The sequence below is a fragment of the Esox lucius genome, chromosome 8 (assembly GCF_011004845.1).
Source record: "Esox lucius isolate fEsoLuc1 chromosome 8, fEsoLuc1.pri, whole genome shotgun sequence".
Lineage (NCBI taxonomy): Eukaryota > Metazoa > Chordata > Actinopteri > Esociformes > Esocidae > Esox > Esox lucius.
Window position 1 is genome coordinate 12,717,549 of NC_047576.1, and position 58,311 is coordinate 12,775,859.

Sequence of the window (58,311 nt, forward strand, 5' to 3'; positions counted from 1 at the left end):
GATATGTCCGTTTCTTATTGCTTCATTATACACTGCACACACAATATGACTATTGAATCTTTTAATATTATTGCTCAAGCTAAGTGTAATGATGATAAGTCCAGATCACATGAACCTATCATCCTCCTCCTCCTCCTCATCTTCATCACCACCACTACCACCACCAGTATCAAATCAGCACCAATAACTGTTGATCTATAAATTATTTTTTATAGTATATGATTAACACAGCCCAGGTCCATCTATAGTGTAGACCAATGTGGGCTACAGGCCTAGTGTCTGTGTGTGCAGTAGAAGAGGCCTGTAGATGAAGTGTTTATGTGAAATATGAATATGATGGATGTTCTTGTGTGGTGGTTAAATGGCTGTAGTAAACATATTTGACTGCAATGGCTGATCAATGGGTTCGGGCACACTGTAATTAGACACACAGCGACAGCGCCACACTTTGGCTCCAGCCACTTCAGCACAAACACACGCGCACACACACACCCACACACATGAAAACAGACAGACAGATACACACGTACACACACAGACACACACACACACACACATCAAAAAGACAGAAGAATAAAGGAATAAAGGGAGATTGGTGTGAAGAGAGAAAACATAGAAAAGAAGATGACAATTATGGCGACAGCAGGAGAATTAACAGACCGCCTGAAATCCTCAGGGGTGAAAGGCATGTCCCCCAAAAACCATTCAGTTAAAAATGCACCGTTAAAATCACCTTTATACATAGTTAATACGTAGTTCACTGCACATCTGATAAGCCGTATATTGTTTCTGTTTGTCTTTTTCTAAGTATTTCTAGATGTTCTCTTTTGAAATTGATGCCCATAGAAGTCGGTGAACACTCAACACTCCAGTTTGTGTTGGAGGCAGTTATAAATACCATCTCAGAGCTCAATGGATAGAGCTCCAGTGGGCTCTGTTTGAAGTAGCAGACTGCAGACCCGCTGGAGGGGATTCTGACCTCAGTCCCTGTAGAGAACCCCCCAATTCCTACAGCAATGTGGGTCAATATCTCCCTCCACACAGCTCCCACTCTCATGCACACACATAAACACATAAGCACACACACTGAGCTCTTTCTTCCTCTCCTCTCTCCTTCACTCTCTTTCTCTCTCTCTCTCTCTCTCACACACACACACACACACACACAGACACACAAACGCTCACGTTTGTGCAACAGTCACTCAGTCTCCCATTGCGACCCAAACTGCATTAATATTGAATCAAACAGCAGTGTCTCCACCAGACAGCCAGAGCGGCTCACCGCAGGCTAGCTCCCTGTCTGCACTGCGCAGGATGGAAGGAATATTCCCACTGGGCACCAGGGATGGATTAGCTTTAAATCAAGTTTAATACATGGCAATATAAGGGAGCTCAAGATATTTTGCTGCTATATAAACTCGTTTTTATGTCTTTAAGTACTGACTAATGAGTCATTTACCACACCTTCCCTTAATTCTCCCACTGCATCTCCCACGTTTGTACTCTAACTGGACGTAATCATACAGTATTACAGCATTAGAACTGAAAAACAGCATTTACACTAGGACCTTTTTCTTCCTCTTTGTCCCTGTCGTCCCTCACAGCTTGCAAGCGCAAGGAGCAAGAGCAGCACAAAGACCGCAACATGGCGCCCAAAAAGCAGAGGCTGGTCTTCACGGACCTGCAGCGCCGCACGCTCATCGCCATCTTCAAGGAGAACAAGCGTCCATCCAAGGAGATGCAGATCACCATCTCCCAGCAGCTGGGCCTGGAGCTCAACACCGTCAGCAACTTCTTCATGAACGCCCGCCGCCGCTGCGTGGACCGCTGGCACGACGAGCACGGGACCAGCCCCAGCCAGCCGGGAACCTCCGCCAGCACCTTTTCCAAGGCCTGAGAGACCAGGGAGGAGCAACATGTTGGCATGGTGCTGGGGAGGGGTTACCCCCTGTGGCCCACTTCGTTCCCAATAACCATGTTGATGCCTCCTCGTTGGTGTCGCGCAGCCATCTCTTGGTCAGTCGTAACTGTAATCACCACAGTCTGGAAGTCACACCACTGGGCTGTAATGAAGCAAGTGAAACATAAAGGTAACATTAAGTCAGGTCCAAACGAGGACAATCATTTTTTTTGTGGTTTTTTTTGTGTGTTTTTTTTGCTTTCTGTTGATGGTGTCGCTCTGTCAGGCACGTGATACGTCGCTGTGTTTAAACAATCTCAACCTCTAGCCTCAGCCAGCGATCCTGTCAGGGAGTTGCTGCTGAATCCCTCCCAGCACTACCCCTTCATGTCTGCTTACTCCGTCCTCACGTTTCTCATCTCTCCGCATGGAAGAAACATAGGAGGAAAGAATGGCAATAAATCTGACAGCACACAGCCCTGTTATCCCAGCTAGTTCTGTGCACAAGGCCATCTTAGATAAAATAGCTCCCTGAAAAAAACAAAAGCTCAACCTCCCCTCTTTTCCCTCTCTCCACTCCTTCACCAAAGGTTTTCCCTGATGGCCAGACATTTCAGCAAGCCACTCCTATCATACGCCGGCAAACTAATGAATTGAAAAATGAATCGATGCAGACAGGGAGTGGGAGCAGGGCCTTGACCCTTCTTGAAGGTGAAACAGAAGACGCTTGGCAGTAAAGATACTCAGGTCTGCCCGGCTGCCCAGGTCTATATTTTTTGCACAGATGTTGGAGGCCTGCAGGGAGACTGTCGTTGCTTGAGAGAAGCAGAAGCGTCTATGTTTGTGACTGCCGGGGTGGCCAGGCGGCGATACGCCAGGACAAGCTCTTTGTTCAGAAGGGAGCTGCTTTTCCCTAATCAATACAGAAACCAAGCGACGACACGGCCAGGCAGGCGTCAAGCCAACTGCATTACAGCTGCTGCAGAGGAGAATGTAAGAAGAGCACATGGAACCCAATGGAGGTGGCGACACAATGACCTCACCGCGGCGTCAGCCCAGTCTGTTGGGACTGATGGTGCCCCAGTGCCCCCTGCTGGTTATAAGAGAAAACTGGCTTCTCTGTTCTAAGGCTGGGAAGAGAGTGGCACAGCATGGTCAGGCCCTCATAGCTCTGTGAAGGTAGATCAATAGTGAGCCATTATCCTACTGTGGTTCCTCATTCAACAAGGCCAGGTGAACTAGGAGGAGGGGGATGTTTAGCCACTGCCCAATAGGCAGATTTTAGCAAACACTCCAAATATGTTACCTTGATAACACTCACCAAGCAAATAGATGACCTTGTGTCAGAACACACACGTTAAGGCATTCAGAAGACAACACAGAAATGCATTTGTACAGCTGACGCAGAAGTATGTGTCCATTTTATTCAGTGGACAGAGGAGGTTAAAAATGGATCCAGACACATTTGAGGTGCTACAGAGATTTAGTTTTTCATAATCGTTTCCACATACATTTTGGGGAGGCTTCCTGTTTTGAGACACGTACAGTATAATGAACCACCTGTTACCAAATATATTGATCTTCAGATTTAAAAAAAAAAAAGCAAATCTCCCGCTAGATATTCCCAGACAAGGGTTAATATCTGTGGCTAGCCTCCACACACTAAAAATGCTACAAGAACTAGTGCCAATGCTAACTGCCTTAATGATAATCAGAGAACATGGTACTGCATTACACACAGCAACAGTTGTCCCACTGCTACTGATGGGCGGTATGTGCCATAGCAATCAGCAATCAACTTTTAAGTGAATTAGAATTTACTTTTTCAGAAAAAAAGAACCAGATTATAAGGCGTACAATACCAAACCTCAAAACCAGAAAATCTACCACAATATGTGTTACAAAGAAAAGCCCACCACACATACTGGACACATTTTGAAACCAAGAAATATCTCCCTGTCCTCTCCTCTTTCCCCACTCCTGTTTCTCTTTTTCACTCTATAATATTGATGCGGGTAATTAGTACCATAGACACAAAGTTTCTATTTCTTGTTACTTTTGTGCTCTGTTGTGCATTAGTAAGGCACCTTCTTGATAAATGGAAAAAAAAAAAAATTCAAGGACTTTTTAAAAGAAAAAAAAAGAGGGATGCTGGGATGGAGAATAATGAAGGACATCTTGTTTTGCATTATATGTGAATATTGATGAGGAGACATTTCCCAAGAGAAGGAGAAACCAGGGAGTTGGACTGTGTATTCTGTTTTGGTGATTCACGTCGGGCCGGCGGCCCGTACTTCAGCACTCCTTAAATCAGAGCCCCAGAAATGGGCTGTGAAAAGGGGACACAACATAACCTCCATACGACCTTGCTGATTATGTCTGTGTATCGAGGGGTGGGAGGGTGGGTATGAAGGTTAAAGGGGAGTTGGGACATGGATGCTATCTGTGTGGTCTTAAAATGCAACTGTAGCATTTCCAACAATGTAGTTAAATTAACTGTGTAGATTAGATAAGACATCGTCATTGTAGAGGGTCTGATAGATTGGCTGTAAAGTCACTTTGCTATAAGCAGTGAGTTTAAAGTCTTGAGCAATGAGAAAAATAGATTTGTGGTACACAGTTCAGCGAGGATACGGTTCAGCTCTATGTACCTGGCTGAAAAAAAGACCTTTGTTTGTAGTGAGAACCAATGTGGCTACCTCACTAAGCTGAGTGGTTTGTGAAACCGCCACTAATACCAAAGATTACTCCAGCCTGCCAGTCCCATGCTGCCCGGGGGCCACACACCAAAACAAGCCCCCGTCTGCCCCATCGCTGTGACAGACACGCACATACACACTCATTGACCAGCTCCACACACAAACACGCCCAAACACACACAGTGCAGTCAGGTTGCATTGGGCCGCACATGAGGAGGTGGCTACCATGCAAATAGTGTTGAGTGCCTTTTTTCTTCAACCACGGGTGGGACTGCTCTGGACACACACACACCCACGCGCGCACACACACATACACACGCGCACACACACACACACACTCGTACTTAGACATGAAATTAATTATTAGATGGACAAAAAGGGGGGCCAAAGACAGGGAGGCAGAGCGGGTGGGGGGGGGGGGGGGGTCTGTGTCAGCATTTTCCCTCATATTGACTTTCCATCTTGATACACTAGAATACAAGCACTTTATCATGTAGAAAGTCTATAAAACGTTTTCTATACACTATTTATTTGAGACAAAAATATGTTACTTTGAATTCCGTCAATCACTTTGTTGCTAACGGAGGAGCTCAGAGGCCAAGTTTCCAGAGCCTGGGCTCCTTTGCTGTCCATCCCTTTACCACTCCCAACAGAGATATTTTTATGTAACAGAGAAGGAGGAGGTACAAGGGCTTGGCAGAAGTCAGCAGTGACCAGGATGTACTTGTAATATCTCACCACTGTAGGTCTCTCCCTCTCCTCACCTGGTGCTCGCACTAATGCTGCGCTCGGCACTGGAACAGTCACTGACAAATTTAAGATAGACACAACTTCTCCCCCTCCACTCTATTCACACATCAACCTCTCCCCCTGGCCGGAGCTAAGACTTGGTAGGCATGTGTTGACAATTAATTCTGAAATACCTCAAACCTTGTATGTAAAGTTTATGTAATTTAACTGAAAATACTAATGCTAATGACAACAATGATTATGATACTACGATACTATGATAGTTAGTTTTGGAACTTGTGACTTGAAGCTTTATACTGTTCAATTTTTTATTTGTTTGCTCATTTTCTGGTATGTTTCCTGTTTGTTTTGCTACGGCATGTACTTAATGTTTTCATAAAAGAAAGACATTGTGAATGTTTCTGTGGAAGTTCAAATTTGAAAAGAGCAAGAGACAGATGGGAAGGCTTGAAGAAGACGATAAAAGAGGTGCTGAGGCCGTAAGCTACTTTAAACAGACAGTGAGATATTTAAGAAGCGTGTATTTTCAAAGACAAAAAATGTGAACTGATTAGGATTGAATTCTTGAAACATAATTTGAATATCAACAAAAAGAAAGAAATGTTTTTGTTCATCCTAAGCTTTCTTTTGCCTTTTTGTTCTCTTTTCTCCAAAACAATTTCACAGTTGCTTTTGAAGGTTCCTGAGTGTGTTTAAGTGCTCCTGATGTTATTAAAATATGAAAACAGCACCTCCCATTGAAAGGGGGATGCCACCTTTTTTTTCTGCATGGATATTGTATAACTGTATAGAAACCTACAGGAATGGTGTGATTTTGTGGGAGAGGAGGAAGGAAAGACTAGGGGCGGGTTGAGGGGGGAGTTTCAGTTATAGGCCTGGGTGGGGTCACGGCGTGGCCTTGGAGGGGTCTTTGGTTTTAGACTTTTTGGTCACTGTTGGATTCACTGGTTGTGTGCATGTATTGTTGCAGCCCCGCCCCCCACGTTTCTTTGATGTATATAAATCCTGACAGTAGGTGGCAGTGTGCTGGGGGAGTTTCCACTCCTCCTCTCCAATCAATCTCTTTCAATCTCATTCCTCAGCCTGGCTACTAACACCTGTTGGTGGTTGTCCTGCTTTTCCAAGGCCGGGTTGTTTCCTTGGAGTTAATCAGAGGGACTAAGCCACAGGTCTGTTCAGTGCCTACATGTACTGTGTGTCTCTTTATTTCCAGTCTGTGTGTGTATGTAAGCGTGCATTTGTATTTATGTGAAAAAAGTGTTTTTCTTTGGGTTGAAATCTTTGTCATGCAAAACTTCAACATTTACCAACCCTTCGCTACATTGGCAACTGACGCCTCAAACCGGGAATGTTCTCATCTCCTGTCAAACAGCATTTGTGGACCATTTCTCTGAGGAATGTAAAGTTGCCAGTCGGCCTGGAATCAGTCCTGGTTAGCCCCCTAGTCACACTGTGCTCTCCCCTTTTCTGTTACCTGTTAATCAATCAGAACCAAGTGTCTTTGTGATGGTAGAAGACAATCAGTTTCAAAACCAGAAAAAGGTAGAGAGAGGACAGGCAGGAAGGGGGGATTGGAAGGTGAAATAGGAAAAGAGGCTCTCCAGGTCATTTACTGCTGTAGTGCCCCAACTGCCAAAACATTCCCATCACCCACCACACCACACTCCAGTACACTCACTATTGTACATCTCATTACAAGCATGATGACAAACAACTCAAACTACGTAGTTAGCCTGTACCTCAAGACACCTACTCTGATGTCCCTTGTCTATTATATAACAGGGAAAGTTTGGGATTTTGGCAACAGTGCCCTTTATCTACTTCCTATGAGTCAAATGCACTTGTAAATTCAATGTTTGTGTCTAGTATGAAGGAAGTTAAAGGTAGTTTTGTGAGTCAGTGCTAATTGTCATTACAACAGGGCAACCTTTTTAATGCTGCACACAGAGACAACATAAATTGTATTGAGGTGTACATCTGACTCTGGGGCAACAGTGTTTGATAAAGGGCCACAATGCCAAATTCCCCAAATATCCCTTTAACCCATTGCCAATCCTGAACCAGAATACACACAGAATGATACACAAACAGCACACATTCCCTCACTTGTCGGTCTTCTCTCACTGATGCTGCGGAGTGTGCGTGGGAAAGCTGACACGACCCAAAATGCAGTGCTGTGCAATGCATTACACCTATCAACACATTACCCATCTAACCCCTCTCCAACATGGTCTCCCGCTGATATTATGTTGACCAAACCAGCCATAAGAGACAAGATGCTCTGGCTGGTGGCTTTTGCACAGAAAACTATGCAAACACCTGACCCCCCAATCCTAATCGTTGCTGCTGGGTCAGAGTGTACAACCTTCCACCCCCCCCCCCCCCCCCCCCCCACCTACCCTTTACATTTCACACCCTGGTCCCCTTCCCAGGTCCGCCACAGTGGGTCTAGCAGCTCCAGTCACTCAGGGTCCTGTTGAGTGCCTGGAGAGGAAAGGCACTAGAGCACAGACTCTAGTAGGGACCAGACTGGGCTTTTACAGGCAGAGAAGAAAGGCCCCAAACTGCCATCGACACGAAATGGAGTCTGGGACCATTTGGATAGCCGAGTTAACTACTTTGCTACATGGTTCCACATGTTACGTTGTTGGAATATTTCTGTACGGGGGCGAGGAAGGCCCCCGATCAGTCAGTGCAGAAACATCCCTGTGAAACATAGTTTACAAGGCGAGGGTGACTAACAGCATGTATACACTATTTCAGATACACGCCTATCACTCACATGCATGGAATTAAAGATGAGTCTGCCCTTTGAAAGTGAATGCTTAAAACCAAAGATGAGATCAGAGGAATGACAATCTCACTACTGAACCGAGATGATGTTGAGCTTTTGATGCTGCTCTGTGGGTCTGAGAGTGGTTCCAACACTGGCAATGTGAACATTCCTCCCTTGCTGTTAAACTATCCACACACACACACACACACAAATGCATACACACACACACATGAACACACACACACAACTGCACAGTTTCTGATTTGAGAGCCTCCTTTCCTTTGCTCCACTGCTGAAGAGCCCGTGGATAACTTTTTGTTTAGCTCTAGTGGACATTTTTGAAAGGATAGAAATCAGAGTAATAACTGTTACAGAAAATAAAAACAAAAGGGTACATTGCGTGTTTTGAAATAAATTAACAAATAAAAACATGTATAAAACATCTGTGAAGCTTGGTTTATTGCTCACAAAACATTTTCATCTGTTAAGGGCAAGCAGGAAAATATAATCCCGAAACATCCAAAAGTATGTTTAAGTTAATGTCTTATCAATGACAATGCATCCCAAGGTGTATAGTATTGATCTGATTCAACAGCATAGGTGATTGCTGAAACAGAAATGAAGCTTTTTAAAAATGCAGTCTGGGACTTAACCTCCCATTTTGGACTAGATGTGTAGTATTCTGTTCATATATACATAATATATAAGTAGAAACATCATCATACCTCAGATAGCCTTGAAATTATAAGAATGAAAGCAATTGGTTTAGATCACATCAATCACAAACTGGTTCGTACATGACATACAGTAAACACACTTCAGGGACACTTTTGGGCTCGGCCGTCCCAATTTACAACCAGTGGGCAAAAATCACTGAATACATCTTTAAACAAATATTCAATGAAATATAATGTATACAATAAAATACAAATACATGCAAGGAGCTGAACCAACAAGCACTAATCATGGGCTGAACAATGACCCTGTGGACAGGCCCTATTTGCAGTGTTTATGCAGCATACGATGAGGTCATGCTTCCACTTCTACTTTGTCTGGCAAAACTATTTAAAGTAAAAATGATCTGGAGCGTCACCCCCCCCTCCAGTCGCGTTGTTCAGACCTGTCATGCCCCGTGCTTCATTATCAAGTACACCTCCTGTCCACCGGGGGAGCTGTGCTACGAAAGCTAGCTCCAGAGGTGATGAGGTGGCCGATACCTCTGCTCTGGGACATGGCGTAGGAGGAGCGGCGGTGGGAGTCTCCTCTCCTGAAGCCAGACTGCTGCAGCTCCACAGCTCCACGCTTGATGCTGTGAACCTAGAGGATATCAGAGAATTGGTCAACATCACCTCTCCACACTCTGGGTGATGTAACGTGGCCATTACACACAGAGAGACACACACGTCTGACTTATAGTCAAACTACCTAAAAGGGGTCATCGAGGTTGAATGCCAATAAGATGATCTTAGTTTCTAACTGCTAAACTACCGTTAACTTAAACCTAATCCTAAACCTGACCCTAAAGGCCTAACCCTAACCTTGACCCTAAACTACTAACCCCTAGAGTAACGGGCTGCCTAAACTCAAAATGTTTTGTCCCCATTTACATAGAAAAACATGTTCACACACACGCACACACACACACACACACACACACACACACACGCACACACGCACACACACACACACACACACACACACACACACACACACACACACACACACACACACGATGGCGGTCTCACCCTGTGCCGGCCTGGCTTAGTGAGGATGATGTTGAGGGCGTGGACGGTGAAGGAAGGTAAGACGGCAGTCCAGGCTGTCAGCAGAGCCGTCAACCACACCACGGGACTGGCGAAGGCATTTTGAGCCACACCTGAACGTGGAGCAGACCAACGCAACCAGATCGATCATCACATACCTGTGGTCCTAAAGTGTGTGACTCATCAGTGGTTCAACACAGCTACATTAAGACAGTGGTAGAACTGGGATGTGTACCAGGGAAGTAGTAGTCAACAGGGGACATCTCAAAGAGCTTGCGACTTTGAGTGATCAGCGTGCACACAATATACATGCTCATGCTGACACACACGGCAAGCACATTCCACTTAGTCCAGTGTCCAGTCAGAAGAACAATCTAAGAAACACAAAAAAACCACACAACATCGATTGTCAGTTGTCATAGACAACAATACACCTTTCAATCTGTGGCCTCGCAAAATGACAAGCAGTGATTGGGGAAGGTCTATGTTGGTAGAGGCCGTACTGACAATGATACGCTAACTCATCTAACCTCGGTGGTGGCTGAGAGCACGGACGCTATGTTGACCGTGACGGACATAGTCTGGTAGTCCAGGGCAGAGTTGTGGAAGACCCCCAGAGGCACGAAGAAAAGGACCAGGGAGGTGTAGACGGCATATAGCAAGGTGAAAGCCAGTAGGAAGGGGTTGAACAGCTCCTGTCTCTGGCCAGCCTTGTAGAGGTCCGGCCATCTCAGACTGCCCTCCACACCCACATCCTGTCAACAGGTAGAACGGTACAGAAAGTGTGTCGGACCAGAACCATCTGGGACAGAATATGACTCCCAGTTGCACCAGATTATGATGTTTACGACATGTGTCATTATTTATACCATTGCTATTGCTCATAGACCCGGACATGGCAAAGGGTTTTTAGATTCTGAAATTATACTGAGTATTATAAGTTATGTTTGGTACAGCCACTAGGGGAAATAATGAGTGCTATTACATTTGAGTTGACAGGCAGTTTGATAGGGAGAGACATCAGGTTTTCCTTGTTTCAGGAGCCTTAACACTATCATCCTTACATCGGAATTTGTATTAAAAGAAACTTCAAACAATTAGGAAATTCTTAACAACATGGATGATGGAAATAAACCAATGAACACATAGAAAACACAACTTACTGTATAACACTGAACTGAGGGAAATATATTCAAGTTTACCTTGTCTAGCCCAGCTATTAGCATCTAGTAAGCAGGTTAGTGGATTACAGAGAGGGCTTGGTAAGCTGATGGGGTGAAGAAAGGGCTTCAACTGCCAGCTTCCACTTTAAGGATCACAGGTTCAATCCCAGTGCTAGGCACTCTGTTTTAATTATGTTTTTTGTGTGAACCTATAGGTGTTGCACATGGGATTCTCCCCCCCCCGTGGAAGATAAGTGAATTAGAAGAGCAGTATGCTTCATTCAAATAGGATATCCCCCTCTTCTACTCAACAGGGGGGAACAGTTGGTGTATATCTCAGCCAATCACAGCAGTGCTAATGTGAGACACTCTCTTTCCCCTATTACTGTAGATTTGTTAAGGACATTTTCTTAACATACAATGCAAAAATAAAAAAAGATTTGTAGCACCTTTAATTACTGACTTACTGTTTAACGTTTTTAGTTTGTCCTACACCTGCTGAAATATTCCATAACACCCTATAAGAATGACTTTGACATTTGTGAGTGAACTGCCCATTTACAACACATTTGATGGGTAAATGCATTGTTAACATTTTATAACGTATATCTTTATCTGGTTTCCTCTTCTCTTACCTGCTCGAAAATGGCGAGGCACTGTACTGGCGTGGCAGTGTAGACGACAGTATACAGGATGATGAACCAATTCTCATACAGAGTCTGAAACAAAACAACACAGAAAATGGCCAAAATAACGGGCTCAGGCATTGTAGTTGTGTTTAAATGAATGATTCTGATACCAAACCAATGTTGCCAGTCCAACCTGGGCACTGAAGCCATTGAAGAAGCCAAACCAGATGTGCACTAGAGCAAAACTGCTGGTTTTATACAGGAAGTAGCGCAGGAAGACGGCGATGCGACGGTACGACCAGCGTCCATGGACCAATAGGAGTCTCTGTAGGAAGCTGAACTGGGCCAGGGAATAGTCAGCATTCAGAACCGCCTGACCCCCCTCCACACCTGCCAAACCTACCCCTATATGAGCCGCTACAGGAGGGAGGCGGGAAAAGGCAAAGAAGGAATGACAGAGAGAGAGAGAGAGCAAGAGAGAGAGAGAGAGAGAGAGAGAGAAGGGAGGGAATTACAGATTACATTTATTTTGGTTTCTTGCCTAAAGCCCAGATAACATTTTGAATGTTGACACGACATTCCTTCCACCACCCGTTCCATGTCAAGGGTTTAACAAATTGCCTTTAAATAGACACCCTAAAATGATTTAACCACCCGACTTCTCTGACCATCACACTCACTCTTGATCATGTTCACATCGTTAGCGCCGTCTCCTACTGCCATGGTGATGGAGCTGGTGTGTTTCCTAATGAGGGCCACCACGTCTGCCTTCTGGCCTGGAGTGACACGGCAACACAACACTGACTGGCACAGCCCAGCTAGGGACATGAACCGAGACCCCCACTCTGGCCTGGAGTTAAACTCGGCCTGAGGAGACAAATCAACAACAAACCAGAGCCCTGTTAACATGAGACGGCTTTCAGTGGGATGTTTTAAAGAAGAAACAAAAAGGTACAGCAGTCTTTTAATGCAGACTGTTTACAAGGCTGAAAGGTTTTCAGTCTTTTAAGGGCACCCATTGGAAACATTTTGGAGGACATTTCCTGGACCCTCGCCATTTCATAATTCCACTGTGTTAGAATCAGAATCGTTTGGGATTCAATTCTTATTTGGATAGACACTAAGACATGATCAAATAGTCTATTCTTCTTCCGTTCGGTTATAGCTTCAGGATGCTAATTAGCTATATTAATGTATTATCAAAAGTGCAACTGTAAATCCACCATGGAGGTATGGTGTTCAAGCTCTGGTGGCATTCTGCAGCAATACACAATATGGATAATAAATGTTCTTGTACAGCATATTAGTGGTCAAAACCATTCACCTTTGGACAATCTAGGTTTTATAACACATTTTTTAAATGGACATATCTATTTTTCATGTAGTGCAGTGGTGTAGTACTTCTTTTATAAACAGCACATCACCTTAAAGACATACCAGTTCAGGGCCAGTGAGGACTAGTGCCGACCTGTCCCGAGCCAACTCCATCTCCACACACCACAACCCCGTCACACTGCTCTGAGAGAAAGTGACTTCTTCATCAGGAGCCCGAAGAAGCTGTCTAGGAGGACACACACAACTGAATCAGGACCCAATTGAGCTGCCTCGGCTGGCAATGAGCCAATAAGAGGTTAGACCAATACATTTGGTGTTTTTACTAAACTAACTGGACTGGCTTACACTCCCCACAGCTGACTGCTTCTAATACTAGCATGTGTTTGTTTATGTGCCCACCACCACCCCAGCCTCCACCTGTTGGCTTCCATTTCCTGCTGGGGCATTAGTGGACAGTGGCTTACCACACTCACTGCAGTACTTCATTCTATATTGACCCTTGGGTTCAACAGTGAGCTACCTTCCACTGCCAAAGTCTATCGCCAAGACGCGTCTTCATTTCTTATTCATGCAAGGAAAAATTGAAGAAACTGCCCAAATCTAAGTGCGGAAAGCTGGTTGAGGCATACCCAAGAAGACTCGAAGCTGTGATTCCTGCCAAAGGAGCTTCTATAAAGTCCTGAATACAGGGTCGGATCACTTATGTACATAATATATTTCAGTTTGGTTTAAATAAATTGGCACAAATTTCTAAAAACATGTTTTTGCTTTGTCTCTAGGGTTTTGTGTGTAGATTGATGGCAAAAAATACATTTGATCAATAATAAATGAAGTCCATAACAAACCAAAATGTGGAGAAAGTGAATTGGTCTGATACCATACGAAGGCACTGTGCATAAAATATATTGGAAAACTAATGTCAATGTGTGTGTTCTTATTCAATGCATTATGTGGGATTATTACTGACCTCAGTTCCTCTCCTTCGAGTAATCTGGTATCAGGATCCAATAGTTTGCAGGAATACCCTATGTTCACTGCAGTTTCTACAGCGAGAAAGAGAGAAAGACAGACAGTAACAGAGACAGACAGTGACAGAGAGACAGACAGTGACAGAGAGTCAGACAGTGACAGAGAGTCAGACAGTGACAGAGAGTCAGACAGTGACAGAGAGTCAGACAGTGACAGAGAGTCAGACAGTGACAGAGGAATTTATTACTGAGAATTATTTACTAACTATGGTATAGTGCCTACCTTTCTTGTCCCCAGTCAGCATCCAGACTTTCAGACCAGCCTGTCTGAGCATGGTGATCGTCTGGGGAACCCCGTCCTGCAGTCGGTCTTCAATAGCCGTCACCCCCAGCAGCTACACAACGAGAACTGTGTTATACAGTGTTAATCACCAAGATAGTGGAAAGCATCCAGGAGTTTTCCTGATGGACGTCATCCACTGAAGCGCTGGGATTCTCATCAGATCTCCTTGTATGCCAGATGCACTGTTATGTGTTAGCATGACTCTGAGGACACCTTTAGGTCTCTCTCCATGTCATCATAAAGCTGCTCCAGAATGTCCTCCCGGTCATGGGTTGTCAAGACGACAGTCTGGTGCAGGGTTTTGCACCACTCTTTCCATTTGGCCTCAGGTACAGAGCGTTCAGCTATACACAGCGTTCTGAGACTGGATTGGGCAAACAGCTGAAAATGGAATGGGATATTCAGGATCAGATGCTGTATTAGATGCTAATTATATGTAGTGTGTGTGTGTGTGTGTGTACGTGCATGTGTGCATTTTTGTGTGTGTGTGTGTGTGTGTTTGTGTGCATTTCTGCTGTTGTTGTGTGTGGGTGGGTATGTGTTTTTGTGGGTGTGTGTCTCTTACATCTAAGGCTCTCTCAGTGCTCTCCAGATGTGGACAGTCTTTTTGTAGTCTCTCCAAGATCACAATGTCAGCACCTTTACAGTATAACTTCAACCCTCCCTCTGGCTCCCGCACTGCAAACACAGCAACACACCACAGAGGAGAAAACAAATCAACATGTCAGGAGAATACATCAAGACCAAAGACTGAGGGAAAGAGAGATGAAGGGAGTGAAAGAAGGAAGAAGGGAAGCTGTGGGGCAGATGCATCCAGTCTCAGGTAGTCACTAGATAGCCATGCCAGAAAGGACTAAAGAGACAAGTCTGTCAGATCTTTTGAGAAAGTGCATCATTAGAGTGTGTTTGTTACGGGTAAGCTCAGGGTTATACATTTATCCTTTCTAGAAAGGCCAGATATGAATGCAAGTCTCACCCAATACAGACATGCGTCTCCTCTGGCTGGTGAAATCAAGTATTGTAAGGAGATGATAATGGCGTTGGAGGCCCAGCTCGTTGATAGTCAGAGAGTCTCGGGTCCTGGACAGGAAGACCCAGCCCAGTTCCCTGGCGGCTCCCACCAGGGCTTCCTCATCTGGGGATGCAGCCTGATACACCAGGGCTCCTGGGATAAACACCGGGCAACAAGACTACGTATTACAGAAACCTGGGTTGTTTGTTTAATCATTTCCTATTTCTGCTGAGTTATTACTTAAATGTTATTTTGCTCTACCGGAAACTGCACACTACATGACATCGTTCTCACTACTCAGGTGGCACTATGTCACCACTGTAGATGTAAATAAGGCTTTTTAAAAGACACTTGATCGGTCGGTTTCACCTTCCCTCCATTCTGTCATGACTGTGTGGCAGAGCGTCAGGGCGGTGAGGAACTGCTTGCTGTCCGGACACCGCTGTCCTCTCAGCCTGTCCACCAGCCGTTGGTCGGACAAATGCAGACCGCCACAGGAGAACGGGTTCCAGCTCAGGTCTAACGTCTGGAAGGGAGGAGGAACCTGTTGCTCCCAGTGTGACGCCAAGACATTTCCATTAAAACGCGTGGTTCACCTGGATGGTTACCTCTGACTCCTCTGCACTGACTGACGTGTCTCCTGGAAAAAGAAGAAGACATTTGCAGTGGCAGGAGCACACTGGGCTGACAGTCTAACCACCAGAGAGTCCTAGCAGACAGATGGGAAGTGTGATTCCAGCCAGGGTTAGGGTCACGCCTTGACTCCGGAGGGCTGGACCAATATTAAATATTCAACACTTACGAACGCGCCCATTAATATTTCAACAAATACAAGGGCACACTGATTTGTTACAGTGTCCAGCTCTTCCGGACAGCCATGTAAAGCCAACCCTGAGTCTGACAAACATACGCATGTAGGTCTGGGTCAGTGTTCAGATGCAAACGGCAGGCGCTGTATCCCCGAACCTGCGGTGCAAACTGATAACCCCCGGTACAGAACAAGCACTCCAGGCCTTTGTAGATTCAAGCGCACCTAAATGCAACACAGCAGAGGAGATTTGTTAATGGGTAATAGACCATCCGTACCGTAGATTTCACCGGCAATGCAGCACTGTCTAAAAAGCAGGTGGTTTTGGGTCAAGGTGCCGGTCTTGTCACTCAGCAGGTGTCCCACCTGACCCAGCTCCTCATTTAGAGAAGTATTCCGGGCCTGAGCTGGGATGGAATTGTCTTCCCCACCTCGCATCTCCACGTCCCAGCCTATAAACAGGCTGTGGACCACGTGGATCATCTCAAACCTACGCACAGACACAGACAGACTGAATATAGGGTATGGTAATTAAAAGAAACTGATTTGTGTAATGAATCCCAGTAGAACTGACCACAGCGCTGGTGCCATTACTCACGTGATGTAAAGAGACATGGGCATGGCCGGGCTTAGCAAGATCACATAGCTCCAGAAAGTGAGGAAGGCTGTGTATTCTGGTGAGTTGACACTCGTTATTACAGACAGAAACTCCATCTGGGGCACCACACTCCTCCTAAACACCCCCGACCCTACAGCCAGTAGTAGAGCCACTAAAAGTAGGAACAGCACTATCTGAGACACACACACATACACACACGCACACACACACGTTAAAACAAAAGCCCTCATAATTCACATATAAAAATGCAAGGTCATGGATGGAAGGGGGACGCTCTATATTGTGATTTTGGTTAGATCATCTTCCGTTTGGGATGGCTGAAGTTGGACAATACTGGTACTGTATGTGAAATGTACATTCACCTAAAGGATTATTAGGAACACCATACTAATACTGTGTTTGACCCCCTTTCCCCATCAGAACTGCCTTAATTCTACGTGGCATTGATTCAACAAGGTGCTGAAAGCATTCTTTAGAAATGTTGGCCCATATTGATAGGATAGAATCTTGCAGTTGATGGAGATTTGTGGGACGCACATCCAGGGCACGAAGCATCTGTTCCACCATATCCCAAATATGCTCTATTGGGTTGAGATCTTGTGACAGTGGGGGCCATTTCAGTACAGTGAACTCATTGTCATGTTCAAGAAACCAAATAGAAATTATTCAAGCTTTGTGACATGATGCATTATCCTGCTGGAAGTAGCCATCAGAGGATGGGTACATGGTGGTCTTAAAGGGATGGACATGGTCAGAAACAATGCTCAGGTAGGCCGTGGCATTTAAACAATGCCCAATTGGCACTAAGGGGCCTAAAGTGTGCCAAGAAAACATCCCCCACACCATTACACCACCACCACCTGCCTGCACAGTGGTAACAAGGCATGATGGATCCATGTTCTCATTCTGTTTATGCAAAATTCTGACTCTATCATCTGAATGTCTCAACAAAAATCGAGACTCATCAGACCAGGCAACATTCTTCCAGTCTTCAACTGTCCAATTTTGGTGAGCTTGTGCAAATTGTAGCCTCTTTTTCCTATTTGTAGTGGAGATGAGTGGTACCCGGTGGGGTCTTCTGCTGTTGTAGCCCATCCGCCTCAAGGTTGTGCGTGTTGTGGCTTTACAAATTCTTTGCTGCATACCTCGGTTGTAACAAGTGGTTATTTCAGTCAAAGTTGCTCTTCTATCAGCTTGAATCAGTCGGCCCATTCTTCTCTGACCTCTAGCATCAACAAGGCATTTTTGCCCACAGGACTGGATGTTTTTCCCTTTTCACACCATTCTTTGTAAACCCTAGAAATGGTTGTGCATATAAATCCCAGTAACTGAGCAGATAGTGAAAGACTCAGACCAGCCCGTCTGGCACCAACAACCATGCCATGCTCAAAATTGCTTAAATCACCTTTCTTTCCCATTCTGACATTCAGTTTTGGAGTTCAGGAGATTGTCTTGACCAGGACCACACCCCTAAATGCATTGAATTAACTGCCATGTGATTGGTTGATTAGATAATTGCATTAATGAGAAATTGGACAGGTGTTCCTAATAATCCTTTAGGTGAGTGTAAATGCTGGATGTATTCTCTGTTGAGAATACTAATTTGACTGTGATGCTAAAAACGCAAACCATGATGTTAGCCACTGTTCGCCATTTTATATTGGTTTTGGGCTGCACAGAAAATGTGTAATATATAGACTAAACACAAATATAAAAACAACATGCAAGTGTTGGTCCCATGTTTTATGAGGAAAAGATCCATGATATTTTGCATATACAAATTATATATTTCTCTTGAGTTTACGTCCCTGTTCGTGTGTATTATTTTATTTAATAGATTATCCATATGTTGCATATTAAGAAGCGTATTAAACAGCATGATCATTACACAGATGCACCTTGTGTTGGGGACAATAAAAGGCCACTCTAAAAAATTAGTTTTTTGTCACAAAACACAATGCCACAGATTTTTCAATGCCACAGATGTCTCAAGTTTAAAGGGAGCAGGGAGTTGACATGATAACAGCAGGAATGTCCAACACAGCTGTTTCCAGAGAATATAATATATTATTTTCTAAACCATTAGCCATCTCCAACTCTGTTTTAGAAATGTTGCCAGTACATCCAATTGGCCTCAGAAATGCAGGCCAGGTGCAATCAGACCTCTGTCCAGGACCACCACATCCGGCTTCTTCCATCACCATCGCCTCATGTTTCAACAGGAAAATGCACGTCGTGAGGATTCTAAATAATTATAAATACAGCACTGTGCAAAAGTCTTAGGCACCTGAAACCTTTATGTATATTTGTTTATATTTTTCTATATACAACTTACAGACATACAGCTCCGGACAAAAAGAGACCACTGCACTTTTTCTTACCATCTCCAAAAAAGTTCAAAAGGAAAATTTTGAGTGAGGAACAGAAGGGTTAAAATCAAGAGGCCACTGCAAATTGAACACTTCTGTTCCTCACTCAAAACTTTCCTTTTGAACTTTTTTGGAGATGGTAAGAAAAAGTGCAGTGGTCTCTTCATTTTGTCCGGAGCTGTATGTCTGTAAGTTGTACATAGAAAAATATAAACAAATATACATACAAGTTTTTTTATACTCACTCCAATGACCACATTGTTCAGCAACTTCTCAATGTGAGTCATCTTAACTCTGTGCCGACCAACATTACGAAGGATCTTCGTGTCTGAACCTAAAGGAGAAGATATTGTATAATTGCATCGTAACGGTTTGTCTTAACTCTCGTAATTATAATGTATCTGTTTGGGAAGGTGTACCAGTATATACCGCCACCCCATAGACGGCGTCTGTGTTGCGAAGCACTGTTCCTCTAAGCAGGATGTGTTCACTGTCCAGATGGTGGCACTCTCCTCTCCAGTGGAGCTCACCTCGGAAGGTATACAGTCGATTGTTAGGCTCCTCACAAAACACGGTGCCTAAGAGTACAAGGAGAGAGAAGGAAATGTAAGGGGGAGGGAGGGGTAGATGTTAATAGGTGGATGGTGAGTGAGACAGAGGGAGAGAGAGAGAGAGAGAGAGACAGCTCAGGGATGAGAACTGGTTTGATAGTGAATGTAAATTCGAATCACCAACCACAAGTAACCGCAGTTACTGCACCTATTAATCTTGCACAGTGAGATTAGCTGGTTAAGATAGGCTTCCTGTTGTTATAACACGCCTGTTGAACAAAACACTTGGGTCTAGTGACGTGTGGGTGTGAGGGTGCCGTTTATGTCCATTCCTGTTCAACATCTACATCAACAAACTAGCACTGCTAGTGAAAGACTCACTGCTCCTAGACTCACTGTCAAAGAGGTCCTGCTCAATGGAAAAGTCCTTGTCTTATCTACAGGAACCACTTGACATGTTCGGGGAATAGAGCGGTATATTCAAGTCTTGCCCTATTGTTTTCCTAAATTTGTGATACATACTAAGCAAACACACAACAAAGTGAAATCCAAGAGCTAAACTGTGAAAATAGTCTGATTTGTAAAATGTATATATTATTTGACGAATTGGGAAGTTGAAGTGTTTTGGTGTTTTAGCTAAGAGAATAAAAATGGACAGATCTTGAAGAAATACAGTCTAAGAAACCAAGCAACCCCAAAAAAGAAAATAACCCAATCAGTTTCTAACTTCTCCACTTACTGATGCCATACTAGTGGGAATTATTCTGAGTGAAGCTGAAACAGAAAATATTAGATACATGGATATTTCTATGTTTGACATAGCCTGAGGAAAAATCCATTATAATAAATTCCCTGAAGAATTTATACTGTATTTGCATTGAACATATAATAGTGTAAGAACTGATTCCATTTACATTTTATTGTTTTAATTATTGGCAATTTTAAATATGCTTTATTTATTTCAATTTATTGACTGAATAGTACACAATACAATAGGGTTATATTTATACAGGCCTACATTATGTACTTCAATACATTTACATGAACTAACTGGCTTTTCCCTGTTGGATTGTATTTACTGACTTATTATCCCACTGTGCTGATTTGACAACATCTGCAAACTGAATTTCATGCCGATGAAGTAATCTGAATTTATGAAAGAGAAACAAAGACCTATTTACATTTGTAATACAACATTCTTATAAAGGTCTATTTTAGCAACACTCAATTTCAGTGGGTCAGGCCAACGCCCAACATTGACACTAGTCTGCTTCCGGGATAAATCAGCTCAACCTATTTTGTATATACTTTTTTGCATTGTCAAAATTCCTAGGGTTGCGTTGTGCCTACCATCAAAGGCAGCCAGTGTCTGCTCTGTGGGGTTAGAGGTCATCTCTGTGTGGGTGGCAGCCAGGGCCTGCCGGTACTTTAGGTTGGTCTCTCTGCAAAGACAACATAATATTAGTATAAAATGTTTAACCAGAGAAGACACACAACTGGGGTGTATTCATAAGAACTGTCCCAGAATAAAAGCCAAGTTAATAGTTAGAACATATGTTCCTATCCCTTACCCATCAATGTCCATTGTCTCTACGTAGCACAGGCTGTGAGGCTCTGAACTGCAAAGGAGAAGCAAATCCGCCTGTAGGGGAGATGCCAAAAGAGAAGGGGACTAGAGAGGATTCAAGGTAATGGCAGAGGGGGCAACAGTCTAGAAAGAAAGAGAGATATGTTTTGGTCAAGGCCAGTATGTGTTTGGTTAGGTCCTCCACCCTTGGCCACAAAAAAAGATTGGAACTCAGGTCTCAGCATACATGTAATCAAATGATATTTGTTACATGCTTGGGAATAACTGGTGTAAATTGACAGTGTAATTGTAATTGTCCAGAACCATCTGGGTTTCCCTCCTGCACGTATGGATTATAGCCTAGACTTCTTGTTTGAGCGAGCAGTGTTATAAGTACAAGAGCGGCAATGGATCTGCTTCAGGGCCACACATCTCGACATCATCAGTCCTGATTTACAGTGATGCAGCAAGGGCCTTAATCACAAACTGGATGTCATAAAATTTTAGCGGAAAAAGTGGTAGTATAGAGAATATTCTATGGCTTGGTTGGCTGATTCATGAATATCTTCTTGCAGAGGTCTTGGCTGACAGGGAACTTGGCACCAGTGATGAACTGGCCATTGGCACCCAGCACCTAGCTATCAAAGGGGTGCAGTTGCCATACCAAGCATTGATGCAGTCTGTCAAGATGCTCTAAGTGGTGCAGTTTTAGAACCTTTTGAGGATCTGCAAACCGATGTCAAATCAGCCTCCTAAGGGAGAACAGGTGCAGAAGTGCATTCCTTCCAACTGTCTGGGTTTGCAGGGACCATGTTAGTTTGTGCCTGATTGTGTACACCCAGGAACCTGAAGCTCTCTACCTGCTCCACCTTTATCCTCGTGTGGATAGGGGCCTTCTCGCCATCTCGCACCCCTCGTCTTTCCGACAGTTAGGGAGAGACCGTTGTTGTCGCATTACCATCGGTGATCAGCTCTCCAACCGGTCTTCATCAAACATGTCGAGGGTGGGGCGCACGTGGGGACGGTGAGCCTGGAAGATGCGTTGTCACTCCCACCTGGGGACCGCCAGGCAGAAAGGTCAGAACCCATTTGAAGGTGTTACCGTTCCAGGGTCCGGAGCTTAGGTTCTACGGTGGTGAACTCTGAGCTGTAGAGAATGAACGGCATTATCACGTAAGCATTCCCCTTGTTCAGAAGATAGAGGGCGATAGAGGGTAAATTCAAGATTGAGTCTTCAGTGGTTCTATTGTTGCAGTGGTATGAGCACTGGAAGAGTAGAATATACAAGGCTCCATTCTGCCACGCGTTTGTGCATCATGCACTTTTCTCTTCTCATGTCAGTCAGGCAGCCCAAAACAAACCTCCTTTATGGTGGTCCAGAGGTTGGAGCAGGTCCTTACTAATATTACACAACCCATGACTGTTGAAGTGGCTTAAGCGGCATAGCCTAGATTTAGAAACTCACCGGGATGATCTGGTCTTTGTGAATCCGCAACACATCTCCCACACATACGTCCTTCCACTGCGATGGGCTGAAACTGAGATAGGAGGGAAGACAAGCCACAGAATGTTTGTTGTAAAACAAATACCTGCAATCTTTTCCAAAAAAGGAATGGATTGGAGTGTTTTGCAGTGCACAGGGGTGTCTGAAGTTAGGTGCCCTGAGGGGGAGAGGACTGGCGTCTTTGTGCTGACCTCTGGGAGATGAGCACATCACAGCTTCTCCTATTAATCTGAGAGTCACTGCGTCTCCTGGCCTGAGAGCGAGAGAAGAGACAGAGATGGGGGAGGGGGGGCATGAAAGAGAGGAAAGAGAGAAAGTGAGAATACCCCATTAAGGGACCCTATGGTGACACAAGCAGAGAGATTTACATGCCATACTAAATGATAGGTCCATAAAGAGGGTCACACAAGCCCTTCACCCAGGCTGTTAAAGACCATAATTCAGTGATGCACTTACCCACTGAATTGTCCATGCAAAACATTGCTGCCTTTTGAGAGAACTAGCTAATTAAGCTAGAAGCAAGAAAATTAATGCAACTCAGAAGACCAGTTTGTCAGTGAGCAGAGGACAAGGAGTCGATGAGGACAATGAAGGAGAGATGTGCGGGATTGGTGGGTGAGTGAGTGATCTCACCAGGTCATTGGCCAGGTCTTTGACCCCCCGTACTGACAGCACTATGAACAGAGGGATGATGGTGGTGTACCAGGGTATGGACGAGATGACAGGGACACACTGAGGGGAAAAAAACACATTCGTAGGTACACACACAGACACGCACACACGCACACACGCAGATATATACATTCACACATACACTTTCTCACAAACGCACAAGCGCATTACGCACAACATTCACTGAATGTTCAATGAAGAGCATGAAATGTGCATAAAAAAGCATTGAGGTCCCGCAGAAAAACCAAATCTTTCAAACATCATCGTTGTTTATCGACACATTTAATGAACCATTATCAATTAACCGCTACAAACAAAGGGTTTTTCCATCCTCATAGAAATCCACAGATAAATAAAGCCCAGGCTAACCTGCATCACCACGACGAGGAGGAAGTAGAGGTTGGCTGCCCTCTGGAACTGTTCGTAGAGCGTCAGGGGCAGGAAGGTCAATGGGGAGTACTTAAAACTGCGCACCACATTATCCTAGCAACCCAACCCACCAAAAAGACACAAATAATCATTGACAGAGAGAGAGAGAGAGAGATTGAGAGAGAGAGAGAGAGAGAGAAAGAGAGACACAAGGGAGATGTAAGTATTCCAATTAGCGGGTTAGCGTGTTTGTGCCGACAGTGTTGGGTTACCACAAAGTGTACAGTGACTCACGCCGTATCTGCCCCAGTGGAAACACAAAAAGGATTGTCTCCGTTGATGTTTGTGGAAGTGGCGGTTGTTTGCTTTCACCTCCCATGTGACATCTGCCATAAACAGAGTTAAAGAAAAGCACGTTAAAATGGCAAGTGCGCTTGGTTTAGGAGCTGTGGTCCTCACGAAATGGGTCAGGTCAGCATACATTATGTGGCCCGGGATGACATCATGTTGTGTGTGTGTTTATGTGACAAGCTGGCCTGTGTTATAATGCTGTCTCTCAAGGGGACTCCTTCTTGCATCTGGAAAAGGCTAAAATGACTCTAATAGCTTCTTCTGAGGTAACCAGATCCCTCAAAATCTGTAATTTGTAAACTAGGTCAAGGGTCACATATTGGACGCTTTATTTATCTGCTAGACACACTTCTTTTTTTTTTCATGCAAACACATTTGAACACAAATACTGGTCTGACCTGTATCAGGGTTGGCGGTGGCATCCCCTTTCATGGTGCTATAATGACCACAGACAATGTTCTAGAAAATTAGAAAATTAGAAAGCAACAGACAATCGGTTATATAGAACATATACTTTTATGCCAGCTAACTCCTTAAATGAATATGTCCTACAAGAATCCTGCTTGCTTGATTGATCATCTACCAGAAAGCAGATCTTGACTTTCCAATTCTCAAAATAGACACATAATGAAATGTTACCTCGTGTTAGATGACTGAAGGACAAATACAAGTGGTTAAAATAACGAACAATGAGTGAGTTAGATAAGCATGATTTAAAAACATACCAAACATGAGTTTCAGCGTAGCTGAATGTCCTTTGGTAGGCAGTTGGCAAGGAAGTCAGGAATCAACAGGTGACAAGACGCAATGTGGTAAATGGGCTGATTCATCGTTAGATGGAGGATATCACCCCGTTACAATCTATTATCATAACCTAAGTAGGAGTCAGAATTAGTGGATTAATTGTCAATCCAGTTCACCAGCTAAAATGGCACTGTGAGAGGGGCTCGATCTCATACAGATCCTGTTAAAATTGTCTAACCCAATGCTCTGCCTCCATAGCAACAATGCCTTTCTCTTACAAAGTTACAAAATAACATGTCACTATTATCTGATGACAACAAACATTAACAAAAAGTACAGTGTGTTACAAAACCTACACTTCAGTAACCTCCTATAACAGATTAACTTCTTTCCTTACGAATCCATAGCTGGATTTTAACTTATTCTTACATATTACACACAAAAACCAGTGTATGCAATCGATGCCTTGTAACACTCACCTGGAAACAGCGGTCTTGTGTTATGTCTCCATAGCGTGTGTGTGTGTGTGGGGGGGTTCCTAACACCTGGGACCCAGTGACTGATGAGCCATGCACCACTGATCTCGGCTGATTATTAACTACGTGGAGGCTCTTCATCCATCCTCATCCACGACATTTTATAACATCCAAGTGTTGGCACGGTGTTCCCTGTACCTTTACCTTCCCAAGACCTTCTCTCTGTCCCCGCCTCTCTCTTACCCAGGTGGATTCAGTGTCAACATGTTTGATTTGCACTGGCTAGTGAGAGCGGGAGAGTGAGAGAGAGACGGGACAGACAGGAGAAAACCAAAAAAATAAGAGGGGGAAAGGTTAGTTTCAGAACAGAAACACCAGCGGTCCCTCATCCCCCAGCTCCTTTTCACTGGCCATTCAACACCGGGCCACTGGGGAAAAAACACCAGAATAGTGTGGCTTGATGAGCTTCGGCTTAATCTCAATAGTCAAAAGAGGTTTGGAGTTTAAGGCTGGGTATCTGTTTAAGCACTTAGTGACAACAGCTGATGTAGGAAAGGGCTTTATATAATTAATGTGAATAGAAAACATGGCCATTACTCTGAGGTATCCTTTGTCAAAATGGTAATAACATTGACCTTGGACTATATGTCTCTTTAGTTTCTCCAGTAGACCTGTCAGGAGAAGCTGTCTCACTGTAGCTTTGTGCTGGCTACGTGGCCCAGCTCCCTGTTCCAATAGTTTTACACCATGGGGTATACAGTGGATATAAAAAGTCTACACCCCCCTATTAAAATGCCAGGTTCTTGTGATGTAAAAGAATGAGACAAAGATAAATCATGTCAGAACTTTTTCCACCTTTAATGTGACCTATAACGTGAACAATTCAATTGAAAAACAAACTGAAACCTTTGAGGGGGGAAAAAAATAAATACAAATCTCACAATAACTTGGTGCATAAATGTGCGCACCTTTAAACTAATACTTTGCACCTTTTGATTTTATTATAGCACTCAACGTTTTTGGGTCAGATTGCTCCAATCTCCTGATTGTGAGGACATCTCATGTGCACAGCCCTCTTCAGAACACCCCACAGATGTTCAATTGAATTCAAGTCTGGGCTCTGGTTGGGCCATTCCAAAACGTTAATCTTCTTCTGGTGAAGCCATACTTTCGTGGATTTGCATGTGTGCTTTGGGTCATTGTCGTGCTGAAAGGTGAACTTCATCTTCAGCTTTCTAACAGACACCTGTCTGCCAAAATTGCCTGGTATTTGGAACTGTTTGTAATTCCCTCCACCCTGACTAAGGCCCCGGGTCCAGCTGAAGAAAAACAGCCCCAAAGTATGATGCTGCCACCACCATGCTTCACTGTGGGTATGGTGTTCTTTGGGTGATGTGCAGTGTTGTTTTTGAGACAAACATACCTTTTGGAATGATGGCCAAAAAGTTGAGATGACTGTCTTCATTATGTTCCATGGTATATCTAATGCTTTGGAAATTATTTTGTACCCTTCTCCTGACTGATATTTTTCAACAAAAAATCCCTCTGATGCTTTGGAAGCTCTCTGCGGACCATGGCTTTTGCTCTGAGATGCAACTAAGAAAATGTCAGGAAAATCCTACTAGAACAGTTGAACTTTATTTGTGATTAATCAGAGTCACTTTAAATGATGGCAGGTGTGTAATGACTTCTATAGAACATGAGTTTGAATGTGATTGGTTAATTCTGAACACAACCACATCCCCAGTTATGCAACCAGGTTATTGTAAGGTTTTAATTTTAAATTATTCCCTCTCGAAAATTTCAGTTTGCTTTTCAATTGAATTGTTCACATTATAGGTCACATTAAAAGTGGAAAAAAGTTCTGACATGATTTATCTTTGTCTCGTTCTTTTACATCCAAAAAACCTGGCATTTTAACAGGGGTGTGTAGAATTTTTATATCCACTGTACATTCTGTCCTTTCAGAACACAGAGGCCTTCCTCTGTCACACCCCCCCTCCCTATTCCCTCCTGTTCCTACCTCCCTCCTACTCCTGCCCTCCCTCCTTCTTTCTCTATCTAGGGGAAGACAGACAGTGGCGGCTGGGGATGTATCTCTCAAAGCTCCAGATAATGAGTCTGTCATTAGGAGGGCCTATTAGTGCCCTTCAGAGCTGCAGGAGAACTGAGATGAGGACAGAGGGGCACAGACAGCTCCCTCCCATGGGTGGCTACTATGTCTTCATCCCCAAATGGAAGGTCATCTCTATAGAAAGATCTCTATTTATTAGTCTGCCATCATGATGAAACATTTCCAGACAACTCAACTAGGAAAAGTGCTTGTGGTGTAACATGTTAGGTCCTAAACAATGAAATTGTTTATGGAATAACACAGAGTGCTATATAGAACCTTTTTTTATGCTATTTTTAGTGCTACTTTCGTTCATGTGATAATTGTGTTTCGTAAAAGACAATGTCTTTTGATAAGGACCACATTGCATTCCGCATGTATGATCACTTTGATAACAGTTCTGGTTTAGATGTCCTTCGCATTTGTCTTGTGTTTATCTCATGTCATCAACCACAGAACCAGGCTGCAGTTCAGCATGTAAACAAGTTGGGTCACACTCACAGGAATGATGCCGGCCAGAAAACCAAGGTATCCACAACAGTGGAAACTACTCGGTGGCCTGAAATCGTAAAGGAAACCACGGCAACTGTCATAGCACCAGGACAATGTATTTGGTAAGAAGTCCATTGTGTCATTGTTTAGGAGATCAGAAGTGAACGTGCAACGCATATCACTGTCCCCTGTGTAGAATAAGAACATCAACAAAATATGTCAAGCATGTTAAGCATGGCATGACTGAAACATTCATTATGTAATCAAACTCAGAGCCTTAGTACGCACTATACATCACACAAATCCATTCTTCAGGGAGCACGTCTTGTCCTGTTCTTTGTTGCACTGCCACCTGGTGGTTGTTTATAATCCCTGCAGATAGACGTTCCCATCCGTTTCTTAGTCAATAAACAATTTCTATAAAATAAACAAGCCATTATGTCTTACACAAAGTTCAAATGGTTTACATTCATTTCATTCATATTTAGCATCATGTATTTTACTCATGCCTTCTACATGATTATTCTCAGAAAGGCCCCATCCTGACACTTGAAGCAGCTGTCTCTTTGAGAGCATGTGTGTCTTTTATCAGGGACAATCAGTCCCATCTATTTTTAAATGTGGGCCTGCAGCTGAGTGGTTTTCTGAGATGCGTTGTGGCATGAGGGTCTCAAACCTCCACTGACAATGAGACCAGCCGACCGGGGTTTTTCCACTGCAGTTAAACTGCTGTCCGTTATACCTGCTAAACCTCATGTGTCTCAGCAAACACACAAACACACTCTCACACTTCAACGATAATCCACCACACCACTGGAAATAGCACAACAGGTGGAGGCCTACATTATCATAGTAACCAAATTGAGACAGTTGTTAATTGATGTCCAGACACACAGAGATGGATGGATAGATTGTGTTGTTGGAGGCAAGTTAATCAGTGCCACCCTGTCAAACTGTAGTCCTCAATTGCAAAACATACTGTTGACACAGAAAGGCCTTCAGAGAAAGGGGACTGGAGTCCGTATTATGCATGCATTATCTGGAATGCAAAGATCACACACACACACACACTCTCTATTGCATATCTACACACCATACGCTTTCTGGTGTGCCTCAAAGGCAAAATCATTACCCTCTGAGCCACCCAATCCAGACATCAACGGTAAACTATGATCTCTGTGACTCTAAATATACTACTGGATCTGACATTTCACAGTTTCTATAGATAGGACTTGTCATGACTGAGTTGATCAGTGAGGGTGAACCGTGCTTTTCACTTTGAAGGGTCTACCTGCCAGGCTCCAACCAACCTCCGCACTCAGTCACCCAGTCAACCAGTCACATGTCTTAGATAGCATATGAGGAGCTGAATGAGGCCGTGATACTTCCTGTGAAAAGTGGTTAGCAGCTTAGCTGACAGAGGAGGAGCAGGAATCATGCAAAGACAATTTCAAATGGGTATTGTGACAAATATGGGCATAATGGTGAATACATAATAAGCTGATTTAAAAAAGAACCGTCTCTTATTCACACCATGCTTTGTTCTGTTGTCAGCATGCACATACTGTACACACACTTCTGACAATTGCTAATGGAATCCACAATAAATAAGGCCCACATGCCTATGTCAAACACTCAGCACTGATGCAAGATAAGCAGATGTAGTACACATCACAATGAGTCACTTTGTGGAAGTAATATATTTTCGAGGTACGTGGGTGGGTATGTGGGTGGGCGGGTGGGCGTCCAAGTGGGTGGATGGGCGGGCGGATGCAGCATCCTGTGTACGTTGGCTTGGACAGGATGGGGGTTGGTAAGGTGAATGGCTGAGATGGACATGGGTCAGCTAGTTGCCTATAGATATGCTAGTCTGCTTTGTTGACATACTGTAGGCCTGTATATGCAGAGGTGGAAAATCTCACGCCAGCATACAGTAAAGGCAGGAAGTGGTTTTGCCACATAAAGAACTGAAACCTGGGCTGTATCTCAATAGCTTACAGATGCTTCCACTCCTCATATCCTCCCCTCCATCTGCAGTAATGTGAGAATTTGATAGGTGAGAGCTAATACACCATCTGTTTTCAGTTCAGAACCAGTAAATGGGATTAAACCACGTTAGACTACTATGGAGATTTACATTCAAACATTTTATGAATTTAGCAGTCACTTGAGTTAGTGCATTCAGCTTAAGATAGCTAAGTGTGATAACCAGACAAACCAGTTATTTTAAGTACACACTGTGAATTAGCTATCAGCATTGATGGTGGTAGAGGAAAAAATGAAAGAGCAAACATTGGTTCATGAAAGGCAACAGCGGGCTGAGGAGAACCTGCCCTCTCATTTGCATGGGACTGCCAAGAGACCAAAGGTGGCAGAAGAGATTGGGTTGGGATGTGGGGTTTGATCCTAGCCTGATAGTAGGTAGAGACAGTTCCACTTGCTAAAGCCCTAAGGCCGTGAGGTGGCTGCAACAGGAAGCCAGTGGACCATATCAAGGAGTGGTGATATGATAGAGCTTGGGAAGCTTGAACACTAGCAGGGCTACTCCCTTCTGGATAAGTTGCTTTGGTTTGATGGTACAGGTAGGGACCACTACTAACACAGTATATTCAGTAGTCCAGAAGAAAAATGCCAAATCCAAGGGTTTAGGATATATGCTCAATAATGTGTGTGGTTAGGGTTTAGTCTGTGTTGGAGAGCTTAAACCTGCAGAAGGAAGTCCCCCACTTTGATGTTTGTGGAGAAGGACAAGTTTCCATGTCAACTGTGATGGAAAGGTCTTGAACAGGTGTAAACAGGTCTTATCCCCGTCAAGGTTGCGCTAGAACTGGTGAAATTGATACTCCCCAAATAAAGTGGAACAGAATCATTGCCAAACATAAGAGCGCCACAGAAAGAGTCTCCCCAGGTCAAAAATCCCTCTTAACCCCTCTGAAAAGGGTCAAGATAATCTGCAGCAACTGAAATCATCTCGCACAGTCACTGAGACAATTGTACTATCACCAACAACAGCACTTGCTCCACAGAGAGTGCTATGCTAGGTACCAGGGAAACAACATTATCAGTGACATTTTTACAAATTTGAGGTCAGTGGTCTGGCCAAAGCACTGCGAAGTGTTTCCCATTTAGGGCACAGCGGAAATAACTCATTGCTAGTGTGAATAGAACATTTCATTTAGATTGTATGTTAATATTGTTAAATGAAGATGCATTTTCTAAAAGTATTATAGTGTAAAAAACCTCTAATTGCAAGACCAGAGTTCAAATCAAGCTTTCAGATAATCTGAAAGGTACCATGCAGGAGAGTGCAATTTGCCACCACGCAACGAGTGTGTTTGTATGTGTGTGTTTGTGTGGGGAGGGGGGTGGTCAGCGATTAAGGTTGGGCGCCTGTTAGCTCTGACGTGCACTTCCTGTTTGAGTTAGAAGTGTGGATGACATGTCTTAACTCATTTCGAATTAAGCCTACCGGGAATTGGAGTGATGAAGCACAGCCTTAACTGCATATTGGACGTAAAAAAATTAAGGGGGAAAAATGTGTAAAGTATTAAAGAATACTAAGGGATCACTTACCGTCCTGTATGAGCAAGTGAGAGAAAGAATTTTTTCCCTACATGAACAACTACAGGTTTGGGTCAAATCCAAAGTAATTCAACACCCCCGTTTATTGGTGGAATAGGATGTTTATCAGCATGGAAATAATCTGATTTCAATATGCCTGACAATCGGAATTCCTAGTTTGTATACTGCTCTCAATCAATGCCTTCTAACCAAAATGACTGAGCTTGAAATTATATTGATGTTGCCTTAAGAGTTTTGCAAAGTCGTTAGAATCACTGCTAATGATTTATGGTTGCCATGTTGCTCCTGCCAACTGTAAACGTTATTTTAATAGGGCACAAGATACCCAATCAAGATATCTTCATTGTCTGTTTTCTATTAATTTGATATCATCTTATTTAATTGGGAAAACGTGGAGGTGTTGCTTGTAGGAAACCCATAATAATGTAATCCCTTTTCAGATTCTAAGGAAGCCAAATATATAAAATTGATCTGGTTTTACTGTCCACTCGAATAACCACTTGTAACAAAATGGCAACTACTCCAGCTTTGGGATTTGCATGTCCTAAAACCTCTATAAGCCCTATTAAAGCTACAAAACAGTCAAATTATCAATATTAACACATGAAAAACTGAAACAATAATTTATAAAATGTACATTATTTTAGATTTATAAAATAATTACATTTACTGGAACGATAGGCCAGAAGAGCTCTGAAAACTATTTCCCTACTAAGCCACGCCTCTAGTCAAGGGCTCTTTCAGGAACTGTTTTCTATGTTTTAACATTTGATGTTCCCCAAAGTGCACCTCAACTATGAACCATTGTTTGTCAATGGTTCCTTGAGGAACTGGGGCTTCCGTGAAGATCGCCACTAAAGACTGTACAGACTGTTATCAATTAATTAATTATTAATGACAATTAAAACTATGATACAGTTTATTTACTCTACGTATTCCATGCAATTTTAGCCAATCACTGCCCTTTATGAGGCTTTCAGAAAGCCCCCTTCTTTTTTTGTTGTTGTTATAGATGTATGTATCAGAGGAATGGGAAGTCATTATAAATACTGTCAACCCTAACAGGGTTGAATTGAGTCCATGTATCTTTTGTGATTGGCCAAATTCTACTACTGATGTAATTTAGACTTTGAGTTTATTTATTTGTAAGTTGGTCAACTTTAATTTTCACTTGGACATTAAAAAGTATTTTGAGCATTTTGTTCTTTTTCAATATTATATTCACCAAATTGTGTAATACAGTGAAATGAAATACTTATATATTCTGTACTTACCGATGTTCACTGTAAATAGATGTTCTCATCTGTAAATCTATCCTGACTCCTACAAAAGACAGTTGCTTTTTCATTTCTGAAGTATAAGAGCATTTCTTGTGGTAAGTTGGACTAGATATGAAATCAGGTGAATGTTTGTGGTTTAACCCTTCCAGTTCTTAGGAAGTATAGAAGAGCCCTTGTGAGTCATCATTAGAGAGACTGACAGATTGTTGAGATTTTGCAGTACACAACTATAGAAGACCTGTGGGTGACTCACTGCAATTTTCATGCAACCTGTTTACCACAGCACTACCTTTCCTGACATGACCGTCCCCTAGTTGCTGCCAGGACAACCCCCTCTTACCACATGGCCATCACCTTGGCCATCAAAACATGCACGATGTACTGTAGACAAACACTAGCCCATATGAAGAAAACTCTGATTGGAAAGGCTACACTACAGACATAGGACAGGCAATTCATTTCTTGACACATTTTAAACAACCTGGCCCTTTATTTCTACTTTCTTAACTCCTGCAAAAACTAGGCATGCCACCAATAATAACCGCTGTTCGTTTCTCTTAAGCATACAGATGCGCGTGCACAGAAATAAAAACCACTACACACGTGCACACAAGACACAAGACCAAAGCATGAAAGCTTTCACTGAGTGCCAAATGTGCTTCATCTCATTATCACTATAACACTTCACATCGGAAACACCAACAAAAAGGTAGGCTTTCTACAGCTAGTGTCTACTTCTGTACATTATAAAAAAATTACTAAACATAATTTATTTTTAATGACAAAATGTGTCAGAAGAATTAATAAAATGCTAAATGTACTTTTATTTTTTTAGGTATGTTTAGGTATGTTTCACATGGTCACTATAAAGCTTACCACAACGTTATTTTTAAACACTGGCAAATTAGACCACTTTTAACATCCTCTGATGTTAAAGGTTAGCCTCTGATAACTGGTCTTGGTTAATTTTATTATAAGCCAATTATTGTCTATGTAATTATCCTAACATTTTATTTAAGCTGCACATCCACGATGCATTGCCATCCATTGTAATAAACAATGTTGGAATCCTTTCTTAAAAAACTATTTGACTACAGACCTATATCTGTGTCCTGTCAGAGCCTCATGACTGACATGTCGGCCCCGCAGAGTAGCCATGGCACCCCAGACGATATGTGCCGGTCCTCCGCCTCCTCCTTGCTGGAGAGCAATGGTGGAGAAGAGGAGGCGTTAGATCGTGGCCTCATCTTCCCTGTGGCTCGGTCATGCCTTCTAGCCAATAGAATATTGAAGCTCCGGACCTGCCCGAACTACATGTCGCTGAAAACCCGGCGCAAAAGGGAGATGACACCCGTTGAAAAGAAAGACGCCAACTACTGGGATAAGCGTCGCAAGAACAACGAGGCGGCCAAACGCTCACGAGAGAAAAGGAGGGTAAATGATCTGATGCTGGAGAGCCAGCTGCTGGCCATCAGTGAAGAGAATACCATGCTGAGGGCTGAGGTGCTCAGCCTACAGTATCACATCGGCCTAGGGAAAGAGGCAGGCCAAGCCACCCGGCCTTTCCATGGCCCGGCTCCACTGCACTATCCAATAAAACCCACCCTATTTCACCCAGGGGTTGGAGGCCACCCCATCTCCCTCCTGGGGGACCAGCATCATTTGGAGGGTCTGTACCTTAGAACCAGGGTGCAGCCTACATCCAAAACCAGCGTTGGTATTCTGGGTGTCGATCAATGTAGTCCTCAGAATTTTTGGAATTCAGGTCTTTCTCACTATGTTCCTCCCTCCTGCAACTCCCAGAGAACAGCCTGTGCTTCAGAAAGCTCTGGGTCAGTTGAACAGGAGGAATTTGCTCACCAGGTCTCATCCAGTCATGATCTTCCTAGCGGCCTGGAAGCAGCTCCTGCCTCAAACAGAGCCTTTCTGACAGCTTTTCACACTCTCCCCTCTTCTCCCATTCTTCCCACATCCTCATGCCCACCCCAAAGTTGGCTGCTCCCCAGTCTGAATCCCATGCAGGCTCATACCAACCGCCTGCTGCCCTGCAGTTCACCCCACCTCCCCCAGGCAGCCCTGTACCCCAGCCGGCCTCTCTACCTGCCACTGGAGGATAGTGCGAGGGAGCACCAGCCCCTAGATATACACAGGGACTACAGGGACAGATTCAACAGGCTGGGACAGCTCAGGAGGTACCTCAGTCGAGACAGCAGCTAAAAAGCATCATTGTGAAGAAGAAATACTGTAAAGGCATTTGTCAAATGTTACAGTAGATCATGGTAGATAACATTTGGACACGGTATTTAAATTAACAATTGTGAATCATGGTTTTAAGATATTGTTTATAAATATTTCATGTATATGAATTACATTTTATGAAATAACTAGGAATTGAATGAAGGAATGTCAGAATGGTAGATGTTGAATAAGATGACTTGTATTTGTTTTGCTATGCCTGAATTAATTGAAAATTACAACAGTAATGAAAAATCACAATTTTTCCAATTGTTTTTTTTATTGTTATTAACAACTCAAATGCATCCATATAACAAAGTCATATAACAAATAACATAATATATTGAACTCCAATTTAGTTAAATTAGTGATTTGAATAAATAAGACCTCTTGTGTACCCTAAAGCAAGAAAATATAATTTTTCCTTTTCATTAAACAATTATAGTATAAATATTTATTTCATATTATTGGCCTACACAACAAAATTTTAATGTACACAAGTAAAAAATTTGCTATTAGAACAAAAGTTTACAAAAACAGGATTCTTATTTGGCCGTATAACGTATCTAAATGTTCCTCAAGGTATGACACACAAATTATTTTGCTTTGCCAATTTGCACAGTGAAGATAACATTCTTTTAGGTAGAATAGCCAGATAAAATGTCCTTTTAATTACATTTATTACTGAACAAACACATAAGAGCACAAATTATATTTTAAATTAAGAAAGAGTCTTCAAAGCCAATCCAGAAATGTTAAAATAATTTACATACAACTCAATTTAAGCACTTTTCTCTATTAGCCTAATGTCAAGAATATTTAAAACAAGAAAATAAACCTTCTAAAACACACTCTGCAATTATAGATAAAAAATGCTATTGCTATTTGTTTGAACAAGCAGGCATAAATCATATATGTACCATTCAAATGAATCTTGTGGTTTCTTTGCGGTATGAGAAGCAAAAAAGCTGACTGCTCTTTCTGGTCGGTGGGTGGTAATCCCCTTTATTCCCGCACTGTGAATTCCCTTTATGCAACTACTGCACACTGCAGACAATTATAATTTTATTAAATACATTATGGTGGAAAGTGTTTTTCAATTACACTGTGTGTTTCCTTCTTATCATTATATTATCATAATTGTGGAAACACAGGCCAATGTTCAATTTCTAGCTATTTAGGCTACAGTAAACATGCCCATGCAAATACTTTCCCCCAATTATGTTGTAGAAGTGACCACTACGGTTTATAAACCACATTTATTTGAATACTTTTCAGATATAGGTAAGACAATTCAATACCTTCAGAATTTTATGTATTTTGCCTTGTATGCTTTTACAAATCAGTTTTATAATTTTTTTTTAAATTAAAGGTCATTTTTATTTTCAAAAAAATGTCAGCTTCTATTTTTATGTACACTATCGTTTAAAAGTTTGGGGTCACTTAGAAATTTCTTTTTTTTCCATGAAAACATACAGAACTAACTAAACATACAAAATAATTAGTTTGAATAGGAAATGTAGCAAAATAAATAGGAAATACAGTCACACAAGGTTAGAAATAAGGATTTTCTTATTGAAATGATAATTGTGTCCTTCAAACTTTGCTTCCCTCAAAGAATCCTCCACTTAATGCAGTTACAGTCTTGCAGAACTTTGGCATTCTAGCTGTCAGTTTGTTGAGGTAATCTGAAGCGATTTCACCCCATGCTTCCTGAAGTGCGTCATTATATGGTCAAGCTGCTCCCACAGCAACTTCGGTGACAGTGATGGCCACTCCATTACAGCCAGAAAACCAGCTGACTGCTCCTTCCCTAAATAGTTTTTGCATAGTTTGGAGCTGTGCTTTGGGTCTTTGTCCTGTTGTAGGAGGAAATTAGCACCAATCAAGTGCCGTCCACAGGGTGTTACAGAATGGAGTGATAGCCTTCCTTCTTCAAGATCCCTTTTACCCTTTACAAATCTCCCACTTTATCACCACCAAAGCACCAGACCATCACCAGACCATTCCAATCTTCCCCTGTCCGGTGTCTGTGTTCTCTTGCCCATCTTAATCTTGTCTTTTTATTGGCAAGTCTATGATATGGCTTTTTCTTTGCCACTATGCCTAGTAGGCCAGCCTCCCAGAGTCGCCTATTCACTGTTGATGTTGAGACAGGTGTTTTATGGGTACTATTTAAATTAATGAAACTGCCAGTGGAGAACCTTTGACGTGTCTGTTTCTCAAACTAGACACTCTAATGTCAATTTGTGCACCAGACATTTTCAAACTAGATACTCTCTCTTGCTCAGTTGTGCACCAGGGTCTTCCACTCCTCTTTCTAATCTGGTTAGAGACAGTTTGTGCTTGGCTGTGAAGGGAGTAGTACACAGTGTTGAACGAGATCTTCAGTGTCTTTTCAGTTTCTCAATTTAAAATTATAAACTTGTATTAACAAACACAACGTGCCATTGGAATATATATGGGCCTGTTCGAATAGCAGTAGAATTTTGGCCCACTCTTCCACATACACCTGCGGACCCAGCAACACATATTTTTTGGAAAGTCCTACCACAGCATATCAATTTGGTTTACAGTACATTTGAACATTACATAGGCCATTCAAAATGCTTACCTTTTTTTGCTTTTAAGCTATCATGATGTAGAGCTGTGCCTTAGTTGCAGCTCAGGGGTGGTCGAGTGACATTCTGCATTGATGGCAAGTTTGCCAAAATTCACCTGGAAACACCTGTTAGGATTTGTCGAGTATTCAGGAAAAATACTTTATTGACATATGAATATAGCAAACATGTATTCTTAAATGTGAATACAAAATCTATGAAATAAGTACAGACATATTTTTTTCTGTTTTTCCCCTTGACATCAGATACGGAGAGTTGTTCCTTAAGCTTTGTGTTTATTAATAAATGCATATTGTTCTGAGTCGCTGTCCACGATACAAGTGACGGTATCCCGGGCAGACGATAAGGAGACAAAGATGTGGCTGACTTCAAGGAGTGTGCCAGACCAGGGACTGCGGATGAGAATATACAACGTGCATCTAGGGACGATCCGGCTTTGTACAACTGTCTTTCTTGGACTCACATTGTCTGGTGGCGTGGCTGTTGGTGATGGTCGCCGTCCGGTTGGAGGGGTGCCCTCCGGATATCGGAAGCTGTGGAAACGCCTGAGTGCCTTCTGAGCTGAGAAAATATTATTTACTTGTATATATAACATTTTGGGTTTTATTATTTTGGGGATAGGGTTCCCGGGAGACGGGAGTCTGAGAACATATCCCCATCCCTTTCTTTCTTGTTTTATATGGTCTTGTCTGTCTTTTACTCTTTCTGTAAATTACCCCACAGAATCTCCCTTTAGAGGGGGTGGGTGGAGTAGGGCAGTGCCAAACGTTGGTTCCCCATTGTGTTTCACCTTAGGACAGTGGTAGTATTTAACACCAAACTATTTGTAGTTTTATACTTAACCCTTTGCAGTGTTTTGCCTTTGATTATTTGCGATGTCATTAAGAAATGGTTTAGTTTGGAGTGATATTGTGACATTGTAGAGGGGGAGGAAGCCCATTAATGGAAGACCTCTTCTGTGCCCGGTATAGACCGGGGAGATTTGAGTGTTGCTGTGGGTGGGAAGAAAATTGAATGTATTTTATGAATCTTATAGTGTTATTATTGAAACTAACTTTGTAATAAAAATTACCTGTGAGGATTTATAGTTATACTTATATTTATAGTTATAGGGCTTATAAGTTTGCATACCCTGGCAGAAATTGTGAAATTTTGGCATTGATTTTGAAATGACTGATCATAAAAAAAAAAAAAAAAACTATTTTATTTAAGGATAGTGATCATATGAACCATTTATTTTCACATAGTTGTTTGGCTCCTTTTTAAATCATAATGATAACAGAAATCACCCAAATGGCCATGATCAAAAGTACCCTTGAATGTTTGGCCTTGTTCATTGGAGTTTTTATATGTAATAAAATGGTGGGGCACAAACATTTCAAAATATAGGATACATACCAATAAAGCTACAAAACACCCTCTTGCTACTGATGTGCTTATTTAACACATCAACAAACAGCGTGGCTCCACAAAACACTTTTAACGACAGAGCGGCTATCTCTACCAGGTGTTGCAATACACATACTGGAGAGAGAGAGAGAGAGAGACCTTCTTGTATAATTGCTCTCCTTCACTCTCACAAACATGTAAAATTACCACTATCACATTTACAAACCTAAATTAGGAATGCAACCAAGCTCAGAACCAATGTGCCTACAGGGCCATACGCGAACAGCAATGAGCTCAACACCACTGAATTACACAATGAAGCGGAAAGACAACATTTTAGGGATACAGATCCATTCTATGACAACAACTTAAATAGATAGGCATGGACATACTGACACTCATCACCATCTATATCAATCGATCCAGCACAAAAATATGACCAATGCACAGACTAGCACCACAAAGGCAGGATGATAAAATATACTTTCACTCACCAAGGCCTCACTTGAAGAGAAAGGTGTCACAGCGGTTCTTCCTCTGGGCAAACCTTTTGACGACTTTGGGAATGAAGTCATATAGCTGCTAAATCACCTGGCTTTCGATGAACAACATGGCCAATGCATTGAGTCGCGGGTGTCCTATGGTATTGCGAGTGAAGGTTTTTACCCTCTTCAAGGTGGAAAATTCCTCTCTGACTTGGATGTCGTCATAGGTGTTGTTATGATAATTTTCAGCAGAGTGACGGTCTCAGCAAAAGCCTCCTCTAGGTTGTTCTCATGGATGGATCTTAACAGAGACAGGGCCGTCTTACCAGTGTGAAGCTCAGTGTGGCGGTACAGAGTGGTCAGCTCAGACTCAAACTTTTCCCTTGTTTCCTAGGGGCCATAGTTTCACTGCACAGTCAAGCTCAGATATAGGGTGTGACAGGACAAATTGTGGGAAGAGCGAGCTGTCAACCAGCTTGGCAGCGATCAGGTGGTCACTTTGTGAAAATCTCTGCTCCACCTGGGAAATGACTGTGTCACATGCCTCCTTCATCACCGGCGCTGGGTTGGTTACTCGTCGGCCTGGCTCGTCTGTTCCATCGTGAACGGTGGCAGTCCCCATTCATCAGTTTGCTTCCACATTTTCTGAATATTCTCTATGAAACAGGTGAGCGCACTGCTAATCCCAGATGCATCAGAGCTCTGTTTTTGCAGAGTTTTGTATAAAACATAAACTTCTGGCATAAGGAAGAAAAATAAATCCAGCAACTGCAGAAAGGCTCAGTTCGGGAGGTTTTTTTGACAGGCCGTATGCCTCACTTATGGTGGCCTCATCCCATCCTGGTTGTGTGCGTATGTCTTCCATACACAGGAGCAGCGCAGCACGGTTTTCCCAAACTGCATTGACAGTTCAACTTTTAAAGTTCCATTGTACAGCGGGAGGCCTTGGAATGCGTCTCTGTGTTGCCTCAGCAATTCCCGCAACCACCATTTGTGATTTACAGGAGACATCAGTTGTCTCATCTGCCTGTATGGCAACAAATGATGTCTCGTCCACTTGCGTGGCTATCTCCTCCCTGTACACTTCACACATACAGTCTAACAGTTAATTTTGTACAGTGCTAGATGTCCCTTTGAAAATGGGCTGAGCGTCATAGTGCCTCTGAAGTCTCGAATAGCCCTCACACATAGTCTTGAAAATACATCTGAATATTCCAGGATTCAGGGAATCCACCGACTTGTCATGCCCCCGCAGTGCGGTTTCACATTTTCCACACAGTTTAATACCTCATGATCCGACTGAGAATATACCTGTCCAAAACCACTCCACGTTAAACCTGCGGTTACTTTTACCAGCAGTTTGAGTGATGACAATATCCCGTGGCTGATGTTCAAGTTTCCTCTCCAAATTAAGGGTTTAAAACCGGTGCTCGAGTATGAAATCCACTTTATTCATTTTCTCAAGTTATCTGGCGTTTGTGAAGCTAACAAGCTAGCTAAGACAATCTACCCTCCTCTCTCTTCTTCCGACTAATGTTGGGAGAGAGCCAATCAGGTCTGAAATACAAAATTATGCTGTAGTGGGGCTACCAGCTGTCAGCCCCACTTTACATCATATTTGTGTGATCTACATTGATCACACTAACATTCTGAGCATATGGCCTACTACTGCGAACTCGAATTGGCATAACGCAGTCTGAAGCAGCAAGGCAGGGACCAATGAACATGAAATAAAATCCTAACACAAATGATATGCAGTTTAGGAAGAAGCTATATTCATAGATAATACATTTTAGGAAGTAATCTTCGAGAAATAAAAATTACATAATTTGGTGGGGCTGTGCCCCACCTGTCCCTAATGGACAGTCACCCCTGGCCTTGTTACAGACACACAAGGTGACACACACAGGTGAATAAGGAAATTGAAGGTGAATTTCCCACACCTGTGGCTTTTTAAATTGCAATTAGTGTCTGTGTAAAAATAGTCTGTGAGTTTGTTAGCTCTCACGTGGATGCACTGAGCAGGCTAGATACTGAGCCATGAGGAGCAGAAAATAACAGTCAAAAAGACCTACGTTACAAGGTAATGGAACTCTATAAAGATGGAAAAGGATATCAAAAGAAGGTTCTGGAGTGGCCATCACAGTCTCCTGACATTAATATAATCAAGCCACTCTGGGTAGATCTCAAATGTGCGGTTCATGCAAGACGAGCAAAGACTTTGCATGACCTGGAGGCATTTTGCCAAGATGAATGGGCAGCTATACCACCTACAAGAATTCGGAGCCTCATAGACAACTATTTCGAAAGACTGCACCCTGTCATTGATGCTAAAGGGGGCAATGCATAGTATTAAGAACTAAGGGTATGCAGACTTTTGAACAGGAGTCAGTTCATTTTTTTCTTGGTTGCCATGTTTTGTTTTATGATTGTGCCATTCTGTTATGACCTACAATTGAAATAAAAGACATGTGTTTTACCTGATCACTCATGTTTTCTTTACAAATGGTACATACACTCACCTAAAGGATTATTAGGAATACCATATTAATACTGTGTTTGACCCCCTTTCGCCTTCAGAACTGCCTTAATTCTACGTGGCATTGATTCAACAAAGTATTCTTTAGAAATGTTGGCCCATATTGATAGGATAGCATCTTGCAGTTAATGGAGATTTGTGGGATGCACATCCAGGGCACGAAGCTCCCGTTCCACCACATCCCAAAGATGCTCTATTGGGTTGAGATCTGGTGACTGTGGGGGCCATTTCAGTACAGTGAACTCATTGTCATGTTCAAGAAACCATTTTGAAATGATTCGAGCTTTGTGACATGGTGCATTATCCTGCTGGAAGTAGCCATCAGAGGATGGGTACATGGTGGTCAAAAAGGGATGGACATGGTCAGAAACAATGCTCAGATAGGCTGTGGCATTTAAACGATGCCCAATTGGCACTAAGGGGCTTAAAGTGTGCCAAGAAAACATCCCCCACACCATTACACCACCACCACCAGCCTGCACAATGGTAACAAGGCATGATGGATCCATGTTCTCATTCTGTTTACGCCACATTCTGACTCCACCATCTGAATGTCTCAACAGAAATCGAGACTCATCAGACCAGGCAACATTCTTCCAGTCTTCAACTGTCCAATTTTGGTGAGCTCGTGCTAATTGTAGCCTCTTTTTCCAATTTGTAGTGGAGAGGAGTGGTACCCGGTGGGGTCTTCTGCTGTTGTAGCTCATCCGCCTAAAGGTTGTGCGTGTTGTGGCTTCACAAATGCTTTGCTGCATAACTCGGTTGTAACAAGTGGTTATTTCAGTCAAAGTTGCTCTTCTATCAGCTTGAATCAGTCGGCCCATTCTCCTCTGACCTCTAGCATCAACAAGGCATTTTTGCCCACAGGACTGCCGCATACTGGATGTTTTTCCCTTTTCACACCATTCTTTGTAAACCCTAGAAATGGTTGTGCATGAAAATCCCAGTAACTGAGCAGATTGTGAAAGACTCAGACCAGCCCGTCTGGCACCAACAACCATGCCATGCTCAAAATTGCTTAAATCACCTTTCTTTCCCATTCTGACATTCAGTTTGGAGTTCAGGAGATTGTCTTGACCAGGACCACACCCCTAAATGCATTGAAGCAACTGCCATGTGATTGGTTGATTAGATAATTGCATTAATGAGAAATTGAACAGGTGTTCCTAATAATCCTTTAGGTGAGTGTATATTATCCATTCTCTAAGGGTATGCAAACTTTTGAGCAGAACTTTACCTGTCCTGGTTGTCTGTGTTGGAGTTATATTATATATATATTATATTAATATATTCTTGAACAAAAAATACAGTCACGTCTAACTGCATAATCTAACTCTTAAATAACAAATACATCTGATAAAGACATTTACACCAGCTCTATGTAAACACGATTTCATGTTAGCTTGCAGACCTGGTAAAAGAAGGTAGTGTCATGCTATTTTTGGGGTGTGAAGCCATTAATGCTCAGATATGACAGCATGTACATGTTGCTTTAAGCCAGAATTCATTTTGTGTCCATCTAATTTTGGACTGAGGCCCTTCACACCCATGCATAAGTGTGAGATCAACATCATTCAAAATAAAATACAGTTTCCGCCCGATGGTACAGCAATAAATAGTTTAACATGCAATTACAACTGTAACTAAACTGAATGTATATTGTGCTAAAAAAACTAAGCAAGTATAATAAAGCAATGAGCAACTAATGGGCCTTTGAAGCATGCTCTTCATGCACAGTCTGATTGCATTTTCTTATTTAAAAGGGGAACAGACTAGGCTAGACCTGTCTCAGGAAATCTTGTAGTAACTATTCTATATGTGAATACTCTTATTAGGCATCCAGCAGAGGGCACTGCAATAACGTGCCTTCCACACCACCACAGTACAATCCATAACAAAAAATGCTAAACTTGTTTCTATGATAAGTCACTAGATGGAGTAACAAACCACCCAAAACAGAAACTGACTCAATTTGTCAGAATTGACAAGATAAATCCAGTTGTGAAGAAATGTGGGCTAACTGTTCATGCTGGATAATTAACAGAGTCAATGCATGCAAAACAGCAGGCTTTTGATTTGCACTGTATTTTCCCCGTTTTAACCCTCAAATGCAATCTCTTATAATTAAGCGATCCAAAGTGTTGACAGCGCCGTGTGTACACCAGTGGACAAATACATATTATGTCAACCCATTACGACAATCATATTTACTTTTTTAAGAGTTCAAGTGGACTTCATGTGAGGAACTTTTCGCATTTCAAATCACAGTAAGATGCAACACTTTTTTAAACCTTCCATTTTGGATGTGTTGTTTTATATGCGCAGGCTCTATAAGTAGAATCACTGTCATACCTAGCCATGAAATTCCAAGTTTGAAAGTGACATGGGGCAAGTATCGGCACATACATGGCAGTGCACAGCATTCTGGGACCACTCTTGTCTGACAGTGCCACATTTCCAACAAGTGGCCAAAAACCAGTCATTTCTTTGGGGCTAGAAAGAGAGAAACCTTTTTTAAGGTGTCAGGGAAGGGGATAAGCCAGGTACCAGTATATTCTCAAACCTATGCTCACACATGTCTCCCAGACGAAGACATGGGTAAGCCACCACCACACAGAACATGTTTGAGGGAGATACAGAACACAAGGGATTGGCCAGCAGGCTAGAAGGGGGTGGACAGGAAAAACTGACAAACAGATAGACTGACTTCATAGGCTAAGAGAAAGACGGGGGGGTGGAAGTGTCTAAAAGGTCACACGTTATCGTGTTGGCCTGTTAAATAGCCGCTTTACTTTAAGTGAAGTTCAGGTGGGGTAGATGGGATGATGAATATACAGTTATGACAATAGTGGACTGTTGCTCACAGAGACGCGAAAGGCGGGCACAGGCACATTGAGTGAGGTCACAGAAACATCACCTCAGTGGTGGACACACTGGAATAGTTATCCAACAGCTAAAGGTAAGTTCAATTTTCACGTAATTTCATAAAACACTGAGGTGGATGAACAATGTCTGAGTGAACGTTGCCTTCACATATTACCTTCAGCTACAGAGTGTGAGGTAGATAGCAAGCAGTTAATGGGTACAAAATGTAATGTTTCTTACCTACACATTGCCTTCCAAAGATTGTGAACTGATTATTGACGAACCACTATCACCCTTAAGTCAATGGAGCAGTCCTTTCAAAATGATTCAAATACGTAGTTGGAAACCATTTTTGCTGGACCATGGTAGCGGAGCCAGCCAAGAGGAGTGAATGTCTTTAACTGACGGAATGAGTGAGTGAGTGAATGACTGACAACCCTTTGTTAAATAGCCTAGAGATACAGATACAGTCTATTACACAGGAGACTGGGTATAAAATCTGGTCAGGGACAAAACAAATGAGGATTGGTTGAGGATAAATAAAAACTTCCCTGGCTACAAGCTCCAGTGGCTACATTTAGTAAGCCATAAGTAAAAGAGTTTATGGTTACGTTGTGATGTAAACTGCAACCGACATGTCTAACATCATAAATAGCTTGAAGTGTTGGACTGTGTGTCTTGAAACGCTGCTCTCTCACACAGGAAGAGCAGGTTAAAGTGAAGTCAACAAAACATATTGCTCTCGCCAAACTAATGCGCGTGATAGAACTTTGTGAGGAAATACATTAACTACATGAAAAACTAACAACCAAAATACATGATGTTGATTGACAAACAAGTAGTATACGTATTTTCCCACTACCAAAGTTCTTAGAGTTGGATACAGACAATTTGCCTTTTCATTTTTGTTCCTTGAAAATAACTAGTTGACAGGTGTTGTTTTCATTATAGGTACTGTATAGCTATGAGCTAGCCATCTAAAGTAAGTAGTTTCTATTTTAATGCATTAAATGTAAAAAAAATGTACGCAAATGGCTTTCCATACAGTAGGTTACAGATTAGCACAGGAACAGAGTATTGGTCACTTCTCACAACAGTGCTGGCATTGGCCCATAAATATCTATCTTCAAGCTCCCTCTCTTGTTCACCACAATTGCTTCTATTAGCTGTCCGGCCTAACTAGGCTTGCCTAGTTTTTGTTTCTTGTTTCAAACCGGAAGAGTTAGCCTTAATATATAGTATTTTGACTGTCAGACATTTGGGGTTGGTTATCATAGCAACGTCTTCTTAAGACATATATCTACAACCTAAATATATTTTAGGTTGAGGTGACTTCCCTTTTTAAGATAAAGATGTCACTTGTGATAAAACTTTGAGAGGGAAAGCAAGGTCTGAATCAAATGAAAATGTAAAAACTTTAGTATATTTGTGGAACATATAAATGTTATTTATTGCATATGTGTTGTCTATGTGTAATCTTTAAGAGACAAGAAATGTATGTCAGCCTGTCTCTGGCCTCTAAAACATTAGGAATAACAATTTCTTATAATTGCACACCAGTCCAGTGTGGATGTGGTTCCAAACTTTAATTAACACTAATAGGGTTATCCAAAAACACATCACATTTTGTTTTAACATTAGGAAGTGTATGTTGTTTGTTTCTTCCCTACAAAGAATATGGATCTGAGCAACTCTCAGATGATCTCTAGAAACGAAATGCATTCTAACTGTTCTGATTTGTCATAAAAACAAATCATTTGTCATAGAAACAAATCAGATGGGATAAACTATACAGCACCAGTCAAAAGTTTGCACATGCCTACTCATTCAAGTGTGTTTCTTTAATTTTACTAAGTTTCACATTGTTCAATAATACTGAAGACATTTCATAACACATGGAATCATTCACTAACCAAAACATTTCTCAACCAGCTTCAAAGAAATACCCTTGAATTAGTAGGTGTGTCTAAAGTTTTGACAGGTACTGTAAATCTGGTCTAAACATTCTATCTGCAGAAACATATGCTGGAAAATATAATGATGTTGAGCAAGCTTTTTTTTGGAAAGGAAGCTTTCAATTGAACAAAATCACAATATAACACTCAACATAGGTTATCAACTACAGCAAGGGTCTCTTTGTTTAAAAAAAAAACAACAAGTGTTAATTTCACTCATACGAAACTGGTCATTTAAAACAACACATTATTTTTTAATTTTTTTTTTTACACCCATGACCAACATGTGTTCATATCACTCATACTAAACTGGTCATTTAAACCAACACAGTTTAAAAAACATCAATCAGCACTAGAATATAAAAAACATCTATTCTAGAAAAACCCTGGCCAATTCGGTAGAAAATGGATGAAAGGGTAAAATTGTATACTTGAATAAAATAGTTAAATATAAGATTACCGGTAAGTAAACATAATTTTTTGTGTTGTATTCTTGCTTGAAAAGACCAAATCTTGCAAAGGTACTCTACAAAGCTTTACTTTAAGGCCCTTCACACAGATAACTTGAATTTGGTATAAGCATTATATTAGAAAAAGTATTTATTTTTTGTTCTTCTTCCGTTGACAAGCTAAAACATGAAAGTGTAAGAAAAGTACCATTCCAAAATTATCGTTTTAACCATGAAAAGTCATAGTTCTATTTAACACAATATGCAAGAAAGATGCTTACAGTACATCCCTAACTGACTTTGATATGTTATCATTCAGGGAAGGTGTGAATTAACTGAAAAGGCACACTTGTGGTACAGTCAAAATTCCCTAAAGAATTTAAGAGTCACTGGACATACATTTTCTATTTTTACTGCCATGACAGTTTGGTGAAAACATAAACAGCAAATGTCTGGAGGTTAACCAATGGTTTCCTATTAGGCAGTAGGGAGGGAGCTTAAGTACATCACAAAAGCAAGGAGGAAACAAAAACAAACCAGCTGGTGCTGTAAAAACAGATAGGTGGCAAAAGAAGAAGTTTGAGACTTCCTTACTAAAAAGCATGGTCTATAATTATGTCAATAAGCAGCAGGTGCAGAAACTTTAGCAATGGGGATCTTGTCTCTGGAGAGGACAGTTCAGGAAGCTGAGCTGCATTCGCTGCTTCTCCCCTCAGTCAAGCCTCACTAGTTGCTAACACAGTACACTGCAGCACTGCTCTCCACTTGCTAGTCCTCTGTCCTTTACCTCTGGCAAAGGTCCTCCAATTTGCATTGGGGGAGGTTTTTCAAGGTTTAGGCCATCTTGACAAAGCCCAAACAGCACTATGAACACGGCTCCACATTTACAGCATCCTATACTGATCAAAATAGCTATAACAATGAGGTGGACATTTTCTATGTAAAGTCGTTTAAGGGCTACATTCACAAAGACTTCAGCTGAACACAAGATCCAACTGAAATTTGAATATGACGCATTGAAACATAGAGCATAAATAGATTAGTTGTTCTAGTTGTCAATTGACTGTGGCACTATAAAATGATCATGATCTGCGATTTGTCTAGCTTGTTGTACAACAATGTAAAGGACAGGAAAGGAGGTTTGCCCACAAATCTTGGGCAGAGGACCAGATATAAATAGGGCAGTGTTGTGGAAAGTGTATTTCTAACTCCTAGATGTGTAGATTCACTCAATTCAAATTGCTTCACCCATGGGACTTTCTAGCCAGTCTTCAATGTTCAAACTCAGACCGTGGTAGTAGTAGATACCATCAGAAGTTGTACCTCCCAGTTGCATTGCATTAGTTTAGGACAGGCCCAATGGTTGTCCCAGTTAGTGTTCTGATTAAATATTTTATGAAAGGTACTGTGTGATTAAGTGCTTTCCCCGGGAATACAGTCATTTGTATGTTTGCAGCATCTGAACTTTGACTGAGTAGATCCCCAGATTAATATACTGATAAACCTCTGACTCCTCATCGATTTGTCATCATACTAACCCCACTAACCCTAATGACATAACTGTTCTATCATCAATGGTTTCACATTTATTTGATGAAGCCCTTTATACATCAGCAGTTGTCACCAAGTACTTTTACAGATGACCGGCCTGAAACTCCAAAGAGAGGCAAGTATCAACAGAGTTGATGCACAGTAGCTACGAGAAACCTTCTAATAGGGTCGAAACTTAAGAGGAACCTGACGTTGCAACCTGGTCTCAGAATTATGACCGGTCCTGTTCTGGCTGTGCTGGGCGAAGATTATGAAAGTATATCACCTTTTTGGCCACATCAATGTGTTTGCATATTTAAATGACAAGCAAGTCAATAAATGCATGTGGACTGTGTCCAGAGACTTTAAATCACATAAATTGGTGGGCTGGTTTAGCACTGTTAACTATTCACTCTCATTTCTAGGAAAATATGGTGGACAAACATTAATTGGCAATCAGCATTGTAATCCAAACCAAAACTCTAACATGAATCAATCGTAGTTAGATAGTTTCCAGCTGGATAACACAGAAAAACAAGGGACCACTTGGTACTCTCAATAGTTTCAATGTTTATTTGTCAAATTTACCGAACAACACAGCATCATCCTGCACAATGAAATTCTTGTGACATAGCGCCCCGACAACTACGAAGTGAGAATTAAGAAGAAAAATATATAAGTAACAATACAGCAACAAAAAATTATAAAGCAATAATATACATAACACTGTTCACCAGCAGCAGTTTAAAAAGAGTATTGTAAACTAGCAGCAATATGGGTAATGTATTGAACAAGTATGGAAATAATATACTTACCAATATAAACTAGCAGCAATTCGGTAGAATTATTATTAATGTAGGTGCTCTCATTTATTCCTTTCTCTTAGCGAAAAGGCTGATTAAAATGAATGAATCCATTCAAATGTGATTTAATTATATAACATAATAATGAATACGTGCAAGATTCAAAAGTGAACTGACCCGAGATTTGTCAGACCAGGCAAGGTTTTTCTGCTCCTCAATTGTCCAGTCGCTACTGCATGCCCATGTGAACCTTTTCTTTTTGTTTTTTGTTAATAGGAGTGGAACTGTTGCGTTGACCAATCCATGACAAGGACCATCAAGGTTTGCATCTTTCAAGATGCTGCTCTGCACGCTACTGTTATAACGTGCCTGTTTGTGGTCCATCTGTTAGTATTCTTGCCATTCTCCTTGGGGCTCCCTGTGTACTAAGCTGTTTCTCCCCAAATGTAGTGCTTTTGACTGGATGATTTTGGTTTTTCTCCCCATTTTTGCTGAACCATAGACACTGTTCTGCATGCACAGCTCATGCAGGGGATAGTCTTGTTCTGATATACTGCAACCGGGATGGCCTGGCGTCAACGACCATAGCATGCTCAAAGATACGTCACATGCCTGTTGTATATAGCAAGTCAAGGCCATGTGACAGAATTGATTTTTTCGATCTGAACATGCTGTGCATTTCACAAGTTTCTCATAACAGCCTGCTAAAGGTGCAGATACCATAGATATTATGGTAGCTCCATTTATTACTCACTCGAGCAGTCTAAAATGTTAAAAACTGTGAAATACTTGCTTTTCCTCTCCTTGGAAAAAACTAAATTTGCTGGATTTTGTACTTTGGTACTTTTGTACCGTCTCATCCACTGGGCTATGGCAATAATAGGACAGGAGAGCACCTGTGAGACTAAGGAAGTGGTTCAAGGACCTTGGCTACTAGAGGGGACAAAATACATGCAGTGTCCATATTTAATGTGTCATTCTGAATGACATGTATCCTGACTCAAATATTTACTACCTTGCAACATTTCACATTTTATGGTTTTACAAAATGAAATCAGAGTGGATTTTGACTTTTTTTGAAAATTGCTAAACTGTCTCCTTGCAAGTTATCCAATGTATTCTCTTGACAACACCCAAACTTGCTCATCATTCAATAGTCTCAGACCAAAGATAAACATTGAATAAACATTGGATTAATTGGTGCCTCTAGGGCAATTCAAAAGGATGATAGAGGAATATTTCCCAAAAGAATGTATTTGACTCATGAATTGTGTGTTCATGTTTAAAGTTTTTGGGGCGTTCTCCCCATACTTTCTATTGTTTAATAATCATGTTGATGCAGGGCTCATACACAAGAGAGCTTTGGTCTCAGCTTATGCCGGCTTCGCAAAAATACATTTTAATCATGTTTTTTGATAAAAAGGTTCATTCAAACCATCAATGAATCAATCTTTTATTGGAAAGCCCAATTCTTACATAAATTGCATTTCAAAGTCCTTAAACATAATAAAATCCTAAAACTACATTAAACCAAACAAATTAAATAAATTACCATTATTTAGAAACAAGACAAATCTACAATATCTACAATTTGTCAAAGTTTGAATTATTGTTGGACTGTCTCTATGCACGCTACTCTCATGGCCGAGCTAGTGCGGCGTCATCTGGTTACATTGCTTTCCCCCTCTAATGCAACTCAATGGAACCTTGAAATAATGATCATCTATGTGGAAAACGAATGTTCTGTCACAGCCTCAACACTACATTGGGCAATCCCAAACCATTGTGTTACATGCTATTTTATGCGATTAATGTCAGTCAAGTGTTGGACATTTTACCTTTTTAAACTTCCTATCTGTAGACAGCGTGTGGGTTTAGGCAACTGCACAAACATCGGTCTGACAAAAGTCTAATGGTGAGGATAAATGTTTTATTTGGAGGCTTCATTTAATTTTGGCCAACACCAACATATCCTGTGGTCTAGCAGCAACATGTGTAACTTTGACACGTTTAGTTTAAGATTTAGACCACAGTTGAATTACCCACTCCAACTTTTCTGTTTGTTTCTCTCAGCTATTTTCATCTCTCCTTTCATAGCTGTTGCCCAGCTCATAGGTCAATCTGTCATATGGTATGACCATTTTATACACATGAATGCGCACAAGTTTAAACATATAAGTTACAGCATTTGGCGGGACTGAGTCGGTTACCCATCTTCAAAGGTTGTATTCCCACCTGAGACCAGCTTGCATGTAGAAACTGGTGCACTAACCATTACGTCATTCGGAGTGGGAGTAGGGATTTAACAAATGTCATTCAGATACATTTGCCTTTGTCAGTTATAGTCTTATGCAAATGAACAAATGAACATGTTCTGTTTCTAAAAAAAGATGCTGTCATCATCTAGATCTGAAAAAAGTAATGAAACAATATAGTGGATTTTACTTCTAAAAACACTATAATCAGGCCTCGTCATTGTTTCCCGGTACTACCAGCGATGGAAATGCAGGTGTTTGTGGGTCCATCCTCCTGCTACCGCAGACATGTTCAAGTTCAAAGTTCAAAAGTTGATTTATCAAATGTACCGAACAACACTGCCTCATTCTGCCCAATGAAATTCTTGTGACATGGCACACGATGTCTACATAGTAAGAATTAAGAAATATGTTAAGCAAAAATATAACAATAATATACGTAACAATATAAACTAGAAGCAATCTAAAAAAGATTAGGATGGGGAATACGAACACTATGGGGAGAAGTAGCCTATTAAATGTTATAGATACAGCAGGTATAGCAATAATACACATAACAATGTAAACTAGCTGCAATTTTAAAAAGAGTAGAATACTGAATATGAACAATATGGGGAGAAGTAGCCTATTGAATGTTATAGATACAGTGAGTATTGCTATAATATAAATAAAAATGTAAACTAGCAGCAATTTTAAAAAGAATAGAATGATGAACACTGTGGTAGTAGAGGTAGGCCTATTAAATATTATAGGTACAATATGTACAGTTGGTACAATATGAGTTTAATATGCCTACGAATGGTACACACAAAGCATACTCTAATGTACATTGAATGCAGGCCTACATGAAAAGACAGCAGAGCATTAGAATGTTCATGTGTGATCAGTATGATCATAGATCAGTGTTGCTGGTTGAAGAGCCTTATGGCCTGAGGGAAAAAAACTGATGTTGGGATTCACCGCTGGTACAGGATCAGCATTTGGATGACAATTGGTTCCAGACCAGGTTCGGGCTTAACCTCAGCCAGTTTGACAACTTTAGGCAACTGTCAGTAGGACCACGTGTTGCAAGACAGGACACGTAGCCTCCTACCGGAACTTGTTCCTCCATCCAAATGGCTTTATGTGTGCCTTGGGTGAGTGTAACTTGAATAAGAAACACCAGTAGGGGGTAGCCAGACACTGCTATAGAAAGTTTTTTCTCAATATTTTCGACGAAAACAAAAAACCTATCCACGTCCGTTCTGTTGATTCACCGTTCTGTTGATTCCGTTCTGTTGATTCACCAAAAATCTTCTCTTGTTTCGAGGGTCCAAATGTTGAAGTCTGGAGTGGCCGTTGCTTGAGTCAATTAATTAACATAGTTAATCTTGTCAACCAATCACAGAGTGATTTATTTTCAGCATTGATGATTCGAGTTCACTAATGTAATTGCATGCCTACAGATTAAAATTGTTTAACTCAGGCCAAATCCGAGACAGCAAGGATTAATTTCTCATCCTTTTTGTGTACTCGAATCATCTATGTTGTATTTAATGCAAGTACATTTTGTGTTTCATGTAGGCTAATACAGCAAAATGCTGTTTAAATACTAGGCGATTTTTTTTCCTGGCAGCCTAGAGGGTCGTAAAATGCGTTACTTTTTCTTTGTGGCCTACTATAGGCTATACTTTGAATAGTAGGATAACAACAACCTAACCTATTCAATTTTATACATTATCCACAAAAGGATAGCCTAAGATATCTGCCAAAAGGTTAAGCTCAAAAAGATATTCTATGCAATAGTATACTGTGTCCTTGTCATTTTCACACAAGTATTTTTACCTAACGCCTAAATGCTTGATAGCCTACTGGTGTAATGTTGTTAAGCAGCCTTAAAAAAAGCTAGGGACCTTTATTTTGAACATGATATCTGGAATGGCAAAGCTGTGGTTGAACACTGGGCTAACGGTCCAACTTATTGTTGCTAGCTTTACTGTTTCGAAGAGCTACGTTAAGGTCATATCTTTGCAGATGCCAGATTACTGACAAAAGTTTGTACGTAGAAAAACGATTACAAAAAAAAATTATGGCGACGTAAAGTAAGAATTTTACGTGTGGAAAGTCGTAATAGGGTGTTTGTACGTTCACAGATTTAATTTCACGCGTACGTTTCATGTTTTACATCTGACCTTTTTTTACGATCATACCAATTTACAAATGTATTTTTTTACGATCCTAACAATACGTACGCTTAACCCTTTGGCTGATATCTTATTCCATAGGACATGGAGCCTATTTCCAATGATATGTGCTTCATCAACCTCATCATTAATCTTCATGTTTTTCTTTAAAATAGGCCATATAGGCTTCATTCAAATTTTAGATGCATATATTAGTTTAAAAATGTAGCCTATGTGTTTAGTTTAAATTATGTCTTAAACAGAAAATGAATTAAGCGTATTTGGAGCACAATTTTTTTTGTAAGCGATTAGCGTTTTAGCAGACCATTTGTGAAAACGCGGCCCGGAGTGGGATTTCTGACAGCTTAACTCTGCTCCCGTACTCCCGTAACATACTGACATACTCCGCACAAATTCCTGTAACACACATTTGAGGTAACATCACTATCATGGGCTATTTAAATGCATATCTTTTTTATTCTGAAATGTTGACCCTATTGTCACGCCTTTATTTATAGGCAGATATCCCTGTGTACAGACCGTACACACCCAGCCAGACCACCTCAGAGCTGTGGTTAAGCAAAGATATGATAGTACAGCTTCCCACCAAACCCACACCCATCCATTGAAATGAAGTATGGCTCTATTGCACAGCCCATTATTCTTAGGGTTTGCATTTTCCTGTTTGTACGTTTTGCTCTGTGAAAAGGGGCCATGCACCTCTAACTGACGTCCAAGTTGCAAGTAAGAAGGGCAAGATGATGAAAGAAAGCTTAAAGTGTGAGTATGTGTGTGTGTCTGTGTAACAGAGAGAGAGAGAGAGCACAGCATTGTGAAACCAAACCGTTCTCGTTCTAAAACTAGCTTGTGCTGCATTGAGACGATTGGTTGTGGTTATATCTCTCAATGGTTAACTTGCACGCTCTAATTCGAGAAAAGTAATGCCTACCACGAATCAGCATATCCCACAAATTATATTTAACATAATATCTTGACTTTGATATTTAACCCCCATGCACACACTTTGTCAAAAAATCACTGTGTTTGTAGATTGTTTAAAAATATAAATTGAACATACATTTTAAATGATGTAATTCCCTGAGAGTTCTTCGGTCCTTGGAGTGCTCAATCCTGTCAGGTGGACGCTAAAAAATTTGTTTACTTACACAGAGCTGATTTGCTGGGAGCCCACTTTTGTATCCACATGAATCATTGGTGTAAGCCTACTATAATCAAATTGTTACATTATGCAGTCAGAAAAAACTAAAGTACAGTCCCACCCAAATTAGTGGATCTTCTGACCTACAGTGTGGAAATATCACTATACAAACTTGGAAAATATAGATTTCGGCTGTACTGTTAGCTGTACTGTATACTGTACTCTCAACCGGCCACATAAAAGTTAGCTATGTAATTGAAAGACCAGGGTCTGAATCCTGCTTGTAGATATGCCCAGGGTTCAGACGGAGGGAGATGCAATTGACCTGTACCATTTGGGTTTGGGGAATAATAAATGCCTTACATTTTCACACTATAGCAAGTATAGGGTGCCTGTCCTCTTAATCAAGGTAGAAGTGTGTTCTCAACCTTTAGGATTGTTGTATTGACTCACTAGTTGGGCCGGCAGCATAGAAAGTACCTGAATGTTTGATTTAACAAAAACTCAGATTTAATGTTTACAAAAATATGTAAACCCCTTCATTCAATAGCTTGTGGCACCTCCATTTGCAGTGATAATTTGGAGTAAATGTCTTCTATTGCTGCTAATCAGTCTCTAACAATATTTTGGGGGGATTTTCGCCCACTTCTTACAGAACTCTGCCAATTGAGTAGCCTTTTATCACACTAGAATTACTAGTAAGACTTCAGACATCTCTGCTGCTTTCCCACCATGTTTATTATTGCTTTATTCAGCTTGTCTAGACGTGGAGGTGTTTTCAGTGACAACTGAGTGGAAGTGGTTTTGTGGGTACATAACATAATGACATTATCGGCCTTCAATGCTCACATATGTGAATAAATGTTCTGTGACCCAACCATCCACATACTGTGAGCATACATGTAGAAATGTATATAGGCCATTTGGATGTTTTCTTAATGGGAATTAACTAATAATAAGCCTGCCCTTCAAAGGTGAGATGTCTACCTGACACAAGTGCACAAGAAGTTAACCGGTTCTCCATTTAACAGCTATTCTGTTTCCTATAGTAAGAATAAATGGAGACCATGTCACTGTCGCCAAACGGGAGCATTGAGGAACTGGAAGACAGTCGTATTGGCTCCGTAGACGAAGAGCTGACACCCAAGGGCCTGAGGCGTAAGAGAGAGTTCATCCCAGATGAAAAGAAGGACGCCACCTATTGGGAGAAACGTCGCAAGAACAATGAGGCGGCCAAGCGCTCCCGGGAGAAGAGAAGGGTTAATGATTATGTGCTGGAGAGCCGCCTGGTGGCCATGAGTGAAGAGAATGCCAGGTTGAACACAGAACTGCTGGCCCTCAAACTCCGCTTTGGCCTGGTGAGCCCTGCGGCCTACGCTGCCCACCAAAGCAGCCTTCTGCGGCTCCACCATGCTCACACCCTCAGCCCCCAGTCCCCAACAAATAGCAGCCCAACCCAGCCCAGAGACAGGGACATCTACTGGGGCCGGGTGCGCAACTACAGAGACCTCTCCACCCTGCCCACATACCACGACCAACCCCCTGTTCTGACTGGACAACCTGCCCCTGCCTCGATCCATCCATCCCTACAAACCAGAAGAGGGTACCCATACTTCTTAGATGTGCCAGGTGTCTATCCTGCAAACTCCTCCTCCGTTCTCATACCCCCGTTTTTCCCCCCCCCCTATATCGTCCTGGCCAAGGGTTCCCCTGCTGAGACCCACCCCAAAGCGAGGAGGTTCAGACGAGGAGTGTGAACAGCAAGTTCCAGCGGCCTCCTCCAGTGCAGCGTTACCACACAAGCTGAGGATAAAGACCCTCCGAGCTCCTGGTGTTCACAGGGATGTCAGAGACAGGGCCTCCCCCCAATGCTGAGTGGTTGCCTGACCGCACTGCACAGCAGCACAGACCAACCACAGCGATGTGAACACAAAGGATCAATGCCCTCAGTGCTGTAACACAGACACCAAAGTTACAGCAAAGATGTTATGTACAATTTAAATCAGACATAACACTTTTTTTATTCTTCTGGTTTTGCCACGCTTCCTTAATATGTACTGTAGCATAATAACTTGCTGACTTGGAGATTAGGCTATATATTTCTAACATAATTTAGCTGCATCTCTCAGGCACTTAATCTTTCAGTAAACTAGAACTCTTGAGCCATTCGATGTAGAGACACCAAACGACCTTTCACATATTCAGACGATCCTAACAAAACAGAAAATAATGCACCAACAGACATTAACACCAAAGTAATTTAAATAAACAATTATGCAATTAATTATGTGAATGCCAAGAATTGTAGCTGGTGTCTATCAAACGCTTTATTAATCTCCAGTTATGTTTACAGTCTTTCAGACATTAAAGGATACTTTGTGGTTTCTTGTGATCTTCGTGTTTGATGGTCTCTCCACCAGAAAGGCCCCAAAAAACTTTAAATTGTGATTCAGTTTTAGTTTAACAGCTGTTACAAACTCCAGCTAACTTCATCCACAGCTGAATATCATGGCATGTGAGAATGTAAAATAATAAACAATAATAAAAATGGTGTCCTGAAATTAACTCCATATTTGGTTTAATTTTACTTATTTTCTTGCAGACAGGATATATTGAAATTAATGGTACCATAGATCTGTCATGAAACAACGGTTGGCACAAGGAACTGCATTTGTTTCTGTGCCTTGGACAAATCCCAGATTAACAGGCGTTTACATTTTGTGTTTCAGAAGTGGAGGGGAGATTTGGCTCATAGGTTTGGTGATTATGAATCTGGTTTCCATCTTATCTCTTAACATATGCAACCACAACTCAATCTAGCATCTAACCAATTACCCAAGAATTTAGTTCTGGGTTAACCAAGATAAGATGCTACTTACAGGTGATTAGACCAATGTCCTAATTACTTCCATACATTCTTATCAGGTGGTGATTGATGTTAGCCTACGGTTGTAATGGCTGTCTTTCATGGCAGTTTACGCTACAGTTTGGCGTGGCCTGTAGGCTTCTTTCAGAGTGTGGAACTGTCT

General features: G+C 41.8%; 4 protein-coding genes across 5 annotated transcripts in view; 3 read left to right on the forward strand and 1 right to left on the reverse strand.

Annotated features, from left to right (window-relative positions):
- The window catches only part of onecut3a (one cut homeobox 3a), an 18,911-nt gene extending 14,633 nt beyond the window's left edge, over positions 1-4,278 (forward strand). The window contains exon 3 of one of the 2 annotated variants that reach the window (XM_020048853.2): positions 1,605-4,278. In XM_020048853.2, the coding sequence (XP_019904412.2) occupies positions 1,605-2,088 (484 nt within the window). In that variant the 3' untranslated portion in view covers positions 2,089-4,278. The remainder of the gene's footprint in view (positions 1-1,604) is intronic. The other variant, XM_010871687.3, reaches the window with a different exon arrangement.
- Positions 4,279-8,619: 4,341 nt separating this feature from the next.
- Positions 8,620-25,583, reverse strand: atp8b3 (ATPase phospholipid transporting 8B3). The gene is made up of 29 exons (XM_010871688.3): positions 25,372-25,583; positions 24,874-25,022; positions 24,547-24,607; positions 24,092-24,183; positions 23,798-23,911; positions 23,390-23,488; positions 22,948-23,009; positions 22,718-22,790; positions 21,257-21,327; positions 21,036-21,127; positions 19,554-19,712; positions 19,380-19,468; positions 16,745-16,938; positions 16,425-16,636; positions 15,947-15,978; positions 15,708-15,864; positions 15,303-15,491; positions 14,892-15,004; positions 14,540-14,707; positions 14,267-14,378; positions 13,983-14,058; positions 13,118-13,241; positions 12,361-12,547; positions 11,874-12,097; positions 11,687-11,770; positions 10,419-10,643; positions 10,124-10,262; positions 9,871-10,001; positions 8,620-9,442 (listed from the first exon to the last, which is right to left on the reverse strand). Exons 3-29 carry the CDS (start codon positions 24,578-24,580, stop codon positions 9,269-9,271), a joined length of 3,426 nt encoding a protein of 1,141 aa, XP_010869990.2. The 5' UTR covers positions 24,581-24,607; positions 24,874-25,022; positions 25,372-25,583; the 3' UTR covers positions 8,620-9,268.
- A 7,702-nt stretch (positions 25,584-33,285) lies between these two features.
- Positions 33,286-35,081, forward strand: si:dkey-172o19.2. Its single transcript, XM_034293942.1, has 2 exons — positions 33,286-33,544; positions 33,955-35,081. Exon 2 carries the CDS (start codon positions 33,961-33,963, stop codon positions 35,050-35,052), a length of 1,092 nt encoding a protein of 363 aa, XP_034149833.1. The 5' UTR covers positions 33,286-33,544; positions 33,955-33,960; the 3' UTR covers positions 35,053-35,081.
- A 9,828-nt stretch (positions 35,082-44,909) lies between these two features.
- Positions 44,910-57,834, forward strand: nfil3-4 (nuclear factor, interleukin 3 regulated, member 4). Its single transcript, XM_010871689.3, has 2 exons — positions 44,910-45,063; positions 56,332-57,834. Exon 2 carries the CDS (start codon positions 56,341-56,343, stop codon positions 57,037-57,039), a length of 699 nt encoding a protein of 232 aa, XP_010869991.2. The 5' UTR covers positions 44,910-45,063; positions 56,332-56,340; the 3' UTR covers positions 57,040-57,834.
- Positions 57,835-58,311: the final 477 nt, after the last annotated feature.

Excerpts from the sequence above, each read along its gene's own strand:
- atp8b3 (XM_010871688.3), bottom strand. The coding sequence starts at position 24,580 with ATGAAAGGGGATGCCACCGCCAACCCTGATACAG. Across the intron at positions 15,492-15,707 it reads CATGACAGAATGGAGGGAAG|GAGCCCTGGTGTATCAGGCT; the intron begins GTGAAACCGACC and ends TGTTTATCCCAG. Across the intron at positions 13,242-13,982 it reads CTCGAAGGAGAGGAACTGAG|ACAGCTTCTTCGGGCTCCTG; the intron begins GTCAGTAATAAT and ends GTGTCCTCCTAG.
- si:dkey-172o19.2 (XM_034293942.1), top strand. The coding sequence starts at position 33,961 with ATGACTGACATGTCGGCCCCGCAGAGTAGCCATGGCACCCCAGACGAT.
- nfil3-4 (XM_010871689.3), top strand. The coding sequence starts at position 56,341 with ATGGAGACCATGTCACTGTCGCCAAACGGGAGCATTGAGGAACTGGAA.